Raw genomic sequence first — 72089 nt, 5'->3', positions numbered from 1 at the left:
CTACCTGTGGTATTAATAGGATCAGAAGAACACCACCAATTTTCTTCAGGTAGCTTTAGGTGCACACTGTGCAGAGGACACAGTACACTAACTGTAAATACTGTATCTGCCTGCCTGTGGTAATAATAGGAGCAGAACAACACTAATTGTCTCCAGGTAGCTTTAGGTGCACACTGTGCAGAAGACACACTACACTAACTGTAAATACTGTAGCTGCCTGCCTGTGGTATTAATAGGAGCAGAACAACAGCAATTGTCTCCAGGTAGCTTTAGGTGCACACTGTGCAGAGGTTGCACTACACTAACTGTAAATGCTGTAGCTGCCTGCCTGTGGTATTAATAGGATCAGAACAGCAGCAATTGTCTTCAGGTAGCTTTATGTGCACACTGTGCTGAGGACACAGTACACTAACTGTAAATACTGAGGCTGCATGCCTGTGGTATTAATAGGATCAGAACATCAGCAATCGTCTTCAGGTAGCTTTAGGTGCACACTGTGCAGAGGATGCAGTACACTAACTGTAAATACTGCAGCTGCCTGCCTGTGGTACTAATAGGATCAGAACACCACCAATTTTCTTAAGGTAGCTTTAGGTGCATACTGTGCAGAGGACACAGTACACTAACTGTAAATGATGTAGCTGCCTGCCTGTGGTATTAATATAGCATCAGAAGAACACCAGTTGAATTCAGGTAGCTTTAGGTGCACACTGTGCAGAGGACACAGTACACTAACTGTAAATACTGTAGCTGCCTGCCTGTGGTATTAATAGGGGCAGAACAACAGCAATTGTCTCCAGGTAGCTTTAGGTGCACTCTGTGCAGAGGACACACTACACAAACTGCAAATACTGTAGCTGCCTGCCTGTGGTATTAATAGGATCAGAAGAACACCACTAATTTTCTTCAGGTAGCTTTAGGTACACACTGTGCAGAGGACACGATACACTAACTGTAAATACTGTAGCTGCCTGCCTGTGGTATTAATAGGATCAGAGGAACACCACCAATTTTATTCAGGTAGCTTTAGGTGCACACTGTGCAGAGGACACAGTACACTAACTGTAAATACTGTATCTGCCTGCCTGTGGTAATAATAGGAGCAGAACAACACTAATTGTCTCCAGGTAGCTTTAGGTGCACACTGTGCAGAGGACACACTACACTAACTGTAAATACTGTAACTGCCTGCCTGTGGTATTAATAGGAGCAGAACAACAGCAATTGTCTCCAGGTAGCTTTAGGTGCACACTGTGCAGAGGTTGCACTACACTAACTGTAAATGCTGTAGCTGCCTGCCTGTGGTATTAATAGGATCAGAAGAACACCACTAATTTTCTTCAGGTAGCTTTAGGTACACACTGTGCAGAGGACACAGTGCACTAACTGTAAATACTGTAGCTGCCTGCCTGTGGTATTAATAAGAGCAGAACAACAGCAATTGTATCCAGGTAGCTTTAGGTGCACACTGTGCAGAGGACGCACTACACTAACTGTAAATGCTGTAGCTGCCTGCCTGTGGTATTAATAGGATCAGAAGAACACCACCAATTTTAGTCAGGTAGCTTTAGGTGCACACTGTGCAGAGGACACAGTACACTAACTCTAAATACTGTAGCTGCCTGCCTGTGGTATTAATATAGGATCAGAAGAACACCACTAGGGATGAGCCGAACACCCCCCAGCTCGGTTAGCACCAGAACCTGCGAACGGACCGAAAATTCACACGAACATTAGAACCCCATTGACGTCTATGGGACTCGAACGTTCGAAATCAAAAGTGCTCATTTTAAAGGCTAATTTTCATGGTATTGTCCTAAAAAGGGTTTGGGGACCTGGGTCCCGCCCCAGGGGACATGTATCAATGCAAAAAAAACTTTTAAAAATGGCCGTTTTTTCGGGAGCAGTGATTTTAATGATGCTTAAAGTAAAAAAAAAAAAAAGTGAAATATTCCTTTAAATATCGTACCTGGGGGGTGTCTATAGTATGCCTGTAAAGTGGCGTGTGTTTCCCGTGCTTAGAATAGTCCCTGCACAAAATGACATTTTTAAAGGAAACAAAGTCAATTAAAACTGCTTGCGGCTTTAATGTAATGTCGGTCCTGGCAATATGGATGAAAATCAGTGAGACAAACGGCATAGGTACCCTCTAGTCCATTACCAGGCCCTTTGGGTCCTGTATGGATATTAAGGGGAACCCCACACCCAAATTAAAAAAAGGAAAGGCGTGGGTCCCCTCGGCCCTATATACTCTGAACAGCAGTATACAGGCGGTGCAAACAAGACAGGGACTGTAGGTTTGTTGTTAAGTAGAATCTGTTTGTAATTTTGAACTGGTACATTTTTAAAGTGTAGCTCGAGCCAAAAAATCTGTTTTTAAGCTTTTTGGAAAACATAGGGAAGGGTTATCACCCCTGTGACATTTGTTTTGCTGTCTGTGCTCCTCTTCAGAAGATTTCACCTCACTTTTTGTCCCAATGACAAATATTTTTTGAAAATTTGGGGTTTTTAGTGAAACAAGGATTGGTGATAAAGCATCAGTGGAAAGGAGAAAAGTTTTTCCCATATTAACTCTTACAGGAGAGAATTTCCCTTCCTATGGGGTAGATTTTATCTCACTTCCTGTTGTCTCCTTCCGTTTGCAAGTAGGAGTCGTTTGTAAGTTGGATATTTGAAAGTAGGGGCCTGCCCTATATACTCGCAGAAATTTGGGCCTTAGGTGTTGTTGTGGCCTCAACACTGTAAGCCCTCACAGGGCCCTGCTGTGAAATATTTGATCAAGAATTGTAATTACATGCCTCTGTTGAACAGGGCCAGAAAAATTGGGCCTTTGGTGATGGTGGTGGTGGTGTTGGTGCCACAACACTGTAAGTCCTCACAGTTAATCTTGGTGGGTGCAGAAACGGGTCATGCTGTGAAATTTTAGATCAAGAATTCTAATTACATGTCCTTGTTGAACAGGGGCTGAAAAATTGGGCCTTAGGCACTGGTGCTGGTGCCACAACACTGCAACCCCTCACAGATACTCTTTTGGAATGCAGGAACTAGCCCTGCTGCAAAGAATTGCATCAAAAATTGTAATTACATGCCCTTGCTAAACAGGGGCTTAAAAATTGGGCCTTAGGCACTGGTGGTGGTGCCCAGAACCAAAAATGTTCTTATGTTCTTACAAGCTATCAGCATGATCATTGAGGAGGAAGAGGATAATTACTCAGCATAACAGGATCGTCACTCAGCATCAGCATAGGCAGTCTTTGAAGGGATCTGACATTTAAAAAAAAAATATTTGGTTACATCAGCATCAGGTGCTTGGTAGCTGGTGGTGATCCAAGACTGATTCATTTTTATGAAGGTCAGTCGATCGACCGGGTCGGTGGACAGACGCACCCTGTGATCGGTTACAAAGCCTCCAGCAGCACTGAATGTGCATTTCGAAAGAACGCTGGATGCAGGACAGGCCAGTAGCTCAATTGCATACTGTGCAAGCTCTGGCCAGTGATCCATCCTCAATACCCAGTAACCCAGAGGATTTTCAGTGGGAAAGGTGTCCAAGTCAGATCTTGCCCCTAGGTATTCCTGCACCATGTAAAACAGATGCTGGCGATGGTTGCTGGAACTGATCATACCTTGGGGCTGCGGACCAAAAAATTGAACGCATCGGTCAGACGGCCACCTTCTCCACTGCTCCTTCTTTGACCGAAGCCTCAGCAACATGTTGTCCAGAAACAGGAGTTGGTAACCTCCCAGTCTCTGGGAACGCTTTGCACAGACCTTTCTGCAAGGCCTCCCGAAGATGTTTCATCCTCTGCTCCCTCTGCGATGGCAAGATAAGGTCCACAACCTTTTCCTTGTAATGTGGATCAAGGAGGGTTGCCAGCCAGTATTGGTCCTTCTCCTTGATACCACGAATACAAGGATCCTTACGCAGGCTTTGCAGGATCAGGGAGGCCATGCAGCGTAGGTTTGCTGAGGCATTCGGTCCGGAGTCCTCTGGGTCACTAAGGACGACATGGTCCGCAGCAACCTCCTCCCAGCCATGTACAAGTCCATGTGTTTCTTGGGACTGATCCCTTAAAGACTGCTGCTTAAGCTGAGTGCCAGGCTCAACCTCCATACTGACACAATCCTCCTCCTCTTCCTCCTCCTCCTCCTCTTCGTCCTCTTCCTGTGTGATCGGTGGGCACGCAGGAACACTGTCTGGATAAAGGGGGCCTTGAGAGCTAAGGAAGTCCTCCTCTTCCTGCCTCTGTTCTGCCTCAAGTGCCCTGTCCATTATTCCACGCAGCGTGTGCTCCAACAAGTGGACAAGGGGGACAGTGTCACTGATGCTTGCACTGTCACTGCTCACCATCCTCATGGCCTCCTCAAATGGTGACAGGACAGTGCATGCATCCCTGATCATGGCCCACTGGCATGGGAGAAAAAAACAAGCTCCCCTGACCCTGTCCTGGTGCCATAGTCGCACAGGTACTCATTGATGGCCCTCTGCTGTGTGTGCAGCCACTGCAGCATGGCCAACGTTGAGTTCCACTTGGTGGGCATGTCACAGATTAGGCGGTTCTTGGGCAGGTTAAACTCCTTTTGGAGGTCTGCCAGCCGAGCACTGGCATTATATGACCAGCGCAAATGCACACAGACTTTCCTGGCCTGCCTCAGGACATCCTGTAAGCCCGGGTACCTGCCTAAGAACCACTGCACCACCAAGTTAAGGACGTGAGCCAAACAGGGCACATGGGTCAGTTGTCCCTGTCGGAGGGCGGAGAGGAGGTTGGTGCCATTTTCACAAACCACCATTCCTGCCTTAAGTTGGCGTGGCGTCAAGCACCTCTGAACCTGCCCCTGCAGAGCAGACAGAACCTCTGCCCCAGTGTGGCTCCTGTCCCACAAGCACACCAGCTCAAGCACCGCATGGTATCTTTTGGCCTGCGTACTTGCGTAGCCCCTTGAATGCCTACGGAGCACCGCTGGTTCCGAGGACAAAGCACAGGAAGAGGCCATGGAGGAAGAAGAAGAGGAGGGGGTGGAGGAGAGAGAGGTGTGTCACAATCATTAGTGGCATTTTGGAGGCGTGGTGGTGGAACAACCTCCAACACTACTGCAATTTTTCCTGCATCCTTCCCAGCTGCCAGCAGAGTGACCCAATGCGCCGTGAAACTTAGGTAACGTCCCTGTCCATGCCTGCTGGACCATGAGTCAGCGGTAATATGCACCTTACCGCTGACCGCCCTGTCCAGCGAGGCCAAGACATTGCCTTCCACATGCCGGTAGAGAGCTGGAATCGCCTTCCATGAGAAAAAGTGGCGTTTGGGTACCTGCCACTGAGGAACCGCACAATCCACAAACTCACGGAAGGGGGCAGAGTCTACCAACTGAAAAGGTAGCAGTTGAAGTGCTAGCAATTTTGCCAAGCTAGCATTCAACCGCTGGGCATGTGCATGGCTGGGAGCCAACTTCTTTCGGCGGTGCAGAAGCTGGGGCAGGGAAATTTGCCTGGTACAATCTGACGTTGGTGTACCGAAAGCAGATTGCCCACAAGTACTTGGTTGTGACACACCTAATTCTACACCTTCATTCCTCTCAGTGCAGGTCTCAGAGAGGACTGAAGGTATAGTGGGGTTGGAGATCTCAGCTGATGAGGTGCAAGGAGAGGTCCTCTTTGTTCTTTGGTGTGGGTCTTTTAGATACGCTTGCCAACGAACTGCATGTCAGGTCAACATATGTCTAGTCAAGCATGTGGTGCCCAAGCGGGAGATGTTTTGGCCACACGAGATACGCTTGAGACATATGTTGCAAATAGCAGCAGGGCGATCTGATGCACTCGTCTCAAAAATGGCCCACACCAAAGAACTTTCAGAATAATGCGCAGAGACAGCAGCGCCCTGCACATGCGGAGCTTTGCGGTGTGATGCAGTCAGTGTGCTGCCCTTAAGCTGGGCCCTGGAGGGCATCTTGCCTCATTGGTGATGTGCCTCCTCCTCCTCCTCCTCCCCTCTCCTATCAGGCACCCACGTTGAGTCAGTGACCTCATCATCCCCTCCCTCCTCATTACTGGAGCAAACCTGGCAGTATGCTGCAGCAGGGGGAGCATGACTGCCAGATTGCTGTCCTTCTTGGGCACCCCCTCTGTCCGTGCTCATGTTACTGCCTTCATCAAGCTCAGTATCATCATCAGAGCCTTCCAAACGCTGGGCATCCTCCTGGAGCATGTACCCAACACTGTGGTCAAACAGTTCGAGGGACTCCTCAGGAGGACATGGTGGGGCTAGGGAAGGAGTAACTGATGCCATTGAGCCGAGGGAAGAGGCCGCGTTGGCAGCTGCTTTGCCAGACAAAGTACCCTGAGCATTAGTGAGAGAGGATGAGGATGGATGAGGACGGCTTGGTCATCCACTCGACCAAGTCTTCCGCATGTTGCGGCTCAACACGGCCAGCTGCAGAAAAAAAGGCCAAGCGTGTCCCGCGGCCACGTGCTGAGGATGCACCGTCTCCACGACCAGCACTGTTGCCTCAAGACACAGAGCCTGCTTGCCCTCTTTTATTGGCTTGTGACTGTCTGCCTCTCCTTGTTGGCCTTCCAGACATACTAATGGCCTGTAGCTGCACTTAGCTGGGATGTATATATATATATATATATATATATATATATATATATAATATATACTGATACTGCAGCTAGCAAAATTAACTGCCTGCCTGTAGTATGAGAACACCACCAACCTTCTACAGGTAGCTTTAGCTGAACACTGTGCAGAGGACGCACAACACTAACGTGTAAATAATTTAGCTGCCTGCAGTAGTGATAGGATCAGGAAAACACCACCAACCTTCTACAGGTAGCTTTAGCTGAACACTGTGCAGAGCTCGGAAAAAAGTAACTTGTAGCTTATTTAGCTGCCTGCGGTAGTGATAGGATCAGGAAAACACCACCAACCTTCTACATGTAGCTTTAGCTGAATACTGTGCAGAGGTCACAAAAACTAACTTGTAGCTTATTTAGCTGCCTGTGGTAGTGATAGAATCAGGAAAACACCACCAACCTTCTACAGGTAGCTTTAGCTGAACACTGTGCAGAGGTCGCACTACACTAACTTGTAGCTTTAGCTGAACACTGTGCAGAGGTCGCACTACACTAACTTGTAGTTTTAGCTGAACACTGTGAGGAGGACGCACTACACTAACTTGTAGCTTTAGCTGAACACTGTGCAGAGGTTGCACTACACTAACTTGTAGCTTTAGCTGAACACTGTGAGGAGGACTCACTAAACTAACTTTTAGCTTTAGCTGAACACTGTGCACTACACTAACTTGTAGCTTTAGCTGAACACTGTTCAGAGGACGCACTACACTAACTTGTAGCTTTAGCTGAACACTGTGCAGAGGTCTCACTAAACTAACTTGTAGCTTTAACTGAACACTGTGAGGAGGACGCACTACACTAACTGTAAATAGTCTAGCTGCCTGACTGTGGTACTAATAAGATCAAAAGAACACCAGCAATTTTCTTCAGGTAGCTGTAAATACTGTAACAACACAAGCCTGCCTGTCAATAGCTAGATAACAGGAACGGATCTAGCTAAACTGAATACAGTGTATATATATATATATATATATATATATATATATATATATATATATATACACACACACTACATGGACTGCACTATATACTCTGAACTATATTTTATATACTATATGAGGGAACGGTGCTCTTTGTGAGCTGTATGCCTGGGGACCCTTGAGGTGGTATTACTGTGGATTCGGGTCCTGGTCTCCCAGGACACACAGACTCTGGGGACACTGGATTTGCCATATTGGAATAGTGGCTGATGCATAATGCTGGGACAGATACTGTTAGGAGATGCTGATGTAAATTCCAGCACCTGTCTGTCTGTTGTCTGCAAAATGTGTATTGTAAATAAGTCTATAGTATGGGATCTAAGAGTCATTAGATCCCCATTGTTGTTTGTGTTAATTAACTCTGCTATTGTGATAATGTTGATTGGATTTTCTGAACTACAAGACGGCCAGTCTGGCCTAAAGGTCATGTCTGAGTCATCTAGGCTGTCTAAAGGGATTAGTTAATTAGCTCATGTTAATTAGGTTAATTAGGTTAATTAGGTTACAGCTGTATTGTTAGAGTAATATGAGCAGGACTGCACCTCCTTTTTTATTGTATAAATAAGACTGTATTCCTGTCAATAAAGATAGATTCCTGGTTGAACTTACATACAGCCTGCCTGGTGTTTGTTCTGAGCTATCACAACTGGGTTAGAACGGCACATAGCTGAAGTTCTAATCCCGGAGCATTGGATGAACGAACCATCAGACGTTGCAATCTGATTCTATAGCTGCAGAGGAGTGTCGGGAGAGTGGAACCGAGCGAGCAAGGGGCTCGTTACAATATATATATCTATATATATATATATTTATATATAGATAGATAGATAGATAGATAGATAGATAGATAGATAGATAGATAGATAGATAGATAGATAGATCTATATCTATCTATCTATCTATCTATCTATCTATCTATCTATCTATCTATCTATCTATCTATCTATCTATCTATCTATATATATATATATATATATATATATAGATATAACACCTGGGATGCATATATGTAAACAATACACTGTAAGTGCAGCTAACTCACTGACTGTCCTGCCTAATCTATCTAATTTAAATCAAATGACACTGTCTCTCTGTCTATCTATCTCTCTCTCAAAGCCGGAACACACACTACACAGGGCCGCCGTGCAGGCGGCCTTATATAGTGTGGGGCGTGTACTAAATCCCCTGAGCCAAAATTGGCCAAAGCCTCCTTGGCTTTGGCCAATTATGGCTCTCTGTTCAGACGGCGCTGTGATTGGCCAAGCATGCGGGTCATAGTGCATGCTTGGCCAATCATCAGCCAGCAATGCACTGCGTTGCCGCAGTGAATTATGGGCCATGACGCGCCACACGAATTTGGCGCGAACGGCCCATATCATTCGCAATTCGGCGAACATGGGTTCGACTCGAACACGAAGCTCATCCCTAAACACCACCAATTTTATTCAGGTAGCTTTAGGTGCACACTGTGCAGGGGACACAATACACTAACTGTAAATACTGTAGCTGTCTGCCTGTGGTAAAAATAGGAGCAGAACAACAGTAATTGTCTCCAGGTAGCTTTAGGTGCACACTGTGCAGAGGACACACTACACTAACTGTAACTACTGTAGCTGCCTGCCTGTGGTATTAATAGGATCAGAAGAACACCACTAATTTTCTTCAGGTAGCATTAGGTGCACACTGTTCAGAGGACACAGTTCACTAACTGTAAATACTGTAGCTGCCTGCCTGTGGTACTAATAGGATGAGAAGAACACCACCAATTTTATTCAGGTAGCTTTAGGTGCACACTGTGCAGAGGACACAGTACACTAACTGTAAATACTGTAGCTGCCTGCCTGTGGTAGTAATAGGAGCAGAACAACAGCAATTGTCTCCAGGTAGCTTTAGGTGCACACTGTGCAGATGACGCACTACACTAACTGTAAATACTGTAGCTGCCTGCCTGTGGTATTAATAGGATCAGAAGAACACCTCTAATTTTCTTCAGGTAGCTTTAGGTGCACACTGCAAGGGATGCACTACACTAACTTTTAAATACAGCAGCTGCCTGCGGTACTGTACTAATAGGATCAGAAGAACACCACTAATTTTCTTCAGGTAGCTTTAGGTGCACACTGTGCAGAGGACACACTACACTAACTTGTAAATACTGCAACTGCCTGCGGTACTGTACTAATAGGATCAGAAGAACACCACCAATTTTCTTCAGGTAGCTTTAGGTGCACACTGTGCAGAGGACGCACTGCACTAACTTGTAAATACTGCAGCTGCCTGTGGTACTGTACTAATAGGATCAGAAGAACACCACTAATTTTCTTGAGGTAGCTTTAGGTGCACACTGTGCAGAGGATGCACTATACTAACTGTAAATACTGTAGCTAATAGGACTAATAGGATCAGAAGAACACCAGCAATTTTCTTCAGGTAGCTGTAAATACTGTAAAAACGCCTGCCTGTCAGTAGTAGGAAGAGAATAACAGGAACGGATCTAGCTAAACTGAATACAGTGTGTATTAATATATATATATTTATATTTGTATCGAGCACCTTGCTCGCTCGGTTCCACTCTCCTGACACTCCTCTGCGGCTATATATTCAGATTGCAGATTGCAATATCTGATGGTTCGGTCATCCGATGCTCCGGGACTAGAACTACAGCTATGTGCCGTTCTAATCCAGTTGTGTAGCTCAGAACAAACACCAGGCAGGCTGTATGTAAGTTCAACCAGGAATCTCTTTTATTGAAAAATACAGGCTCTTTTATACACTAAAAGTGGAGGTGCATACCTCCGGCTCATATTACTCTGAACATACACCTGTGACCAGAAACCTAATTAACATGGGCTAATTAACTAATCCCTTTAGACAGCCTAGATGACTCAGACATGACCTTTAGGCCAGACTGGCCGTCTTGTAGCTCAGAAAACACAATCAACATTATCACAAATCAACACAGACTCTTCTTCACACAATAGTAGAGTTAATTAACACAAACAACAATGGGGATCTAATGACTCTTAGATCCCATAGTAGACTTATTTACAATACACATTCTAGCAGGCAACAGACAGACAGGTGGCTGGAATTGACATCAGCGTCTCCTAACAATATTTGTCCCAGCATTATGAATCAGCCACTATTTCTAATATGGCAAATCCAGGGTCCCCAGAGTCTGTGTGTCCTGGGGGACCAGGACCCGAATCCACAGTAATACCACCTCAAGGGTCCCCAGGCATACAGCTCACAAAGAGCACCGTTCCCCCAAATGCCAGGGCCCACGATCGATCGGCAAGAGGCTAGCATTCAGTCCCCTCCAAAAATCTCTCTCCTGGCTAGGTCTGTCACAGATACATTATATATATATATATATATCTATATATATATATATATATATAGATATATATATATATCTATATATATATAATCTATCACCTAGGATGTGTATATATATATACACAATACACTGTAAGTGCAGCTAACTGACTCTCCTGACTACTCTATCTAACTTAAATCAAATGACACTGTCTCTCTGTCTATCTATCTCTCTCTCAAAGCCGGAACACACTACACAGGGCCGCCGTGCAGGCGGCCTTATATAGTGTGGGGTGTGTACTAAACCCCCTGAGCCATAATTGGCCAAAGCCACCCTGGCTTTGGCCAAGTACAGCTCTCTGTACAGACAGCGCTGTGAATGGTCAAGCATGCGGGTCATAGTGCATGCTTGGCCAATCATCAGCCAGCAATGTACTGCAATGCCGCAGTGAATTATGGGCCATGACGCGCCACTCGAATTTGGCGCAAACGGCCCATATCGTTCATAATTCGGTGAACGACCGAACATGCGATGTTCGAGTCGAACATGCGTTCGATTCGAACACGAAGCTCATCCCTAGAGCTCACATTAAAAAAAAATCAATCGGTTACATCAGCATCAGGTGCTTGGTAGCTGGTGATCCAAGACTGATTCATTTTTATGAAGGTCAGCCGATTGACCAAGTCAGTGGACAGGCGCACCCTGTGATCGGTTACAAAGCCTCCAGCAGCACTGAATGTGCGTTCCGAAAGAACGCTGGATGCAGGACAGGCCAGTAACTCAATTGCATACTGTGGAAGCTCTGGCCAGTGATCCATCCTCAAGACCCAGTAACCCAGAGGATTTTCAGTGGGAAAGGTGTCCAAGTCTGATCTTGCCCCTAGGTAATCCTGCACCACGTGAATCAGACACTGGCGATGGTTGCTGGAACCGATCAGACCTTGGGACTAAGGACTAAAAAATTGTCTGAACACATTGGTCAGACGACCACCTTCTACACCGCTCCTTCTGTGAATGACCGAAGCCTCAGCAACACGTTGTCCAGGAGGACCAGGAAATTGTAACCTCCCAGACTCTGGAAACGCATTGCACAAACCTTTCTGCAAGGCCTCCAGAAGATGTTTCATCCTCTGCTCCCTCTGCAATGGCAAAATAAGGTCCGCAACCTTACCCTTGTAATGTGGATCAAGGAGGGTTGCCAGCCAGTAATCATCCCTCCCCTTGATACCACAAATATGAGGATCCTTCCGCAGGCTTTGCAGGATCAGGGAGGCCATGCAGCGTAGGTTTACTGAGGCATTCAGTCCAGAATCCTCTGGGTCACTAAGGACGACATGATCCGCAGCCACCTCCTTCCAGCCACGTACAAGTCCATGGGTTTCTTCGGACTGTAAATGATCCCTTGAAGACTGCTGCTGATGCTGAGTGCCAGGCTGCACCTCCATGCTGACACAATCCTCCTCCTCCTCGCCCTCTTCCTGTGTGATCGGCGGGAATGCAGGACACTGTCTGGATAAAGGGGGCCTTGAGAGGTAAGGAAGTCTTCCTCCTCCTCCCTCTGTTCTGCCTCAAGTGCCCTGTCCATTATTCCATGCAGCGTGTGCTCCAACAGGTGGACAAGGGGGACAGTGTCACTGATGCATGCACTGTCACTGGTCACCATCCTCGTGGCCTCCTCAAATGGTGACAGGAGAGTGCATGCATCCCTGATCATAGCCCACTGGCGTAGGGAAAAAAAAACAAGGTGCCCTGACCCTGTCCTGGTGCCATAGTCGCATAGAAACTCATTGATGGCCCTCTGCTGCAAGTGCAGCCGCTGCAGCATGGCCAACATTGAGTTCCACCTGGTGGGCATGTCACAGATTAGGCAGTTCTTGGGCAGGTTAAATTCCTTTTGGAGGTCAGCCAGCCGAGCACTGGCATTATATGACCTGCAGAAATGCACACAGACTTTCCTGGCCTGCCTCAGGACATCCTGTAAGCCTGGGTACCTGCCCAAGAACCGCTGCACCACCAAGTTAAGGACTTGAGCCAAACAGGGCACATGGCACATGGCGACAATGGCACATTGGTGCCATTGTCGCAAACCACCATTCTTGCCTTAAGCTGGCGTGGCGTCAACCACCTATGAACCTGCCCCTGCAGAGCTGACAGAATCTCGGCCCCAGTGTGGCTCCTGTCCCCCAAGCACACCAGCTCAAGCACCGCATGACATCTGCGTGCTTGCATAGCCCCTTGAACACCTATGGAGCACCGCTGGTTCTGAGGAAAAATCAGCACAGGAAGAGGCCATGGAGGAAGTATAAGAGGAGGGGATGGAGGAGAGAGGTGTGGCAGAATCACCACTAGTAGAATTTTGGAGGCATGGTGGTGGAACAACCTCCAACACTACTGCACCTAGTCCTGCATCCTTCCCAGCTGCCAGAAGAGTCACCCAGTGCGTGGTGAAAGATAGGTCCCTGTCCATGCCTGCTGGACCATGAGTCAGCGGTAATATGCACCTTACCACTGACCACCCTGTCCAACGAGGCCAAGACTTTGCCTTCCACATCCCGGTAGAGAGACGGAATTGCCTTCCATGAGAAAAAGTGGCATTTGGGAACCTGCCACTGAGGAACTGCACATTCCACAAAATCAAGGAAGGGGGCAGAGTCTACCAACTGAAAAGGCAGCAGTTGAAGTGCTAGCAATTTAGCCAAGCTAGCATTCAACCGCTGGGTATGTGGATGGCTGGGAGTGAACTTCTTTCGGCAGTGCAGCAGCTGGGACAGGAAAATTTGCCTGGTACAATCTGACGTCGGTGTACCGATAGCAGATTGTCCTCAAGTACTTTGCTGTGACACACCTAATTCTAACTAATTCTACACCTTCATTCCTCTCAGTGCAGGTTTCAGAGAGGACTGAAGGTATAGTGGGGTTGGAGATCCCAGCTGATGAGGAGCAAGGAGAGGTCCTCTTTGTTCTTTGGTGTGGGTCTTTTAGGTACGCTTGCGAATGAACTGCATGGCAGGTCGACATACGTCTGGTCAAGCATGTGGTGCCCAAGCGGGTGATGTTTTGGCCATATGAGATACGCTTGAGATATATGTTGCAAATAGCAGTGGTGGGTTCTGATGCACTCATCTCAAAAAAGCTCACAACAGGAGTGCCCTGCACATGCAGAGCTCTGTGGTGTGATGCAGTCAGTGTGCTGCCCTTAAGCTGGCCCCTGGAGGGCATCCTGCCTCGTTGGAGATGTGCCTCCTTCTCCTCTCAACTATCAGGCACCCACGTGGAGTCAGTGACCTCATCATCCCCTCCTTCCTCATCACTGGAGCAAAGCTGGCAGTATGCTGCAGCTGGGGGAACATGACTGCTAGATTGCTGTCCTTCTTGGGCACCCCCTCTCTCTGGGCTCACGTTACTGCCTTCCTCTAGCTGGGTACCATCATCAGAGCCTTCAAAACACTGGACATCCTCCTGGAGCATGTACCCAACAGTTCAGGGGACTCCTCAGGAGGACATGGTGGGGCTAGGGAAGGAGTGACTGATGCCATTGAGCCGATGGAAGAGGCCGCGTTGGCAACTGCTTTGCCAGACAAAGTAGCCTGAGCCTGGGTGAGAGAGGATGAGGAGGATGAGGACGGCTTGGTCATCCACTCTACCAAGTCTTCCACATGTTGCGGCTCAAAACGGCCAGCTGACAAAAAAAGGACAAGCATGTCCCAGGGCCACGTGCTGATGAGGATGCACCGTCTCCACGACCAGCACTGTTGCCTCTAGACACAGAGCCTGCTTGCCCTCTTTTATTGGCTTGTGACTGTCTGCCTCTCCTCGTTGGCCTTCCAGACATACTAATGGCCTGCAGTGAGATGTAACTGCACAAAGCTGGGATGTATATGTATATATATATATATATATATATATATATATATATATATATATATATATATATACAGTATATATATATATATACTGATACTGCAGCTAGCAGAATCAACTGCCTGCCTGTGGTACTAATAGGATCAGAAGAACACCACCAATTTTCTTCAGGTAGCTTTAGGTGCACACTATGCAGAGGACACAGTACACTAACTGTAAATACTATAGCTGCCTGCCTGTGGTATTAATAGGAGCAGAACAACAGCAATTGTCTTCAGGTAGCTTTAGGTGCACACTGTGCAGAGGACGCAGTACACAAACTGTAAATACTGCAGCTGCCTGCCTGTGGTACTAATAGGATCAGAAGAACACCACTAATTTTCTTCAGGTAGCTTTAGGTGCACACTGTGCAGAGGATGCACTACACTAACTTGTAAATACTGCAGCTGCCTTTGGTACCAATAGGATAAGAAGAACACCACAAATTTTCTTCAGGTAGCTTTAGGTGCACACTGTGCAGAGGACGCACTACACTAACTTGTAAATACTGCAGCTGCCTGCAGTACTAATAGAATCAGAAGAACACCACCAATTTTTTTCAGGTAGCTTTAGGTGCACACTGTGCAGAGGACGCACTACACTAACTTGTAAATACTGCAGCTGCCTGCGGTACTAATAGGATCAGAAGAACACCACCAATTTTCTTCAGGTAGCTTTAGGTGCACACTGTGCAGAGGACGCACTACACTAACTTGTAAATCCTGCAGCTGCCTGCGGTACTAATAGGATCAGAAGAACACCACCAATTTTCTTCAGGTAGCTTTAGGTGCACACTGTGTAGAGGATGCACTACACTAACTGTAAATACTGTAGCTAATAGGAATAATAGGATCAGAAGAACACCAGCAATTTTCTTCAGGTAGCTGTAAATACTGTAAGAACACCTGCCTGCCTGTCAGTAGGAAGAGAATAACTGATCTAGCTAAACTGAATACAGTGTGTATGTATGTATGTATATGTGTGTGTATATATATATATATATATATATATATATATACACCTAGGATGCATATATACACAATATACTGCAAGTGCAGCTAACTGACTCACCTGCCTACTCTATCTAACTTAAATCAAATGACACTGTCTCTTTCTCTCTCTATACCTCTCAACGCCGGAACACATTACACAGGGCTGATGTGTAGGCAGCCTTATATAGTGTGAGGCGTGTACTAAACCCCCTGAGCCATAATTGGCCAAAGCTACCATGGCTTTGGCCAATTACGGCTCTCTGTACAGATTGCACTGTGATTGGCCAGCATGCGGGTCATAGTGCATGCTTGGCCAATCATCAGCCAGCCATGCACTGCGATGCCGCAGTGAATTTTGGGGTGTGACGCACCACTCTAATTTGGCACGAACGACCCATATCATTCGCAATTCGACGAACGGTCGAACATGCGATGTTCCAGTCGAACATGGGTTCGACTCGAACTCGAAGTTCATCCCTATTGAGCACCACATGCTTGACCAGACATATGTCAACCTCCCATGCAGTCCCTTGGCAACAGTACTTAAAAGACCCAAACCAAAGAACAAAGAGGACCTCTCCTTGCTCCTCATCAGCTGGGATCTCCAACTCCACTATACCTTCAGTCCTCTCAGAAACCTGCACTGAGAGGAATGAAGGTGTAGAATTAGGTGTGCCAAGTATTTGTGGGCAATCTGCTATCGCTACACCAACATCCGATTGTAGCGGGCAAATTTCCCTACCTCAGTTGCTAAACCGTCAAAAGAAATTCGGTCCCAGCCATCCACATGCTCAGCGGCTGAATGCTAGCTTGGCTAAATTGCTAGCACTCCAGCTGCTGCTGAGAGGCATGGACAGAGACGATACCTTTCTGTCACGGCTCACTGGGTAAGTCTGTTGGCAGCTGGGAAGGATGCAGGACAGGGTACAGTATTGTTGGAGCTTGTTCCGCCACCACGCCTCCAAAATGCTAGTAGTGGTGATTCTGCCACACCTCTCTCCTGCACCCCCTCCTCTTCTTCCTCATCTATGGCCTCTTCCTCTGCAGATTTGTCCTCAGAACTAGTGGTGCTCCGTAGGCATTCAAGGGGCTATGCAAGCATTCAGGCAAAAAGATGCCATGCGGTGCTTTAGTTGGTCTGCTTAAGGGACAGGAGCCACACACTGGGGCAGAGATTCTGGCTGCTCTGCAGGAGCAGACTCAGAGGTGGTGGACGCCACACCAGTTTCAGCCAGGAATGGTGGTTTGCTACAATGGCACCAACCTCCTCTCCGCCCTCTGACATGGACACTTGACCCATGTTTCCTGTTTGGCTCACGTCTTTAATTTGGTGGTGCAGCAGTTCTTGTGCAGGTACCCGAGCTTACAGGATCTCCCGAGGCAGGCCAGAAAAGTCTGTGGGCATTTCTGCCAGTCATATAATGCCAGTGCTCAGTTGGCTGACCTTTAAAAGGAATGCAACATGCCCAACAACCGCCTCATTTGTGACATGCCCACCAGGTGGAACTCAACATTGGCACATGCAGCAGAGGGCCATCAATGAGTACCTGTGTGAGTATGGCACCAGGACAGGGTCAGGGGATCTTGGCTTTTTTTTGCCATGCCAGTGGCTACTGATCAAGGATGCATGCACTGTCCTGTCACCATTTGAGGAGGCTACGAGGATGGTGAGCAGTGACAGTGCATGCATCAGTGATACTGTCCCTCTTGTCTTCCTGTTGGAGCACACGCTTTGTGGAATAATAGACAGGGCACTTGAGGCAGAACAGCGGGAGGAAGAGGAGGACTTCCTTACCTCTCAAGGCCCCCTTTATCCAGACAGTATTCCTGCGGGCCCACTGATCACACAGGAAGAGGAGGAGGATTGTGTCAGCATGGAGGTGGAGCCCAGCACTCAGCATAAGCAGCAGTCTTCAATTGATCATTTTCAGTCCGAAGAAACCCATGGACTTGTACGTGGCTGGGAGGAGGTGGCTTTGGATCATGTCATCCTTAGTGACCCAGAGGACTCCAGATTGAATGTCTCAGCAAACCTTCACTGCATGGCCTCCCTGATCCTGCAAAGCCCACGAAAGGACCCTTGGATTCATGACATCAAGGAAAGGGTCATTACTGGCTGGCAACCCTTCTTGAGCCATGTTACAAGGCTAAGGTTGCGGAACTTATCCAGCCTTCACAGAGGGAGCAGAGGATAAAACAAATTCTGGAGGCCTTGCAGAAAGGTTTGTGCAATACATTTCCTGAGCCTGGGAGGTTACAATCTCCTGGTCCTCCTGGACAACGTGTTGCTGAGGCTTCGGTCAGTCACAGAAGGAGTGGTGGAGAAGGTGACTGTCTGACCGATGCGTTCAGACAATTCTTTAGTCCGCAGCCCAAAGGTCTGATCGGTTCCAGCAACCATCGCCAGTGTCTGATTTACATGGTGCAGGAATACTTAGGGGCAAGATCAGACTTGGAGACCTTTCCAATCGAAAATCCACTGGGTTACTGGGTCTTGAGGATGGATCACTGGCCAGAGCTTGCACAATATGCAATTGAGCTACTGGCCTGTCCTGCATCCAGCATTCTTTCTGAACGCACATTCAGTGCTGCTGGAGGCTTTGTAACCAATCACAGATTGCGCCTGTCCACAGACTCAGTTGATCGGCTCACCTTCATAAAAATGAATTAGTCTTGGATCACCAGCTACCAAGCACCTGATGCTGATGTAACCGATTAATTTTTCTATGAATGTGAGATCCCTTGAAGACTGCCTATGCTGAGTGACTATCCTGTTATGCTGAGTGACTATCCTATTCCTCCTCAATGTTCATGTTGATAGCTTCTAAGAACTATAATTATCTATAATTTTTGCTGCAATTTTTCACAGCAGGGCTTGTTCTTGCGCTCAACTAGAATATCTATGAGGGGTTGCAGTGTTGTGGTACCACTACCAGTGCCTAAGACCCAATTTTTCCGCCCCTGTTTAACAGGGGCATGTAATTACAATATTTGCTCCAATATTTCACAGTAGGGCTCGTTCCTGCACTCAACAACAGAATCTGTGAGGGGTTACAGTGTTGTGGCACCACCACCACTGCCTACGATCCAATTTTTCTGCCCCTGTTTAACAGGGGCGTGTAATTACAATTTTTGATCAAATATTTCACAGCAGGGCCCATTCATGCACCCACCAAGAGTAACTGTGAGGGCTTACAGTGTTGTGGCACCACACCACCACCAAAGGACCAATTTTTCTGCCCCTGTTCAACAGGGGTATGTAATTACAATTCTTGATATAATATTTCACAGCAGGGCCCGTTCCAGCGCCCACCAAGAGTAACTGTGAGGGCTTACGGTGTTCTGGTACCACCAACACCTAAGGCCCAATTTTCTGCAGAGTATATAGGGCAGGCCGTATAGTTTATACAGGCGGTCCCCTACTTTCAAACATCCGACTTACAAATGACTCCTACTTACAAATGGAGGGAGACAACAGGAAGTGAGAGGATATCTACCCCTAGGAAGGAAAATTCTCTCCTGTAATGCCCCGTACACACGATAGGATTTTCCGACAGAAAATGTTTGATAGGAGTTTGTTGTCAGAAATTCCGACCGTGTGTAGGCTCCATCAGACATTTTCCATCTGAATCTCCGTCCCACAAAATTTGAGAGCTGGTTCTCAAATTTTCCAACAACAAAATCCGTTGCCAGAAATTACGATCGCGTGTATACAATTCCGACGCACAAAGTTCCACGCATGCTCGGAATCAAGCAAAAGAGCAGCACTGTCTATTGAACTTAATTTTTCTCGGCTCATCGTACGTGTTGTACGTCACCGCATTCTTGACAATCGGAATTTCTGACCAACTTTGTGTGACCGTGTGTATGCAATACAGGTCTGAGCCAACATCCATTGGGAAAAAAAACATGGATTTTTTTGTCAGAAAATCCTATCGTGTGTACAGTGCATAACAGTTATATGGGAAAAAGGTGTCTCCACTGATGCTTTATGACCAATCCTTGTTTCCCTAATAACCCCAAATTTTCAAAATCCAATCGTCATTGGGACAGAAAGGGAGGTGAAATCTTCTGAACAGGGGCACAAACAGCAAAACAAATGTTACAGGGGTGATAACCCTTCCCTATGCTATCCAAAAAGCTTAAAAATTGATTATTTTGGCTGGAGCTACACTTACAAATCATACCTGTTCCAAATTACAAACAGATTCAACTTAAGAACAAACCTACAGTCCCTGTCTTGTTTGGACCACCTGTATACTGCTGTTCAGAGTATATAGGGCCTGGGGGCCCCACACCTTTTCTTTTTTTAATTTAGGTGCAGGGTTCCCCTTAATAACCATACAAGACCCAAAGGGCCTGGTAATGGGCTGGGGGGGTACCCATACCATTTTTATCAATAATTTTCATCCATATTGCCGGGACCCGGCATTACATTACAGCCGCGAGCAGTTTTAAATGACTTTTATTCCTTTAGAAATGTCATTTTGTGCACATGCCACTTTACAGGCATACTATAGTCACCCACCAGGTACGATATTTAAAGGAATATTTTACTTTTATTTTTTCACTTTAAGCATTATTAAAATCATTGCTCTCGAAAAAGCGGCTGTTTTTAAAACTTTTTTTTGCGTTGATACATGTCCCCTGGGGCAGGACACGGGTCCCCAAACCCTTTTTAGGACAATAACTTGGATATTAGCCTTTAAAATTCACACTTTTGATTTTTCACATTCAGGTCCCATAGATTTTAACGGTGTTTACATGTTCTGCCGCAAACTGAACCGGGGGGCGGTGTTCGGCTCATCCCTATTCATAAATAATAATAAAATCTAATATATATACCATTGTTTCTACACATATACTATCGCCAACTTTGAAAAAAATAAGCAAATTTGGTATTGTTTGATTTCAGACAAATACATAAATGTATTTCAGAAAAAAACACACTTTGCTTCATCTTTTACATTTGTATGTGATTAACCACTTCAGCCCCGGAAGGATTTACCCCCTTCCTGACCAGAGCACTTTTTACAATTTGGCACTGCGTCACTTTAACTGCTAATTCTGCGGTCATGCAATGCTGTACCCAAACGAAATTTGCGTCCTTTTCTTCCCACAAATAGAGCTTTCTTTTGATGGTATTTGATCACCTCTGCGGTTTTTATTTTTTGCGCTATAAACAGAAAAAGACTGAAAATTTGGAAAAAAAATGATATTTTCTACTTTTTGTTATAAAAAAAATCCAGTAAACTCAATTTTAGTTATACATTTAGGCCAAAATGTATTTGGCCACATGTCTCTGGTAAAAAAAAAGTCAATAAGCGTATATTTATTGGTTTGCGCAAAAGTTATAGCGTCTACAAACTAGGGTACATTTTCTGGAATTTACACAGCTTTTAGTTTATGACTGCCTCTGTCATTTCTTGAGGTACTAAAATGGCAGGGCAGTACAAACCCCCCCAAATGACCCCCTTTTGGAAAGTAGATACCCCAAGGAAATTGCTGAGAGGCATGTTGAGCCCATTAAATATTAATTTTTTTTGTCCCAAGTGATTGAATAATGACAAAAAAAAAACATTTACAAAAAGTTGTCACTAAATGATATATTGCTCACACAGGCCATGGGCATATGTGGAATTGCACCCCGTACTCTCCTGAGTATGGGGATACCACATGTGTGGGACTTTTTGGGAGCCTAGCCGCGTACGGGGCCCCGAAAACCAATCACCGCCTTCAGGATTTCTAAAGGCGTAAATTTTTGATTTCACTCCTCACTACCTATCACAGTTTTGAAGGCCATAAAATGCCCAGATGGCACAAACCCCCCCAAATGACCACATTTTGGAAAGTAGACACCCCAAGTTATTTGCTGAGAGGCATGTTGAGTCCATGGAATACTTTATATTTTGACACAAGTTGCGGGAAAGTGACACATTTTTCTTTTTTGCACAAAGTTGTCACTAAATGATATATTGCTCACACAGGCCATGGGCATATATGGAATTGCACCCCAAAATACATTTAGCTGCTTCTCCTGAGTATGGGGATACCACATGTGTGGGACTTTTTGGGAGCCTAGCCGCGTATGGGGCCCCGAAAACCAATCACCGCCTTCAGGATTTCTAAGGGTGTAAATTTTTTATTTCACTCTTCACTGCCTATCACAGTTTTGGAGGCCATGGAATGCCCAGGTGGCACAAACCCCCCCCAAATGACCCCATTTTGGGAAGTAGACACCCAAAGCTATTTGCTGAGAGGCATGGTGAGTATTTTGCAGCTCTCATTTGTTTTTGAAAATGAAGAAAGACAAGAAAAAAAAATGTTTTCTTTTTTCAATTTTCAAAACTTTGTGACAAAAAGTGAGGTCTGCAAAATACTCACTATACCTCTCAGAAAATAGCTTGGGGTGCCTACTTTCCAAAATAGGGTAATTTGGGGGGGGGGGGGTTGTGCCACCTGGGCATTCCATGGCCTCCGAAACTGTGATAGGCAGTGACGAGTGAAATCAAAACTTCACGCCCTTAGAAAGCCTGAAGGCGGTGCTTAGTTTTTGGGATCCTGTACGCGGCTAGGCTCCCAAAAAGTCTCACACATGTGATATCCCCGTACTCAGGAGAAGCAACAGAATGTATTTTGGGGTGTAATGTCACATATTCCCATGGCATGTTTGAGCAATATATCATTTAGTGACAACTTTGTGTAAAAAAAATAAAAAAATAAAAAAATTTGTCTTTTTCCTGCAACTTGTGTCACAATATAAAATATTCCATGGACTCGACATGCCTCTCAGCAAATAGCTTGGGGTGTCTACTTTCCAAAATGGGGTCATTTGGGGGGGTTTTGAACTGTCCTGGCATTTTATGCACAACATTTAGAAGCTTATGTCACACATCACCCACTCTTCTAACCACTTGAAGACAAAGCCCTTTCTGACACTTTTTGTTTACATGAAAAAATTATTTTTTTTACAAGAAAATTACTTTGAACCCTCAAACATTATATATTTTTTTAAAGCAAATGCCCTACAGATTAAAATGGTGGGTGTGTAATTTTTTTTTTTCACAAAATATTTGCGCAGCGATTTTTCAAACGCATTTTTTGGGAAAAAACACACTTTTTAAAATTTTAATGCACTAAAACACACTATATTGCCCAAATATTTGATGAAATAAAAAAGATGATCTTAGGCCAAGTACATGGATACCAAACATGATATGCTTTAAAATTGCGCACAAACAATACATTTTTAAAAGCCTTTAAAAGCAGGTTACCACTTTAGATTTACAGAGGAGGTCTACTGCTAAAATGACTGCCCTCGATCTGACCTTCGCGGTGCTACCTCACATGCATGGTGCAATTGCTGTTTACATTTGACGCCAGACAGACGCTTGCTAGATCTCTCCTCTGCCCTCAAAGCATCTGACCACACCAAGATCGGTGTGATAAAATGCTTTCCCAATTTCCCAATGGCGCTGTTTACATCCGGCAAAATCTAAGTCATGAAATGCTCATAGCTTCCAGTTTCTTAGGCCATAAAGTTGTTTGGAGCCACTCTGGTCTCTGATCAGCTCTATGGTAAGCTGGCTGAATCACTGGCTGCATTCTCAGGTTCCCTGTTGAGACAGGAGAGCCAGAGAAAAACATGGAAGACGGTGGGGGGGTCATTCTCTCCCACTGCTTGTAAAAGCAGTCTAGAGGCTTATTAGCCGCTTGGATTGCTTTTACATGAAAGCCAACCGCTGGCTGAAAAGAATGATACCAAGATGATACCTAAGCCTGCAGGCATCATTCTGGTATAACAACTCAAAGTCGTGAATGGCGTACCTGAAGACAAAAAAATGGTTAACAATAAAACTCAGTAAACAGTAAAGTATAAAAAATTGCATACCTGAAAAGCAAACATGATAAAACATAATAACAATAAAACATTGCAGAATAGAATACAGTAAAAAAGAGCAGAACAATAGAGAGAGAATTGAGAGAGAGAGAACAATAAAACAACAACTTTTTTTTTTTTTTTTTTACACTTTTTTTTGTAACTGTAACTTTTATAACTGTAACCGGTTCCAGGTTCGGGTCTCTCAAAATGTGATGGCATCTTAGGAGACCCTGTGTTAGTGTGCCTAGTCTGTGCAATGCTGTAACCTACGCTAATACTCAACTAGTGCATGGTAGCGTTCAAAACATTCACCAATGCAAAGACCAGGATTGTCAGGACAGGAGGGAAAATAATAACGGGTGTCACGGCTATATCCGCGCTTGCTGTAGACACGACATCTTTTTTGGGGGGGTTCGTTGGGTAGGGGTACTCGGGAGGACATAAAGAAAATGCCTCTCATGCAGCCAACTGCATTTGGTTGGGGATGTGAATGGGGAGAGTACGGGTGCTGCAGAAGTGGTGGGTTCCCAATTATTAGGATTGGCGAATGGAGCAGGAAGGGCATTATGGGCACGACGGGCCTGTGTTTGTTTTCTTCTTGGTGGCAGCTGGACACTACTTGTGCTTGCCACCTCACCAGCTTGAACTGCACTTATGGGACTCGCCACGTCACTAAGTATTACTGCAGTGCTGGTTTGACTACGACCGGGGTGTACTAGGCCGCTGGTGCTTGCCAGTTCACCAAAATGCTACCAAAAAACCTGTTAGCAATCGCAGGGATCAGGCCTGACTCCACGAATGCTGCAGTTATGCGTTTAATGTTTTGTAAGTGACAGCGATCGATCGATACTGCACTTGGGTGGGCTGGGCTGGGCCGGGCAGAGGGGCAAAACGCAGGTGCTAGCAGGTATCTGGGCTGATCCCGCTAACACTGCATTTTTGGGAACCCTAAACTGCTGGGGACGCTAGTATTGATCTGATCGGATCAGATATTGATCCGTGCAGATACTATACCACTAAGGGAGGTGTACGGTGCGTGCGTGCGTGTTAGCGGTACTGGCGCTAACCTGACTCTGCCTGGGGCGACGCAGACCCTACCTGACCCTAAAACCTAACTTATATCACCGTCGGGCGATTAGGAGGCTAAACCTTTATTAGGTAATAAACGGCGGGTGCCCTAAAACTATAAAAAATAAACTAACCAGCGTCATCTGTAACAGTTATACGGTGATCACTTGTGAAAGGGTTAACTAGGGGGCAATCAAGGGGTTAAAACCTTTATTAAGTAGTATATGGGGGTCCCTGACGCTATAAAACGCTGACAGCGAACCTATATATTTACCTCCCTAACTAGCGTCACCAGTGACACTAACACCACGATCAGAAAAATGATCGCTTAGTGACACTGGCGACAGGGGGTGATCAAGGGGTTAAAACTTTATTAGGGGGGGTTAGGGGGGTATCCCAGACCTAAAGGGGGCTAACGCTAACTGCCCTACCACACTAACTGTCACAAACTGACACCAATGCAGTAATCAGAAAAAAAAAAAACTGCTTGGTGTCATTGTGACGGGGGGTGATCGGGGGGTGATCGGGGGGTGATGGGGGTGTAATGTATGCCTGGTGTGTTGTACTGTGTGTGTTGTGTTGTGCAACTCACTCAGATGTCGTCTCTCCTCAGCGCCGGAATGGAAAATACCAATCCGAGGAGAGATGACATCACTTCCTCTGCTGCTGTTTACTATACAGCTGCAGAGTAAGAATCTCATTGGCTGGGAGCGATCACGAGGGGGGGGCCACAAATGGATGGCCTCCCCTCACCTATCGGACCCCCCGCCCGATGCTTCTGAAGAAGTGGGTGGGGGGGTGGGGTGGCAGTGGATGGTGTCAGTAGTTTTTTTAATTCTAATAATTGTTTTTTTTTACAATTTAATTTGTTTTTAATTTTCTTTCACAATGCTTTTTGGGGGAAGTAGTTGGGGCAGTTGACAGTGTTGGTAGGGTAGGGGAGAGTGGTGTCAGTAGTTTATTTTATTTTTATACACTTTTTCATTTTTAGAATTTTTTTACAATATTTTTTGGGGGCTTTGGTGAGATTTCAAGGGTCTAAACAGACCCCTGACATCTCCCCTTTGAGACAGACAAAGGGACTGAGGACACATTCCCCATCCCTTTCTCAGCACTAAGGATGAATGAACAGGAGACAGAGGCTCCTGTCCATTCATAAACTGAGCAGAGTAAACACAGTTTACTCTGCTCAGTAATCACAGGACACAGGAGCGATCTCGCTCACTGTGTCCTATTACTATTTCCCCCCACAGCTGGAGGGAGAGGAGGGGATCCGGCTGTGGGGGATGGGGGGGGGAGGACACGGAGGGGGCCAGAGGAGGAGCACACAGGGAGCATCTGGGGATAATTGGTGCGACTGGAAGGACAGCTGTGATCACCGATCTCCTTGTATAGCTTTTTAGCCATCAGACATGGGAGGGAGTGAATGAGAAGCGGCTGTCAGCTAAAAATCTATACAAAGGAGATCATGATCACAGCTAATCCCTGCCACACCGATCATTCCCGGGAGATCGGGAGGCGCTTGCCGGTGTGCGAGAGCCACCGCAGAAATGCAGGAGTCTCCCGCACCTTCCGGGAGACATGAGATGTCTGTGACAGTCATTATGCAGACATAGATCAGGCATCGATTTCTTATTAAATAATAGGAACTGCATATTGAATAAAGCCAGTAACTTCTGAATTTGTTCCTGCTTCATTTAGTGTTATTTACACATATCACACATTGTTTGATCTTTGTTTCAATCATTGTTTGATTCTACATACAGAGTACATTTTATTATAACAGGGATAATGGGTGACACTCAGCAGAGCCCCATTAGTATTAGTACCCAAACTTTGCTATGTTTAAGAACACAGCTAACAAGTGACACTCTGCAACAGAGCTGGGCTGGTATATCCTCCTCTAACACTGCCCAGGCCCACCTTCCTGCTATGATGGGGAGAGACACTACAATAGTAGCCTGTGGCTTATGTTGCTATGATTAATGGCCCATTGCTGTCATTCACAACAAAACATGCCAACAGTTACTACTCTACTTTTTCCCCAGAAAAGCAAGCAGGCAGGTTTGACAGAAAAAAACAAAAATATTTCCTAAGCGCTGCACCCTGTAAAGACACACCCTGTGCATTGCTCAAGAATCAATCAGTTGCAGTCGTCAGGGAATGTACAATAGTAAGATAGCCATTAAAAACACAAAATTGACAGCGCTTCCTGGATTTAAATATTGTACATAGGACCATAAAAGTATGGCAAGATGAGCCAAGTGTGCAGGCTTAACTATAGATAGCTTTATTGATCTTGTTAACAGATTAAAGTAAGAAAAACCTGTACAATAATATACTGGTGATAGTAGGTGTGGGTGGACTATTCTCCGCTAGGTCCGGTAACCAAGAGATGGAAGGGATGTCTCTTGGCGTGGTGCGGTGCAACACTGTGCTTGGGACACAGCTGTTCAGGAGCTGGGCCGGGATCCATTGGTGCTCTTGGGTGACATCACCGTAGCCATGAAAGCGGAAGTCCAGGACCAAAGTTGGATTCCACTCTAGTCAGCATGGAACGCAAACAGGAAATGTTGCTGTGATGATGCGTTTCACATGCATGCGCTTTGTCAAGACCTTGTCGAGACAAAGCTATTTGACTATACTTCTTCTGTAGGTCACAGGACTGCCCTCCTGTGACCCAATATCAGCCTACAATGGGCTAAAGTCCGCTGTCACCTAATGTCACTTTACAGTCAGGATGGATCCAGATGTCTAGACTGGCACCTGGCTCAACCTCTCAGCAATCTGATGAAAGCCTGAGTGAGCCCCTTCTGCCCCCTCTACAGCCCAGTGCTCCAGTGAGGGCTGGAGGAGCAGAACAGATAGCCGATGACTGACAGTTAAAGTTCTCTAGTCAGAGCGGAGGGGAGAATGGAGCGATCAGCGGTGTTTGATCACTTAGTTCTCACTGCAGAGCCAGCAGGGGACAGATGGTGAGAATAAACTTTTTTTTTTTCCATACTTCTCTTTTAAGAGAAGTGTGTGGCTTCCATGCATATCAAATGTATGCAACAAATACTTCTGTTTTATATAGATATTAGAACCTTCATTTTAAATACTGTAGATACTCTTTGTAATTCCAGATACTGAGCCAAATAAATAGGCAAGCCAAGTATGCTCTACTCCATTCATTGCAGTCCCCTTTTGAGGTATAGAATAGCATAGAATCAACTGACAAGAGGCTTAAGTCCTAGCCAGAAGTATATAGGAGGATTTTGAAATATCTTGCTGAATGGCATCATCTAAGCATAGGCTAAATAACTGAGGACTTTATTAGATGAGAATGATTGCAATGTTTCCAACATAACACTAGAAGATCACAACTGATTTCCCTTGCTGTCTGGTGTTGCTCAGGAATTATTGTGTAACATGCCAAAAAAAGAGTTAAATTTAATAAAGTTGAAGTTATGACAGTAGTTCACAGAGTTGTGTAAATTTCAATTAAAACCGCATTAGCTCAATCTATATCCTATAATACTTTGGCTTTAGCATTTAGTAAAACAATCTTCTATTTTGTTGCTGTTGATCTTCATGATTGCTTCTTGTTGAATATGTATTTAATTATTACCACAAACTATATTAAAATTAATTAAATGGGGGCGTGGCTTGGCGCGCGGCAGAGATGGCAGCTTAGAGAAGGAGCTCCGATGGTTCAGCAGCCTTACACCCATCTCTCTGCATGCCACTCACAGCAGAATGCACAAAAAGAACCACTGCACACTGCACACCAGATCCCGTCATTCTTTGGCTGCCTACAAAGAAACCAGGCCTCTTCCCATAACAACACACCCGGAGGCAAGATGGTGCCGCTGCACGTGGAGGAAAACTTCAGTGAGGACTAGGGATGGGTGAACGGTTCAGCCTGAACATAAGTTCGGGCCGAACTTTGGTTGTTCAGCCGTTCGGTGAACAACGAACATTATGCGGTGTTTGTGGCAAATTCAAAAGCCGCGGAACACTGGTAAAGTCTATGTTAGCAATATAGTTAGTGTTTATCTGGTGCTCCAGATGGAGTAATCCTTAGGGGTATAGTCTGTGGCTGTAATAGCTGGATGGTGATGTATCCATAGAAAGGGATATTAAGGGTTAAAAAGGAAGGCAGCCATCCTTCAGAGTGTGTCCAGAACTCTGCATGACATGTAAGGAAAAAACAGGGAGGGGGAGGCACCGACCTGGAGTAAAGGAACCAAGCAGCTCCACACTGACCATCATGGACTGCGGAACAGGAAGTTATGTCACCGGTGTCTGCTTGGACATAGACAGGGCTGGAATCTTGTCAATCAGGGCTGCAGTGGTGAAAGGCTTTTCACCACTGCAGCCCTGATTGACAAGATTCCAGCCCTGCCTAGGTCCAATCATACGCCGGTGACATCACTTCCTGTTCCACGGTCCATGCTGGTCAGTGTGGAGCTGCTTGGTTCCTTTGCTCCTGGAGAAACACTGTGATCCTTTCCAGCCAGCTGTGCAATCCTTTCCAGCTATCTGGAAAAGCGGTGGGACCCGCAGAACCATGTGAAATGCCAGGAATGCACTTTACTTTGACGAGCATGCATCTTCTATCATCTTGTAAGTGTTTTTTTTTTTAAATCTTCATTATTTATTAAAGTTTTCAAACATTACAACAGATCACCAAATCAAATTACATTATCTGCAAATTATACACATTATTTCTTTACAATACCTCTCTCTAGTTACAGATAATCACCAGAATATCAATTTAACATCCCTAACAGAACAAACAACCAAACAATCATACAAACCAACCAACAAACAAACGGCACACATAGAGGGAAAAAAACAAAAAACAAAAAAAAAATAAAATATATATATATGTATATATATATATATATATATATATATATATATATATATAAAAAAGGTGGACCCCCATATCTCTCCCCCCCCCTCCTCCACCCCTCCCTACCATCACCATCGGTCCTCCCATAAACTGTAGAGCATCCTGTCCAGCCCGTATTTGCCCACCTGTTATAACCTAGATCATTGCTATGATGTTCTAGGGGAAGCTAAAGAGAAAAAGGCCAATCCTGGAGCTGTTACCCAGGGTCCCTATAGCTTGACTAATATATCTATTCTGCCCCTGTTCTTATACACCTGTTGTTCCATTAATATTGTCACATTTACCTGAGAGCGCCATTCCTCGAATACTGGTCTATTAGGAGACATCCATTTTCTAGCAATTATCTTATGAGCTATAAATAGTAATCTATCAATTGGTATTAACTTGTCCCATGGATATAGCTCTTCATTAACATTGCCCAGTAGACAAGTCTTTGGTTCCACTTCTATATGGGTATTGTAAGCTCCATTAATTGTGGATACCACCTCTCGCCAATATCTGACCAACTTGGGGCAGTTCCACAACATATGGATCAGGTCAGCCGGGGCCTGCTTACACCTCGGACAATCCGGGGTTTCCCTCCGCCTCCACTTATATAACTTTTCCGGCGTCCTATATGTCATATATATATATATATATATATATATATATATATATATATATATATATATATATATATATATATATATATATATATATATATATATATAAATTGAGATAGGCATTGTGTATGTGATATGGATACCAATGGGGCCCTCTTCAGAATATTTTGCCATTCATCTTCTGTTATATCCCCCAGGTCTATCTCCCAACCCTTTCTACCTTGAGTATCTTTAAAATCTTGATACTTCATCATAAGTTGACTATAAGCTAATGTAATTAGACTTTTCTTGTTTTCCTTAGCCCCTGCCAACAAAGACATCAATGGCATAGATCTTGGGGGCGTGGCCGGCCGGAGAGGAAGATGGACGCCTAAGCTCACAGCTCGCCAGCCAGGGGACACAATCCAGCGTAATCGGCCGCAACAACGACGCCATCCACACCCATCCTCACTCCTCACCTTCAGGAGATGACGATGCAGGCATCCAGAAAGAGATTTACCGACCACAGGCCCCAGAAACTGACCAAATTTGCCTATAAGCCGGCGGGCTGGGATATCCAAGATGGCGCCGACCAGGCCGCGCCGCGCGGACCTTACACGGACCTCCCGGATGACTCCACGGACAATTACATGGATCAAGGTACCGTACCTGACCCATCCCAGACTCTGGAGGGTGACCCCCTCCCCAGCAGCCCAGCCAAAGCTAAAATGCGGCTAGACACGCCGCCGCACCGGTCACAGCACCAGCAAATTGAGGCCCAGGCTCCTACTCCCTTCTCCCTAGACCAGGCCCTGAACTCCTCTATGGCATCCTTCCCTACATCAGGACAGCCAGTCCTGGATACCACACTGAAGGACATGCTGATCTCCCTCCAGACCTCCCTCATGACAGACCTCTCATCCATGTTCCACAGAATCACCTCTGATATTCACTTGCTAGATGACAGGGTGACTAACACTGAGAGAGGGATACAGGCATGCACATCCACAGTTAATGAAGTCATTGACGCCTATGACACAGTTAAAGAAGAACAGGCATGGATGCGGGCCAAGCTGGCCGACTTAGAAGACAGGTCCCGCAGGAACAACATAAAGTTGAGAGGCGTCCCCGAAACCATACTCCCCGCGGACTTGCCGAGATACGCAAAAGAACTGATGCATATTGTGATTCCCGAAGCGTCCCCGCGTGATGTAATCATAGATAGGATTCACAGAATTGCCAAGCCTGCCCACCTAGCAACCTCGGTCCCCAGAGACATCCTAATGAGGGTCCACTTCTACCACATTAAAGAGAAACTCCTCATGGGGCTCAGAGCTAAATCACCCTTGCCTGCTCCCTATACTGGCATCCAACTCTTTCCCGACTTGTCCAAGTACACCCTCCAATCGAGAAGACATCTTAACCCGATAACCAAAAGCCTGCAAAATCACAAGCTACAATATAAATGGCGCTACCCCGCAACCATCCTTATTGTACACAATGGCCAAACGCACGCCATTGGGGATCTAGAAAAGGGCCTAAAGCTTCTCCACTCTTGGCGAATAATCCCCGAGTTATCCAAACCACCTCCTTCAGTCAGAGGACCCAATACGTCCCGCAACTCGCAAAACCGCAATCCCAACTGAAGGTGTATACACCACTACTACACTTGGCCGCTAACATCCAGTATGACTCCCCTGAGCACTGGCAACCTGATTCTCTTGCCTTCTCCTCCCGGTATCACTGACTCTCTGTACCCCCTAATAGAGGATTATACGGTGTTTTTCACCCCCTCTAGAGATCCTTCTACCACTAGAAGCACCACCTCCAACAACTAAACCGAACTTCCCACACTGGATCATTTCGACAAGCCACACCACCTGTATTATACTATACAAGTTACTGTTCTACCATTGACTTTTTTTTTCTTTTTTTATTATTATTACTGCATTCTAACACATTGCTCTATTCGCAGTATTCTAGTCCTATCTTTTTTCAGCCGTCCAGACTGCCACGAAGCTATCACTAATCCCTTGACCCAGGATCCTCCTCCACCTACCTCCACTACCAACCTACTACCGCTACAATCTACCCTCAAGTCTCGTACTTCTGCTACCCATCTGCTGAATCCCAACGCCAGGTACCTCCGGACCTACCCACCAACAACTAACTGTAAGTGTTGTGCACAACTCACACCGCAAGATGCCAATCACCATTCTCTCCTTGAACGCCAACGGGCTAAACCATCCCGCCAAACGTCACTCACTGTGGAAAACCGCCTCGGCTCTCCACAGCGACGTGCTATGTATCCAGGAAACCCACCTGCTGCATTCCAATACACCCTTATGCAACAACCACCAATATCCACACATCTTCCATGCCACACATCCCACTAAATCAAGAGGGGTCATGATAGCATTCCGGAACACTTTAGATTTCCAACTCCTTGATTCATTATCAGACCCAGAAGGTCGGTTTCTTATCCTAATCTGCACAATCAACAAAGCAACTTACACTCTAATCAATATATACGCCCCAAACTCACACCAAATGAGATTCCTCCACAAAGTTCTTCGCTCTGCCAACACCATCCAAAAAGGCCACCAGATCATCTGTGGCGACTTCAATCTAGTCCCAGATGTCTTGATGGACTCCACCTCACCGACAAAACGCCGTGACTCTCCTTTAAAGAAATTCATTGCCTCCCAGGACCTGTACGACGTCTGGAGATGCCACCACGGCTCTGAACGTGACTTTACTTTTTTTTCACCCAGACACCGCTCGTATTCAAGAATAGACCTGTTCCTTTCTGATAAATGTATTTTGCAAAAAATATCTGATTCTCAGATCCACGCCACGACATGGTTGGACCATGCCCCCATATCTATTACATTACAGGACACCAATTTACAACAAAATACGTTTCTCTGGCGTGCTAACAACTATATTATACAAAACGACACATACGCCCCAGAAATATCAAAACACATCACTGAATTCTTCTCCTTGAACAAAGGCTCGGTACCCGACCCTGCCGTGGTGTGGAGCGCTCACAAAGCATTTATGCGGGGAATGTTAATTAAACTTGGTTCTCAGCATAAGAGGAAGAGGACGCAGCAGATAGACAAACTGACAATCCAGATAGCGACCCTAGAGGACAGACTCAAAAAAGACCCCCAAGACCCACAGGCCAACCAACAACTAAACCTCAGACAGGAACTTAGAACTCTACTCCTCCACTCATATGAATTCCTTCACAGGAAAATCAAAGCGTCTACATACTCCACCTCCAACAAAGCTGGCAAGAAACTCTCCCAACGACTAAAAGGTAGACGTACCAAAACTAAAATAACCCAACTCATTCACCCTCATACCCACACCCCCTTAAGCAACCCCCAAGACATCGCTGATGCCTTCAGCACATACTATGAAGACCTCTACAACCTAAAACAGGACCCCCATACCCCACAACCCTCCCAGGACGAAATAGATCACTTCCTCTGCAAACGAAATCTACCCAAACTGACTGAGAAACAACTGACCTCCTTAAATGCCCCATTCACTGACCAAGAAATTAAAAAAACCATAGACTTCCTCCCCAGCGGGAAGGCACCAGGCCCCGATGGAATAACCGGGGAATACTACAAACAATTTCATTCACAGTTGATCCCACATCTTAGTGACCTATTCAATCATGCTGCCTCCTCTTCTACCTTTTCGCCAGAATATTTAAAAGCGTTAGTTATCACGATACCGAAACCAGGGAAACAGTCGAAAGTCCCCCAAAACTTCCGTCCCATCTCCTTACTCAACCTCGACCTCAAACTATACGCCAAAACTATAGCGACGAGATTACTCAAAATTATGCCCACAATTATAAACCAAGACCAAACAGGATTCACAAAAGGCAGACAAGCCTCAGATGCCACCAGGAGGATGATTAACCTTATTCACCACGCTGAGTCCACCGGAACGCCTTCTCTGCTCCTTTCCCTGGATGCAGAGAAGGCGTTCAATAGGGTTCACTGGTCCTACCTAGCGTCGGTCCTCCGGAAGTTTGGATTTCAAGGCCAGATTCTCGGAGCCATTATGTACAAACGGCACCCGCCAAGGTTGCCCCCTATCCCCCCTCATATTCAACATGATCATGGAACCCCTAGCAGAACATATCCGCTCTAATACCGCCATCTCGGGCCTAAGGATTGGCCCTCATCACCACAAAATTAGCCTGTTTGCGGATGATGTTATCCTCATCCTCACCAACCCGACTGTTTCCCTGGCAGAAGTACAAAAGATGCTAAATTGGTTTAGCTCGATATCATATTATAAAATCAATACGACTAAATCCTTCATACTAGACATCAAGGTGGACGCTACTATAAGAAACCTCCTACAAGCACAATATCCATTCGCTTGGGCAGTCTCTGACATATCATATCTAGGCATACAATTACCGAGGACGACTAAAAAACTCTATACATGTAACTATCTGCCACTCCTCCAAAACATTCAAGCGACCACACAAAACATAGCGAAACACGAACTCTCCTGGACAGGTCACCTTGCGGCCTTTAAAATGATCTTCCTTCCCCAAATACTCTACTACTTTCGAACCCTACCTATTCCCCTGCCCACCACATTCTTCAGATCCCTCCAGACGCTATTTAATAAATTCCTCTGGAAAGAAAAAAGACCCAGATGTGCCCACACAAAACTGATCAAACACAGACTGGTAGGAGGCTCGAGCTCAATAGACTTTGAAGACTACCACCTGGCGGCTATTCTGGCCCAGCTACCCTGCTGGTTTCAACCATCCCCGTCCACTCTATGGGGCCACATTGAACAATCTTCACTCATAAGACCAAACCTGCAAACATGGCTACTAAGCATTCCCCTAGGCGCTCCAATCCCAAAATCCCTATCTCCCACCGTGAAAGCCTCAGCACAGGCATGGAAAAAAGCGTCATCCCAAATGCAATACTCTCCCACCACACCACAATCCCACATCCCCATACAATCCTTACTCCATCTAATGCCAGAAATCTCACTCTCACCTTGGATCCTTAAAGGTATAAATTACATACAAGACATACTACAAGAAAACCACATCAAATCATTTCCTCAACTACAAACCACATGCGCCATACCCGCATCCGAATACTTCACCTACCTCCGTATACGTCACTGCCTGCAAACTATACCACTACCCATCTATAATATACACCCCAAGACTTGGGAATACCTCACCAACCCCGACACAAAAATCAAAGGTATCTCATATTTTTATAACAACCTACACCAAAAACGTACCTTTACCAAAATGCCACCCCACCACACCTGGGAAAAAGACCTTGCCACAAATTTTACAGACACACAATGGCAACAAGCCCTCAAGACTGTCTACAAATCCACCAAATGCGCGGCCCTATGGGAACTTACACAGAAGATTACACTGAGATGGTATCTGACCCCTGCCCGCATAACATCTTTTAACCCTCAAATCCCTAATACTTGCTGGAGATGTAAATCTTCCACAAGCGACCTACTACACGTCTTCTGGTCGTGCACCAAACTCCGCAAATACTGGGAGGACACCTTCCACTTAATCTCGTCCATAACTCAAATCACGACCCCTCCAACACCGGCCCTAGCGATCCTCAACCTCACTATTGAGGACTTCCCTCACCCCCTCCAATTTACAATCACCCACATCCTCATGGCAGCCAGACTCAATATAACTAGACACTGGAAATCTGACACACATCTGACGCTTACTCAAGTCACAGACTTGGTATCACTACACTACAGTTACGAGACCACCACAGCCACAATATCTGGGCAAGCCACTAAAATACGCAAAGCATGGCAACCTTGGACCGACTGGACTAGAAACTGCGCACCCCGCGCACAAACGAACGGTTATTCTGACCCTCCTTCTTGACCGAGCAATACCTATCACTCCTTAGGAATGTTATGTTACCTTTGTAACTGAAAAATTTTTTTTTCTTTTTCCAATGATTGGAACTTTCGTGTCCACCACAAAAGGGTCCGCTTCGCTCCTGTGCCACTAAAGGTCCCACATGGGGTGACACACTTGTGAAGTGGACCGAATACGACCTTTCAGAGTTTTCTTCCTGTTAGCATTATACGAAATGACACGATTATTACTTATATTCGTATATACATGATTCTACTAGATCCCTGTTTGTGGATAGAAGTTCATATCTATGATTGTTATACAGACGTCGTTGCACGACGTACAATGTTTAATTGTACAATGTACTCTTTAAAACTCTAATAAAAATATGGAATTAAAAATGGCATAGATCTTATATTCATCCCGACACCTTTAAACTGTGAGCTGCATGTCATAGTTGTAAATATTTATAAAAGTTATTATGATGTAGTTGATACGACTCCTGTAACTCCTGAAATGAACGCATAACATTTTGAGCATAAAGCTGTAAAATATATTGTATTCCTTTAGAATGCTCAAACCCTTCCAGTTTACATAACTCTTCATAGTACCTATTCCCCCAAATTGGTGAAAATTCTGACACCCCTTCATATTTCATTATGAGTTTAATTTCTTGCCATATTTTATTCATAACAACCAGTGTTGGTCTAGACTGAATACACACAAATATCCCGATTCTAACTGAGCTATGAGATTATAATACGAGCAGTGACTCAAAAGCACAGCCTGTATGGGGTCTCTCCAATCTATCGTCCCCCATCCAGCAAAGTGCTGCAGTTGAGATGCTATAAAATACATTCTCGGCTGCAGTACCGCTAGGCTCCCCCCTTCCTTAGTACGCTGAAGAATAGAAAGTTTGATCCTAGGGCTTTTTCCTTTCCACAATAACTTTCGGAAGCAGAAGTCTATTTTCTTAAACCATTTTAAGGGAATCCATATGGGTGAGTTATGTAGCACATACAACAGTTGGGGAGCCCAGATCATCTTTAACCACTTCCCGCCCGCCCTATAGCGGATTGACATCCGGGAAGTGGTTCTGTTATCCTGACTGGACGTCATATGACGTCCAGCAGGATAACATGCCGCAGCGCGCCCCCGGGGGCGCGCATCGCGGCGATCGGTGGAGCGGTGTGTCAGTCTGACACACTGCTACACTGATCTTGGTAAAAAGCCTCCGGCGGAGGCTCTTTACCACGTGATCAGCCGTGTCCAATCACAGCTGATCACGCTGTCAATAGGAAGAGCCGTTGATCGGCTCTTCCTCACTCGCGTCTGACAGACGCGATTAGAGGAGAGACGATCGGCGGCTCTCCTGGCAGAGGGGGTCTGCGCTGATTGTTTATCAGCGCAGCCCCCCCGCAGATCACCACACTGGACCACCAGGGATCGCCACTAGGACCACCAGGGAAGGGGCAACATGTGGATGGCCAGGTATGTACCCCATGGCCATCCACATGTGCCCAGTGTGCCAAATCTGTGCCAATCAGTGCCCACAAATGGGCACTGATTGGCACCATTATGTTGCAGTGATGCCCAGCAATGCCACCCTTAGGGGCATCACTGCAAACAAGCAGTGCCATCAGTGCCACCCATCAGTGTCCATTCATGCCACCTGTCAGTGCCCATCCGTGCCCATCAGTGCCCATCTATCAGTGCCCATCCATGCCCATCTGTGCCAACTATCAGTGCCACCCATAAGTAACCATCAATGCCACCTATGAGTGCCCATCAATGCCACCTATGAGTGCCCATCAGTGCCGCCTATAAGTGCCCATCTGTGCCACCTATGAGTGCCCATCAGTGCGGCATACCAGTGCCGCCTATCAGTGCCCATCATCAGTGCCCGTCAGTGCCACCTCATCAGTGCCACCTCATTGGTGCCACCTCATCGGTGCCCATCAGTGCCGCCGTATCAGTGCCCGTCAGTGCCCGTCAGTGCAGCCATATCAGTGCCCGTCATTGAAGAAGAAAACGTACTAATTTACAAAAAAGTTTTAACAGAAACAAAGAAAAACTTGTTTTTTTTTCAACATTTTCGGTCTTTTTTTATTTGTTGCGCAAAAAATAAAAACCGCAGAGGTGATCAAATACCACCAAAAGAAAGCTCTATTTGTGGGAACAAAATGATAAAAAATTTGTTTGGGTACAGTGTAGCATGACCGCGCAATTGTCATTCAAATTGCGACAGCGTTGAAAGCTGAAAATTGGTCTGGGCGGGAAGGTGTCTAAGTGCCTGGTATTGAAGTGGTTAAAAGGTGATAAAGGCAACTTAGACCAGGCCAAACTCTTTTATTTAAATTTGTCCAGAATAGGATTCAGATTACAGTGCCTTGCAAAAGTATTCACCCCCCTTGGCTTTTTACCTATTTTGTTACATTACAGCCTTTAGTTCAATGTTTTTTTAATCTGAATTATATGTGATGGATCAGAACACAATAGTCTAAGTTGATGAAGTAAAATTAGAAAAATATATACATAAAACTATTTTTCAGAAATAAAAAAATAATTGGCATGTGCGTATGTATTCACCCCCTCTGTTATAAAGCCCATAAAAAGCTCTGGTGCAACCAATTACCTTCAAAAGTCACATAATTAGTGAAATGATGTCCACCTGTGTGCAATTTAAGTGTCGCATGGTCTGTCATTACATATACACACCTTTTTAAAAGGCCCCAGAGACTGCAACACCAAAGGAAGAGGCACCAATAACCAAACGCTGCCATGAAGACCAAGGAACTCTCCACACAAGTAAGGGACAATGTTGTTGAGAAGTACAAGTCAGGGTTAGGTTATAAAAAAATATCCAAATATTTGATGATCCCTAAGAGCACCATCAAACCTATCATAACCAAATGCAAAGAACATGGCACAACAGCAAACCTGACAAGAGACAGCCACACACCAAAACTCACGGACCGGGCAAGGAGGGCATTAATTAGAGAGGCAGCACAGAGACCTAAGGTAACCCTGGAGGAACTACAGAGTTCCACAGCAGAGACTGGAGTATCTGTACATAGGACGACAATAAGCCGTACGCTCCATAGAGTTGGGCTTTATGGCAGAGTGGTCAGAAGAAAGCCATTACTTTCAGCAAAAAACAAAATGGCACATTTTGAGTTTGTGAAAAGGCACGTGGGAGACTCCCAAAATGTATGGAGGAAGGTGCTCTGGTCTGATGAGACTAAAATGGAATTTTTTGGCCATCAAAGAAAACGCTATGTCTGGCATAAACCCAACACATCACATCACCCAAAGAACAACATCCCCACAGTGAAACATGGTGGTGGCAACATCATGCTGTGAGGATATTTTTCAGCAGTTGGGACTGGGAAACTGGTCAGAGTTGAGAAAAAGATGGATGGTGCTATATACAGGGATATTCTTGAGCAAAACCTGTACCACTCTGTTTGTGATTTGAGGCTAGGATGGAGGTTCACCTTCCAGTAGGACAATGACCCCAAACACACTGCTAAAGTAACACTTGAGTGGTTTAAGGGGAAACATGCAAATGTGTTGGAATGGCCTAGTCAAAGCCCAGACCTCAATCCAATAGAAAATCTGTGGTCAGACTTAAAGATTGCTGTTCACAAGTGCAAACCATCCAACTGGAAGGAGCTGGAGCAGTTTTACAAGGAGGAATGGGCAAAAATCCCAGTGGTAAGATGGGGCAAGCTCATAGAGACTTATCCAAAGCGACATGGAGCTGTGATAGCCGCAAAAGGTGTCTCTACAAAGTATTGACTTTAGGGGGTGAATAGTTATGCACATTGACTTTTTCTGTTATTTTGTTCTATTTGTTGTTTGCTTCACAAAAAAAAAATCTTTAAAGTTGTGGGCATGTTCTGTAAATTAAATTATGCAAATCCTCAAACAATCCATGTTAATTCCAGATTGTGAGGCAACAAAACATGAAAAATGCCAAGGGGGGTGAATACTTTTGCAAGGCACTGTATATTGTAAATAGTTTTTCAACCTTAGGGATATCCATATTCCCAGATATTTAAAGGACGTCACAGTTTTTATTTGCTGAACCTCACTTGATATACTTAGATTGAGATCATCTATAGGAAATAAGACTGATTTGTCCCAGTTAATGACAAATCCTGAAAATGAGCCATTTTTTTTTTATACGAGACATTACAGAGATCAAGGAGTTATCCGTATCTCCTAGAAACAACAAAGCATCATCCGCATATAATGATATTTTTTCGGTTTGTGCTCCTCTAATAAATCCACAGATATCCTCAGACTGGCGGATCGTTTCTGCTAACGGTTCTACAGCTAATGCAAATAACAGAGGGGACAGGGGGCACCCCTGTCGCGTGCCCTTTGATAGTGTAAATAATAATAATAATAGTGTAAATAATTCTGTCACATGCCCATTAATTCGCATGCAAGCCCCTGGAGCTGAGTATGAGTATGTTGAATAGTTTAACCCAGCGTATAAATCTATTTCCCAGGCCAAATCTACCCAACACCTCCCACAAACAGGGCTGTCTTTAGCGCAGGGCAAACGGGGCACCTGCTCTGGGCCCGATCTTTGTTGGGGGGCCCGCGCTACCCGTGAATTGGGGCCCCATAACAGCTTTGCAGAGCGCACAGAGGACACAGGAGGCTGTATTCCCGTGCTAGCCAGCTGAGAGGGGGCGGGGTCAAGAGCTCCACTGATGCTCTGACCCCACCCACATGCAGCCTGTATACTCGGAACAGAGCGACTGTAGTGAGAGCCAGTGATCGGAGTGGGAGCGTCAGTGGAGCTCCCAGCCCGGCCCCCTCTATACTGGCTGATGAATACGGAGGTCCGGGGCCGGGAGCTTCACTGATGCTCCCACTCCGAACACTGGCTCTCACTACAGTTTCTCTGTTCCGAGTATACAGGCTACACGTGGGCGGGGTCAGAGCGTCAGTGGAGCTCCCGGCCCCGCCCCCTCTCAGCTGGCTAGCATGGGAATACATCCTCCCGTGTCCTCTGTGCGCTCTGCAAAGCTGTCATCGGGGGCCCCAATTCACGGGTAGCGCGGGACCCGCTATGTATGTATGTAGTGAGTTTGGCTGGCCAGGTATGTCCTTACACATAAAATGCATGACTGCTTAAACCCTGAGCTGTGTTATTCAACTATAAAGCTGTGCGTTGCTGAAAGTTCTCTGACCATCACCTGTATAATGTCTGCAGTTTCTGATTGTCACCTGTAGTATGTCCGTAGTCTTTAATTGTCTCCTGCAGTATGTCCGCAGTCTCTGTCTCCTGCAGTATGTCCGCAGTCTCTAGTAATCTCCTGCAGTATGTCCATAGTTTCTAGTAATCTCCTGCAGTATGTCTGCAGTCTCTAGTAATCTCCTGCAGTATGTCCATAGTCTCTAGTAATCTCCTGCAGTATGTCCACAGTCTCTGATAATCTCCTGCAGTATGTCCTCAGTCTCTGGTAATCTCCTGCAGTATGTACGCAGTCTCTGGTAATCTCCTGCAGTGTGTCCGCAGTCTCTGGTAATCTCCTGCAGTATGTCTGCAGTCTCTGGTAATCTGCAGTATGCCCGCAGTCTCTGGTAATCTCATGCAGTATGTCTGCAGTCTCTGGTAATCTCCTGCAGTATGTCCGCAGTCTCTGGTAATCTCCTGCAGTACGTCCGTAGTCTCTAGTAATCTCCTGCAGTATGTCTGCAGTCTCTAGTAATCTCCTGCAGTATGTCTGCAGTCTCTGGTAATCTCCTGCAGTATGTCTGCAGTCTCTTATGCCGTGTACACACGGTCGGACTTTTCGTCTACAAAAGTCCAACGGACGCCGACGGACTAAAGCTGGCTGGTAATCCGATCGTGTGTGGGCTTCTCCGGACTTTCAGCAGACTTTTTCAGCCTCAAATCCGACGGACTTTAGATTTGAAACATGCTTCAAATCTTTACGTCGTAACTACGACGGACCCCGAAATCCACTCGTCTGTGTGCTAGTCCGACGGACAAAAACCCATGCTAGGGCAGCTATTGGCTACTGGCTATGAACTTCCTTATTTTAGTCCGGTGTACGTCATCACGTACGAATCCGTCGGACTTTTGTGTGGTCGTGTGTAGGCAAGTCCGTTCTTTAGAAAGTCTGCTGCAAGTCCGCCGAAAGTCCGCCGGAAGTCTGTCGGACAGGCTGTCGGACTTTTGTAGACGAAAAGTCCGACCGTGTGTACACGGCATTATTGTCTCCTGCAGTATGTCTGCAGTCTCTGAACCTCTTACGCAGTATGTCCGCAGTCACTGATTGTCTCCTGCAGCATATCCGTAGTCTTTAATTGTCTCCTGCAGTATGTCCGTAGTCTCTAGTAATCTCCTGCAGTATGTCTGCAGTCTCTAGTAATCTCCTGCAGTATGTCCATAGTTTCTAGTAATCTCCTGAAGTATGTCCGCAGTCTCTAGTAATCTCCTGCAGTATGTCCATAGTCTCTAGTAATCTCCTGCAGTATGTCCACAGTCTCTTGTAACCTCCTGCAGTATGTCTGCAGTCTCTGGTAATCTCCTGCAGTATGTCCGCAGTCTCTGGTAATCTCCTGCAGTATGTCTGCAGTCTCTGGTAATCTCCTGCAGTATGCCCGTAGTCTCTAGTAATCTCCTGCAGTATGTCTGCAGTCTCTAGTAATCTCCCGCAGTATTATCCGCAGTCTCTGATTGTCTCCTGCAGTATGTCCGCAGTCTCTGAACCTCTCCTGTAGTATGTCTGCACTCTCTGACACTCTCCTGTAGTATGTGTATTAATGTGCCCCTTTACTTGCTCAATTATTTGGGATTGCTCCACTGCTCAGTGAGAGGTAATGATGTGCATTAACCTCTAGCAACCAATCAGCGAACAGTAGTGATCTGCTTTAATCTCCAGCAACCAATCAGTAAGTGATAACGCTGTAAATTTTGAATCTACCTGCTATTTTTTTGCCCAAGGCTCAATCAAAATTAAAGGCAGCCCTGCCCACAAATATGTCCACTCGACACTGTCAAATGCCTTTGCAGCGCCGAGTGACAAAATAACTCTCTTCCCCATGTTATCTGTTGGTAATTGCATATTCAAATATAGACCTGGTGTGTATAAAAACAGATTGATCTGGGTGCATCAATTCCTGTATAACCTTACCCAATCTCTTCGCCAAGATCCTTGCCAGAATCTTAATGTCCGAGTTCAACAAAGATATCGGGCGGTAAGATTCTGGGGTCAGAAGCTCCTTATCTGGCTTTGCAGTACAATAATGCAAGTGTCATTTATAGAGCTGGGAGTTTAAAAGATTCCCACGCTTGGTTTGATACCTTCAATAATTCCGGTAGCAAAACATCTCCATATTGTTTATATACAGTATTTCTGATGGTAACCCATTTAAACCTGGTGCTTTATTATTCGGAGATTCTGCCACCGCCCACTCTAATTGCTCCACAGTCAGAGGTGCATTAAGTTCCCTTCTTGCCATGGTGGACAAAGACAGTAGCTTCAGAGGTTCTAGAAATTCTCTAAGACGTAGCATGAGAAAGTCTGCTTTACTCTGATACAAATTGCTATAAAAGGAGAAGAAACTGTTCATTTTTTCATTTTGATTATGTGTAACCTCGTCCCCTACTGTACATATAGCAGATATACAGTTAATATTTTCTTGAGATTTTGCTACTACCACTAGCATATGACCTAGTCTCTCACCCTCCTCAAAACCGTGACATCTGGAGAGAAAACAAGCCTGATCAACCTTATCCAAGGCTGTTTGTTTATATAGCAATTGTATATCCCTCCAGGCGCATCGGTTAGAGGGGGTTGGATCCCATATGAACTGGGCTTCCCTTTGCTGCACCTCCGCTGCTAATGCCGACTCCAATTCTAAATCAGATTTTGTAAGTGTTTTTAATCTTATCCTATTAAAGTCATCATTTTAATACTACACTCAAGTCGGCGCCTCCCCCTCCCTGTTTTTTCGTTAGTCTATGGGACACTGACATGAAAAACCAAAAGTGCTCATTTTAAAGGCTTATATAAAAAAAGTGTTTGGGTACCCGGGTCCTGCCCCAGGAGTCATGTATCAATGCAAAAAAAGTTTTAAAAACTGATGTTTTTTCTGGAGCAGTGATTTTAATAATGCTTAAAGTGACACAATAAAAAATGAAATATTCCTTTAAATATGGTGCCTGGGGGGTGTCTATAGTATGCCTGCAAAGTGGCACAGTTTTCCCGTGTTTAGAACAATACCACAGCAAAATGACATTTCTAAAGGAAAAAAGTAATATAAAACTGATCGCAGCTGTAATGAATTGTCGTGGATAAGATATATAATGTAGCAGCGCTCAAATCCGTGGGTATAAATATGAAGGATGTCAATAATAGTATATATATATATCTACCCACACCAATGTATGTATAGTGATCAATAAAAAGGATTAAAAATAAAAGCAATAATCAATAATCACATGAGAAATAGTCCAATACTAAAAAGTCCAAATGCTAAAAAGTCTATGGTATATGGATCATCCGTGATGTAGATGGATGTGGGAGCCAGAGGGATCTATGCAGACACAATACCAAGGGCAGCTTCCTGTTGAGTGAAGTCAACTCTCCATACAGACATAAAAATTCAAAGAGAAAGCGCCTGGTGAATGACAGCTTCCATAGAGAACAAAACCCGGTATCGTCAAAACTCCAAGTGTGTGTGGCTAGATGGATGCCGGGCGGATGGCCGCGGACCTCCGCTCGGAGACGCCGGCTGTGTGTGTGGTACGATCGAGAAGTCACTTCCGCATTCCAACAGGGTCACATGGGTGATGACGTCGTAGTTCAGATTCACAGGGATCCACTACTCAGAAACGCGTAGTGGATCCCTGTGAATCTGAACTACCCGAGTGACGTCATCACCCATGTGACCCTGTTGGAACGCGGAAGTGACTTCTCGATCGTACCGCACACACAGCTGGCGTCTCCGAGCGGAGGTCCGCGGCCATCCACCCGGCATCCATCTAGCCACACACACTTGGAGTTTTGACGATACCGGGTTTTGTTCTCTATGGAAGCTGTCATTCACCAGCCCAAATGTAAGTGCTCATGTATGCTTTTAATAATTGAATAAAACACTGATACTTAAGAGGCGCTTTCTCTTTGAATTTTTAAAATTGTAATGAATTGTCGGGTCTCGGCAATATAGATAAAACTCATTGATAAAAAAATACCCCTGTCCATTACCAGGCCCTTTGGGTCTGGTATGAATATTAAGGGGAACCCTGAACCATAAACTAAAAAAAATGTGTGGGGGTCCCCCCAAAATCCATACCAGTCCCTTCAGGTCTAGTATGGAAATTAAGGGGAACCCTGCACCAAATTTTTTTTTAAAAATGGCGTAGGGATCCCCCCATAATCCATACCAGACCCTTATCCGAGCAACCAACCAGGCAGGCCACAGGAAAAGGGGGGGTGAGAGAGCACCCCCCTCCTGAACCATACTAGGTCACATGCCGTCAACATGGGGAGGGTGCTTTGGGGTCTGACCCCAAAGCACCTTGTCCCCATGTTGATGGGCACAAGGGCCTCATCCCCACAACCCATGCCCAGTGGTTGTGGAGGTCTGCGGGTGGGAGGCTTATCGGAATCTGGAAGCCCCCTTTAACAAGGGGATTCCCAGATCCTGCCCCCTCCTATGTGAATTGGTAACAGGGTCCATTATACCCCTAACAATTATCAGAAACCATGAATCAGACCGAGACAGAAGTATAGTTAAATCACACTTGTTTAATAATAATAATAAGGTAAACAGAGTAAACGTAGTCAAAACAAGCCAGAGTTCAGTAACCGGAGTCAGCCAAGCAAATGTCAGAGAGCCAGAGATAAACATAGTAGTACAGCAAGCAGGATCAAGAGCCAGAAGGAACATCAGCCGAGCAAGTCTTCAATAGGAATGCAGGAGAAAGTCTCTGTGATGTTGACAAAGGCGAAGGCAGAGATCAAGTGAGCTGGATGGCTTTAAGTAGGCAGGACTGACGAGCAGAATCAACAACAGCTGGGTAACTGTGGAGAGAGATGGGAGCTGGCAATTAGCCGACAGCTGAGTGGCCAGCTCAGAGAAGGAAGGGCTGAGCCCAGCCCTAACAGTACCCCCTCCTCAATGACCCCTCCCCCTCTGAGGACCACAGGGCTTGAGAGGAAAACATCTATGGAAATCACGGAGGAGGACAGGGGCATGTACGTCCGAAGATGAGACCCAAAATCGTTCCTCCGGACCGTACCGCTTCCAATGCACCAGGTACTGTATGCGCCCACGGAACAATGGATTGTACTTCATACTCCTCATAATTCTCAACCTGTATAGGGTGAGGACGTGGCACCAAAGTGGTAAAATGGTTGCAGACCAAAGGTTTCAATGAGGAGACATGAAACACATTATAGATGCGCATACTAGGAGGAAGGTCCAAGGCGTAAGCCACTGGGTTAATCCTGCAAAGGATACGGAAAGGCCCAATAAACCGAGGTGCGAATTTCAAAGAAGAAACATGAAGTCGGAGGTTGCGAGACGACAGCCAGACTCAGTCCCCAAATTGGCAGGAAGGCGCAGGCAGGCGTCTGCAGTAATCATGGAGTCTGTACCTAACGTTAGCATGTTGCAAACCCTTATGAACTTGTGCCCAAGTGGAACGAAGACCATGGAGATGCTCCTCTAATGCAGAAATACTCTGCGGAACAAACGAGTCAGGCAACGTGAAAGGTTGGAAACTATAATTCGCCATAAACGTAGGGACAATTGGGAAGCAGAATTCAAGGCACTGTTGTGAGAAAACTCTGCCCACGGTAATAGGTCTGACCAGTTGTTATGATGGTCAGAAATATAGCAACATAGGAATTGCTCCAAGGACTGATTGGCTCGTTCTGTGGCCCCATTAGACTGTGGGTGATATGCAGAGGAGAAAGCAAGCTGAATTCCCAACTGTGCACAAAAGGCTCGCCAGAACCGGGAGACAAACTGACTACCCCTGTCCGAGACAATCACCTTGGGTAGCCCATGTAAGTGAAAGATATCCTGAGCAAAAATGGAAGCCTGTTCCTTAGAAGTGGGCAAATTCTTAAGTGGAATACAATGACACATCTTTGAGAACTGGTCAACCACCATAAGGATAACAGTGTTGCCTTGGGAGTTGGGTAACTCCACAATGAAATCCATAGACAGGTGGGTCCGGGGCGTCTCTCCATGTGGTATGGGTTGTAGGAGGCCCACTGGAAGGTGTTGTGGAGTCTTACTCTGAGCACACACGGAACAGGCAGCTACAAAGGCAGTTGCATCAGCCCGTAGACTAGGCCACCAGAATTGTTGGGAAATGGCCCAAATGAGTTGATTCCTTCCAGGGTGGCCAGCTGCCTTGGGAGAATGGTAAGTCTGGAGCACGGCAGTACGGAGACTCTCTGGGACAAAGCAGTGGCCACAAGGTTTCTCAGGAGGAGCATGGACCTGAGCAGCAAGAATTTTGTCACCCAAAGGAGAAGTAAGACTGGTGCAAACCATAGCCAGAATACGATCAGGAAGAATCACAGGAACCGGAACCGACTCCAACTTGGAAGTGGAGGAAAATTGTTGTGACAAGGTGTCAGCCCTTACTTTCTTAGTACTGGGTAAGAATGAGACAATGTAATTAAAACTCAACAAGAAAAGAGCCCATTGCACCCTTCTAGGAGAGAGGCGCTTAGCCTCAGACGAGAATGTGAGATTCTTATGGTCAGTAAGAATGAGAACCGGCATAGTTGTACCTTCAAGGAGAAGTCTCCATTCTTTCAGGGCTAAAATGATCGCCAACAGCTCTCTGTCACCAATCTTGTAATTGCACTCTGCAGGTGACAATTTCTTGGAAAAGTAGCCACATGGATGCATAGTGCTTTCAGAGTTGGGACGTTGAGACAGAAGGGCACCAACTCCAGTCTCAGAAGCATCAACTTCTAGGATAAAAGGCAATGTAGGATCAGGATGTGCCAACAAAGGAGCAGAAACAAAGGCAGCCTTGAGACTCTCAAAGGCCTTAATGGACTCCGGAGACCAACTCTGTGGGTTACCGTCCTTTCTGGTCATATCAGTCAGGGGCTTGACCGGAGACAAGAAGTTATGAATAAACTTCTGATAATAGTTGGCAAAGCCCAGGAAATGCTGCAGAGGACATAAACCCACGGGTCAGGGCCACTGTAGGACTGACGAAAGTTTCTCTGGGTCCATCAAAAAACCAGCAGTGGAAATGACATAGCCCAGGAATTTAACCTTTTCACGATGGAACTCGCACTTCTCTAGTTTACAATAGAGATTGTTTTCTCTTAGTATCTGAAGCACACGACAGACATCCGTGTGGTGGCTCTCCAGGGACTTCGAAAATACGAGGATATCATTGAGATAAACCACCACACATAACTGCAACAAATCTCAGAGGACATCGTTAATAAATTCCTGGAAAACTGCCGGGGCGTTACAAAGGCCAAAAGGCATTACAAGGTACTCATAATGGAATGTTCTGGTATTAAACGCAGTTTTCCACTCGTTGCCCTCCTTAATCCACACAAGATTGTATGCCCCTCTCAAATCAAGCTTCGTGAAAACCGTTGCTCCCTTGAGGCGATCAAATAACTCTGTAATCAACTAAATCGGGTAGGCATTCTTAATCGTGAAATGATTGAGACCCCTATAATCAATACAAGGTCTCAGCTCACCGCACTTCTTCTTCACAAAGAAGAAACCAGCACTAGCAGGAGACGAGGATTTGCGGATGAAACCTTGAGAAAGTGCATCTGCAACATACTCCTCCATGGCCTTATCCTCCAAGACCGACAAAGGGTAAACCCAGCCCTGAGGGGGTATGGCACCAGGTTGAAGGTCAATTGCGCAATCATAAGGCCGGTGTGGAGGCAAACTACCTTGACCTTTGTCAAAGACATTGCTAAAATCGCGGTACTCCTCCAGCAGGGAGGAGAGTGAAGAGGTGCACAGGACCTTGGCTACATTCTGCAAGCAGGTCTCACTGCATTGTGGTGACCAGGAGAGAACCTCAGCACGGAGCCAATCAAAAGAGGGGTTGTGTCTCTGTAACCAAGGATAACCAATAACCAGTGGAAACCTAGGTGAGGAAATAACTTGGAATTGGACTATCTCATGGTGAAGAGCATCTAGAGCCATGGAAAATGGAACCGTCTCATGAGTCACATGGGCAGGTTCTTGAGGTCTCCCGTCAAGAGCCTCAATGGCAAGTGGAGTGTCATGCAGCGGAATTGAGTGCTGCAATACAAAGGCAGCATCAATGCACAGGCCTGCAGCCCAAGAGTCGATTAGAGCCTGTATCTCGATGGACAACTCAGCCCAAGAAAGGGTGACCGAAACCACGGGCTTATCCTTCTGGATAACTGGGGATGAAACAACGCCACCTAAGGTCTGTTCATGACAGGACCTCAAGGTTTGGGCGTTCCCTGGATGGATAGGACTTCAAAAAGTGACCTGCCTGGCCACAATAAAGGCACAATCTCTCCCTCCTCCTAAAGGCTCCCTCATCCACAGAGAGACACGTGAAGCCCAAGTGCATGGGTTCATATTCACTGACCGACTCGGTACCAGGAGGCATGGGAGGTGAGGGAGGCATGGATGGGACTGCAAAGCTCAGAGGCAAACGTACAGGAGTCTTCCGCAAGTGCTCCTTAAAAGAGAGTCAATGAGGATGATAAATGTGATCAACCGCTCCAGCTCAGTGGATATATCTCGGGCTGCTATCTCATCCTTGATGGAATCCGAGAGACCATGAGAAAAAGCAGCCACAAGGGCCTCATTGTTCCAAGCAACCTCTGCTGCCAGACTACAGAATTCAATGACGTAGTCGGCAACAGTTCTTGTACTGTTTGATGGACATGAGGCACTTGGCAAAAAAAGCGGAGCGTGCGAGAACGTCAAATACCCTTTTAAAGGAGGCCACAAACTCAGGGTAGCTCAAAACAACAGGTTTTTGCATCTCCCATAGAGGGTTTGCCCAGGCCAAGGCTCTCTCAGAAAGCAAAGATATCATGAAACCTACTTTGCTTCTGTCCGTGGGAAATGCCTGGGGCAGCATCTCAAAGTAAATCTCAACCTGGTTGAGAAACCCTCTGCATTGAACTCGATCACCCCCAAATCGCTGGGGAAGAGGAGCGGAACCAGACGTACCTCTAATAGAAATAATACTCGAGGTGGATGTCTGCACAGAGACTGGTGCAGCAGCAGGGACAGCCTGCAACTCAGGTTGTACCGGAGCAGCCACAGTGGGAGTTTCCAGGTGAGCCGTGTGACTCAGGAGCATTTGTAATGCTATGGCACACTGATCCATGCGGTGATCTTGCTCTGCCAATCTGGAAAAAATATTACCAACAAGTGGATTGACTGTATCTTCGGAATTCATGGCCTTCGCCTAATATCAGCAACCATGAATCAGACCGAGACAGAAGTATAGTTAAATCACACTTGTCTAATAATAATAAGATAAACAGAGTAAACATAGTCAAAACAAGCCAGAGTTCAGTAACTGGATGGGGTAGTCAGCCAAGCAAATGTCAGAGAGCCAGAGATAAATGTAGTAGTACAGCAAGCAGGATCAGGAGCCAGAAGGAACATCAGCAAGTCTTCAACAGGAACACAAGAGAAAGTTTCTGTGATATTGACAAAGACGAAGGCAGAGATCAAGTGAGCTGGACGGCTTTAAGTAGGCAGGACTGACGAGCAGCATCAACAACAGCTGGGTAACTGTGGAAAGAGATGGGAGCTGGCAATTAGCCGACAGCTGAGCGGCCAGCTCAGAGAAGAAAGGGCTGAGCCCAGCCCTGACACCAGTTCACAAAATAAGGGTTAAATATGGTAAAAAAGACAAGAGACAGCTTGGGACAAGTCCTTTATTAAAAAATAAAAAATAAAAATGTCCAGTGTTGTAAATCCATACCGCCCGACGGACCAAAAAAGAAAAAAAAAAGCCGCAACAGTTACGCCTCCATGGGAGGCTCCCGCTGAGTGGTGCTTCTTCTTGATAACAGCTGTAATATAGCTGAGGGCGGGGCCACCCAGTGACGTAACGGGTGACCCCCACCCCCCTCTGACGCCACAGGGGTCAGACCTCAAAGCACCCCATGTTGAGGGCGTGTGGCCTGGTACAGTTCAGGGGTGGCGTTCTCTCATTTCCCCCTCTCTTCCTGCGGCCTGGCAGGTTGTGTGCTTGGATAAGGGTCTGGTATGGATGTTGGGGGGACCACTACGCTATTTTTTTTAAAATTTTGGCGCAGGGTTCCTCTTAAAATCCATACCAGCCCCTAAGGGCCTGGTATGGATTTTGGGGGGACCCCTATGCCATTTTTTTAGGTTTGGTACAGGGTTCCCCTTAACTTTCATACCAAACCTGAAGGGCCTGGTATGGATTTTGGGGGGACCCCCACACAATTTTTTTTTTTAATTTTGGTTCGGGGTTTCCCCTTAATATTCATATCAGACCCAAAGGGCCTGGTAATGGACTGGGTGGGGGGACCCATGCCATTTTTTTCAATGAGTTTTATCTATATTGCCGAGACCCGACAATTCATTATAGCCGCGATCAGTTTTAAATGACAATTTTTCCTTTAGAAATCTCATTTTGCTGTAGTACTGTTCTAAACACGGGAAAAATTTGCCACTTTACAGGCATACTATAGACACCTCCCAGGCACAATATTTAAAGGAACATTTCATTTTTATTCTTTCACTTTAAGCATTAAAAAAATCACTGCTCCCAAAAAAACGGCCATTTAAATAAAATAAATTGCATTGATACATGTCCCCTGGGGCAGGACCCAGGTCCCCCAACACTTTTTATGGCAATAACTTGCATATAAGCCTTTAAAATGAGCACTTTTGATTTTTCATGTCCGTGTCACATAAACTTTAATGGTGTTTGTGTGTTTGTCCAAGTTTTTTGCCTGTTCACATGTTCTGGTGCAAACCGAACTGGGGGGGGGGGGTGTTCGGCTCATCCTTAGAGAGGACTCCCAGTCAACTACAGAGGAACATGGTAGGGAATCCTCCCTTCCTAACCTCCCCCTTACTTATGCTGACATATCCTTGCATTGCAGCGGACATTAAGTCCATGTTTTCAGCAGCCATAACGGATCTTAAATCTAACCTGCTAGAAGATGGTAGCCACAGAGACAGAAGGGAAGCATTGAGAAAAGGCGATACACAGATTAGAAAAGGTGTCCACCTCTCACTCCCTGCACTTCATTGAAATAAACAGACATTTGGAAGACCTGGACAATAGGGGCAGAAGGAACAATATTAGGGTCAAGGGGATCCCAGAATCTGTTGAAACTGAGCAAATTACACTAGCCCTACAAAAGAGTTTTCAATAGCCTGCTGGAAATCCTGAAGACACAGCAATTGAGTTTGTCAGGGCACACAGAGCGTTTAGAGCTAGGGGCCCGGATACCCTGCCACCACGTGATATTGTCTGTTGCCTGCAAAGTTTCTCACTAAAACATCATGCGGAGGGCCCACAGGAATTAACAAATTATTTTCAACGGAGGTACAATCATGCTTTCCAAGACCTCTCTGAGATAACCCTGAAAAATTGCAGAGTACTGCGACCACTCCTGGATAAACTCAGAGAGAAGGACCAGAGAGATTCATGGTGCTTCCTGTTTGCCCCGATAGTAAACCATAATGGACGGCAACACATTCTTCGATCACCAGAAGACCTTACTAGGTTTTGCAATGCACTACAGCTCATTCTGATAGATCTTCCGGATTGGTACCAGGAATTCCTGCTCCCACCCCTGGAACAGAGCCCTCCGAGTTCTCCCTTTGCCACTCCAGAAAAATGACAAACTAGAAAGATGAAATCCTCCCGTCAAGTGGACTCACAAGCTGGAACTCCAAGCAACAAGGCCCACTCTTCCGGGGCAGTAGATGAATACTGAAAACACCTACAACATCTGTTGTTTCTGTCTTTTTGATATTCAACCTCTACTATAGGTAACAGTTTTTGTTTCACGGGCATCCTGCTTCCCTACTATACCTGTGGCTTATACTGGTCAGCATGACTGTTTCATTCCCTCATCCCCAGAGTATGGACTGCCACCGGTCACCAACCGCCACTTGGAAAGATGGAACTTGATGCTACCACCCCTATACTCCCTACTCGATGCGCAAAATCACTTCCCTGGAACATTTCAGCCTCCACTTGACTGCCACCCTCCCTGATATGTTAAAGGAGTATTCACAAATACCCATAAATTCCTGCCCATATCAGTGTGAACTCAGCTCCTCACAACCAATGGGAGGAATAAGATACACTTGCCCCACCTTTGCTACACACTCAACAGCAGCTAGGGGGGCATGGATATCCATTTAACCACAGTATGTTCCTCGCAACAGGCTGTCATTCAGGAAGCAGATGATAAACATTCTCCTTGCAGTTAATACCTAACTACTTATCCCTGTTTAGAGGTTGAATAAGTTAATATGCAGTGTATACCTTAGTGAAGATTAGAAAAGGCTTCTTTTTTTTATAATCACTTTTTTTTATTAAGACAAGTTCCAACATACAACATACAAATACACATTGCACAATATATCTACAGTATATAAATCTTTTCATTAACATACACCACACTAACCCCCACTCTGAGAAAACACACCGGGTCCTTGATTATGTCCTCTATAAAAGAGAGAAAGAAAAAAAAAAGGAAAAGGCCCACCCACTTACCTACCCATAACCAAAACTCAAATTGTGCAAAACATTATTCAAAGTATAATTAAGAAGGGGGCTTTACAGTGTCCTATTACGTGTGTCAAACAACCAGCCATACAAAACAAAAAAATAAATAATAAAAAAAAAAAATGTATAAAAAAAAAAGTGTATACTTTCAAATTACTATTTTAATGTCCTATTACAGTATGTTTAGTGTTTTAATTCAACATAATCTCACTCTACTATTTCATTTTTATATCTCTCCACCTTTCATTTCAATCTACCCTTCTTTCTGTGATTCCTTTACGTGTTGCCCATCCCGTGCCTAATTTAATATTATAACTTATCCTCTTCCTTTAATGACATCAATCATCTCTCCACTGTGCCTCCCAGAGGAGGAAAAAAGAAAAAACACACAAAAAAAAAAACACCTCCTCCCAATCTCCCCCCACTAGATGCATCCCACAGACTATCTGATCCATAATGAGGCATTGCCCCCTAAAGGGTTTAATCCACCCCTATTTCTGAGGAGTAATACAGCCATCCTGCCCATGTATCTTTAAATGTATTCTGTTGGTCTTTAACCTTATGTATCCATCTCTCTGCTTACATTATTTTTTCTACCTTTGCCAATCCATTACGGTGGGACATCCAGACCATTTCCAAAATCTAGGTATCAATATTTTGGCTGCATTTAGCAAATGGGGAGTAACGCTTCTCTTATAAAACCTAGCAGATGATGGCATCCCATAAAAAAGAAAATGTAATGGAGAGAATTCTATAGGTCTAAGTGTCATTTTCTTAATCCGAGGGGCTATCCCCTGCCAGAAAACTTTAATCTTTGGGCAATTTCACCATAAATGCAGAAATGAACCCCTTTGGTTACATCCCTTCCAGCAGTTAACATCCGCTGATGGATATATCTGAGCCAATTGAGCCGGTGTATGATACCATCTTGTCAGAAACTTGTAAGACATCTCCTGTATATGGGAACTTATTGAAGTATGGTGTGTTGCTCCCATCAGCCTTTTAATTTGATCTGATGTAAAATTATAACCCAGTTCTCTTTCCCATTCTCAAGTGAAATAAGTAGTTGTCATATTTTGGGCACTCAGAACCAGCCTACACATTCGAAACAACATATGACCCGGCTCTGATAAGTTAACACACCATTCCTCAAAAGTAGTAAGTGGGTTCGCTGGCCTAATCTGGTGCTTCCACTCATTGAACAAGTCTGTCAGTTGATGGTATTTCCATACAGCCATTGGTACTTTCCCCAGTATTCAAACCAAATCCACCAATGGAAGCAATTTACCCTGTGGGGCCACACCATCGCAATTACCCTTCCCGTCCATTCCCCAGCGATCTAAACTCCCTATCTCTTCCCCCAGGGAAAACCAGGGAAATCCTTCCAATGGTGTTATGGGGGATATTGGGGGGGGGGGCAAATTTCCTGTACTGTTCATTCTATCCCAAATGGAAAGTGTTGTCTTTGTCAATGGTGATGCATATTCCGACAACCCCCTATAAGAGACTGGAATCCAGGGGGCTCTGGTCAAGTTCCTATCTGCTAATGTTTTTTCCAAGGGCACCCAAATTTTACTAGCAGAGTCATGGCACCAGTTCACTATATGAACCAGGGCCATGGCTCTGTAATAAAATGCTATATCCAGGAGTCCCAACCCACCCTCCCATTTTGGTCTCCTCAAAATCTCATGTGCCAACCTGGGATGTTTATCTCCCCACACAAAGATCATAAAAGCCCTTCGTATTTGTTTAAATAATATCTGTGGGAGTGTTATGGGTACGGTATGTTAAACGTAAATAAGCCTGGGAATTACACTATTTTAAGCGCGTTTACTCTGCCAAACCATGTCAGAGTATGACTTCTCCACTTTTGCAAATCTTTTATTATGGATACCATCAAGGGTTCATAATATAGGGGCTTTATATCTGAAGAGATAAATCCCTAAATAAATCCCTAAATAGAATATAGAATCAAGGCTCCAAACAAAAGGAAAAGATTGTTGCAAGGTTGTCCTCATCCTCAGAGGCACATGGCTCGGCATCAACACTGATTTTTTAAAAATTTATTTTAGAATTAGATATGAGGCCAAACTTGTCTATTTCCAACATCAGTTCCATCAAAGACTCTTGAGGGGAGGAAAGGTACAACAGTAGATCATTTGCGTAAGCTGAGATCTTATGTTCTGTTGATCCAATACGAATCCCCTTGATCTTCCTATTTCCCCTAATCGTGCACAGAAAGGGCTCCAGCACCATAGCAAATAATAATGGGGACAGTGGGCATCCGTGCCTAGTCCCATTCCGTATCTCAAAATAATCTGATAGTCTACCATTAACTTTAACCCTTTCTCTAGGATCTGCATACAGTGCCATCACCCATCCCATCATCCGCACTCTCAGACCCATCTCCCTCAAAACTCTGACCATAAGATCCCACCCCACCCTATTGAATGCCTTTTCAGCATCCATTGAAATTACTACACTCGGGGTCTGGTTCGGTCAATTATGCATCCAATGCAATACATGCAGGGCCCAAATAGTATTATCTCTAGCCTCTCGGCCCTTCATTAAACCCTAGGAGAAAAGATTTTTAGCTGGACATCTGGAAATCAATTTAGCACCACATCCCTAATATAGTGTCAGAAACCATGAAATCAGACTGAGACAGAAGTACAGTTAAATCACACTTGTTTAATAATAAAAGTAAAAAGAACAAATGTAGTCAAAACATAGCCAAAGTTCAGTAACCGGAATGGATAGTCAGCCAAGCAGAAGTCAGGGATCAAAGTAGTGGAACAGCAAGCAGGATCTGGAGCCAGAAGGGATGTCAGTAAAGCCAGTCTTTAAACAGGAACGCAGGAGATAGTTTCTTGTGATGTAACCATTGTGAAGGCAGAGCTCCTATGGACTGGACGGCTTAAGTAGGCAGGACTGACGAGCAGGATCATCAACAGCTGGGTAACTGTGGAGAGAGATGGGAGCTGGCAATTAGCCGACAGCTGAGCGGCCAGCTCAGGGAAGGAAGGGGTGAGCCCAGCCCTGACATATAGACATGTAAAAAATGGGTATTTATGCGATTTTAAAAGCACAATAATATGAAAATTAAGAAAAAAGTATAAATTTTATAGATAATATTGGTATTAAGTTGAACCTTGAAATAAAGGACATCAACGTCAATAGAGCTGCATACGTCTCATACATGGTTTACTTCAGAATATACACCGTACAGCGGACCACCCCTCTAAGTCAGGAGTGGTCCCGATTACAAGTGATTTCAGATATTTATAGGGAATGCTTATACAGTAATCTTATGGCGGGCACAAGCCCAAAGTTACACATCACAAGTACGCATTTCATTAAGTATTTCAACACAGTTCTTGGCCAGTGTTCTGAGTTTTCTGGGTTACTTTGACCTGGCTAATTTTATCTGTCAAGTCATTTTGACAGAAAGAAAGAATAATTATTTGGAAGAAGTTAATTTGGCTTTTAAACAGGGACTTTCTATGTCAACATCTTTCCTATCACATCTTTTCCGAGAATTGTGTCATATCATTGGCAGAACATTTTAATGTCAACTGGTCAGCCACATGTGTTGCAATACCAAAGAATTCAGAAACAGAAAAACAAGTTAAATGCAAAAATACAATTTCATATTGAAGAGGAACTCTGGATAAGTAAAAGATATGGTTCCTATATTTCCTATATCTTCACAGCCCCTCCTGTGTTTAGAATTCTTTCGGTATTCCTTTTAAGCTTCTTCTGTGTCTTTAGGTTGATTTCCAGGTATGCGGATCACCATCTCATGAGCAGTTCTGACTCGAGACCTTAACCACTTGCCGACCGCCTCACGCATATATACGTGAACAGAGCGGCACGGGCAGGCAAAATCACGTACCTGGTACGTGATTGCCTTCCCGCGGGCGGGGAGTCCGATCGGACCCCCCCCCGGTGCCAGCGGCGGTCGGCTTTTGTCTGGGAGCGTTCCGTGATGAGGGGGAGGCCATCCGATCGTGGCCCCCCCCTCGTGATCGCTCCCAGCCAATGAGAAACATCCTCTGCCTCTGTATAGTACACACAGGCAGAGGATGTGATGTCATCTCTCCTCGGCTCGGCAGTTTCCGTTCCAGCCCCGAGGAGAGAAGACATGTGAGTGCACAACACACACACAGTAGAACATGCCAGGCACACATTACACCCCCGATCCCGATCGCCCCCCCCAATCACCCCTCCCCCCCTGTCAAACTGACACCAAGCAGTGTTTTGTTTTTTTTTTGTGTTTTTTTTTCTGATTACTGCATGGTGTCAGTTTGTGACAGTTAGAAGTGTTAGGTCAGTGAATGTTAGCCCCCTGTAGGTCTAGGATACCCCCCTAACCCCCCTAATAAAGTTTTAACCCCTTGATCACCCCCGTCACCAGTGTCGCTAAGCGATCATTTTTCTGATCGCTGTATTAGTGTCGCTGGTGACGCTAGTTAGGGACGTAAATATTTAGGTTCGCCGTCAGCGTTTTATAGCGACAGGGACCCCCATATACTATCTAATAAAGGTTTTAACCCCTTGATGGCCCCCTAGTTAACCCTTTCACCACTGATCACCGTATAACCGTTACGGGTGACGCTGGTTAGTTCGTTTATTTTTTATAGTGTCAGGGCACCCGCCGTTTATTACCGAATAAAGGTTTAGCTCCCTGATCACCCGGCGGTGATATGCATCGCCCCAGGCAGCGTCAGATTAGCGCCAGTACTGCTAACACCCACGCACGCAGCATACGCCTCCCTTAGTGGTATAGTATCTGTACGGATCAATATCTGATCCGATCAGATCTATACTAGCGTCCCCAGCAGTTTAGGGTTCCCAAAAACGCAGTGTTAGCGGGATCAGCCCAGATACCTGCTAGCACCTGCGTTTTGCCCCTCCGCCCGGCCCAGCCCAGCCCAGCCCACCCAAGGGCAGTATCGATCGATCACTGTCACTTAAAAAACACTAAACGCATAACTGCAGCATTCGCAGAGTCAGGCCTGATCCCTGCAATCGCTAACAGTTTTTTTGGTAGCGTTTTGCTGAACTGGCAAGCACCAGCCCCAGGCAGCGTCAGGTTAGCGCCAGTACCGCTAACACCCACGCACGCAGCATACGCCTCCCTTAGTGGTAAAGTATCTGAACGGATCAATATCTGATCAGATCAGATCTATACTGGCGTCCCCAGCAGTTTAGGGTTCCCAAAAACGCAGTGTTAGCGGGATCAGCCCAGATACCTGCTAAAACCTGCGTTTTGCCCCTCCGCCTGGCCCGGCCCAGCCCACCCAAGTGCAGTATCGATCGATCACTGTCACTTACAAAACACTAAACGCATAACTGCAGCGTTCGCAGAGTCAGGCCTGATCCCTGCAATCGCTAACAGTTTTTTTGGTAGCGTTTTGGTGAACTGGCAAGCACCAGCGGCCTAGTACACCCCGGTCGTGGTCAAACCGGCACTGCAGTAACACTTGGTGACGTGGCGAGTCCCATAAGTGCAGTTCAAGCTGGGGAGGTGGCAAGCACAAGTAGTGTCCCGCTGCCACCAAGAAGACAAACACAGGCCGTCGTGCCCATAGTGCCCTTCCTGCTGCATTCGCCAATCCTAATAATTGGGAACCCACCACTTCTGCAGTGCCCGTACTTCCCCCATTCACATCCCCAACCAAATGCAGTCAGCTGCATGAGAGGCATTTTCTTTATGTCCTCCCGAGTACCCCTACCCAATGAACCCCCCCAAAAAAGATGTTGTGTCTGCAGCAAGCGTGGATATAGGCGTGACACCCACTATTATTGTCCCTCCTGTCCTGACAATCCTTGTCTTTGCATTGGTGAATGTTTTGAACGCTACCATACACTAGTTGAGTATTAGCGTAGGGTACAGAACTGCACAGACTAGGACACACTTTCACAGGGTCTCCCAAGATGCCATCGCATTTTGAGAGACCCGAACCTGGAACCGGTTACAGTTATAAAAGTTAGTTACAAAAAAAGTGTAAAAAAAAAATAAAAAAAACACAAACAAAAATATAAAATAAAAAAAAATAGTTGTCGTTTTATTGTTCTCTCTCTCTCTATTCTCTCTATTGTTCTGCTCTTTTTTACTGTATTATATTCTGCAATGTTTTATTGTTATTATGTTTTATCAAGTTTGCTTTTCAGGTATGCAATTTTTTATACTTTACCGTTTACTGTGCTTTATTGTTAACCATTTTTTAGTCTTCAGGTACACCATTCATGACTTTGAGTGGTTATACCAGAATGATGCCTGCAGGTTTAGGTATCATCTTGGTATCAGTCTTTTCAGCCAGCGGTCGGCTTTCATGTAAAAGCAATCCTAGCGGCTAATTAGCCTCTAGACTGCTTTTACAAGCAGTGGGAGGGAATGCCCCCCCACCGTCTTCCGTGTTTTTCTCTGGCTCTCCTGTCTCAACAGGGAACCTGAGAATGCAGCCGGTGATTCAGCCAGCTGACCATAGAGCTGATCAGAGACCAGAGTGGCTCCAAACATCTCTATGGCCTAAGAAACTGGAAGCTACGAGCATTTTATGACTTAGATTTCTCCGGATGTAAACAGTGCCATTGGGAAATTGGGAAAGCATTTTATCACACCGATCTTGGTGTGGTCAGATGCTTTGAGGGCAGAGGAGAAATCTAGGGTCTAATAGACCCCAATTTTTTCAAAAAAGAGTACCTGTCACTACCTATTGCTATCATAGGGGATATTTACATTCCCTGAGATAACAATAAAAATGATTTAAAAAAAAATATGAAAGGAACAGTTTAAAAATAAGATAAAAAAGCAAAAAAAAAAAAGAAAAAAAAAAAAAAGCACCCCTGTCCCCCCTGCTCTCACGCTAAGGCGAACGCAAGCGTCGGTCTGGCGTCAAATGTAAACAGCAATTGCACCATGCATGTGAGGTATCACCGCGAAGGTCAGATCGAGGGCAGTAATTTTAGCAGTAGACCTCCTCTGTAAATCTAAAGTGGTAACCTGTAAAGGCTTTTAAAGGCTTTTAAACATGTATTTAGTTTGTCGCTACTGCACGTTTGTGCGCAATTTTAAAGCATGTCATGTTTGGTATCCATGTACTCGGCCTAAGATCATCTTTTTTGTTTCATCAAACATTTGGGCAATATAGTGTGTTTTAGTGCATTAAAATTTAAAAAAGTGTGTTTTTTCCTCAAAAAATGCGTTTGAAAAATCGCTGCGCAAATACTGTTTGAAAAAAAAAAAATGAAACACCCACCATTTAAATCTGTAGGGCATTTGATTTAAAAATATATATAATGTTTGTGGGTTCAAAGTAATTTTCTTGCAAAAAAAAATAATTTTTTCATGTAATCAAAAAGTGTCAGAAAGGGCTTTGTCTTCAAGTGGTTAGAAGAGTGGGTGATGTGTGACATAAGCTTCTAAATGTTGTGCATAAAATGCCAGGACAGTTCAAAACCCCCCCAAATGACCCCATTTTGGAAAGTAGACACCCCAAGCTATTTGCTGAGAGGCATGTCGAGTTCATGGAATATTTTATATTGTGACACAAGTTGCGGGAAAGAGACAATTTCTTTTTTTTTTTTGCACAAAGTTGTCACTAAATGATATATTGCTCAAACATGCCATGGGAATATGTGAAATTACACCCCAAAATACATTCTGTTGCTTCTCCTGAGTACGGGGATACCACATGTGTGAGACATTTTGGGAGCCTAGCCGCGCACGGGACCCCGAAAACCAAGCACCGCCTTCAGGATTTCTAAGGGGGTAAATTTTTGATTTCACTCTTCACTGCCTGTCACAGTTTCGGAGGTCATGGAATGCCCAGGTGGCAAAAAAAAACCCAAATGACCCCATTTTGGAAAGTAGACACCCCAAGCTATTTGCTGAGAGGTATAGTGAGTATTTTGCAGACCTCACTTTTTGTCACAAAGTTTTGAAAATTGAAAAAAGAAAAAAAAAAATTTTTTTCTTGTCTTTCTTCATTTTCAAAAACAAATGAGAGCTGCAAAATACTCACCATGCCTCTCAGCAAATAGCTTGGGGTGTCTACTTTCCAAAATGGGGTCATTTGGGGGGGGGGTTTGTGCCACCTGGGCATTCCATGGCCTCCGAAACTGTGATAGGCAGTGAAGAGTGAAATCAAAAATTTACACCCTTAGAAATCCTGAAGGCGGTGATTGGTTTTCGGGGCCCTGTACGCAGCTAGGCTCCTAAAAAGTCCCACACATGTGGTATCCCCATACTCAGGAGAAGAAGCTAAATGCATTTTGGGGTGCAATTCCACATATGCCCATGGCCTGTGTGAGCAATATATCATTTAGTGACAACTTTGTGCAAAAAAAAATTAAAAAAATTGTCACATTCCCGCAACTTGTGTCAAAATATAAAATATTCCATGGACTCAACATGCCTCAAAGCAAATAGCTTGGGGTGTCTACTTTCCAAAATGGGGTCATTTGGGGGGGTTTTATGCCATCTGGGCATTTTATGGCCTTCAAAACTGTGATAGGTAGTGAGGAGTGAAATCAAAAATTTACGCCCTTAGAAATCCTGAAGGCAGTGATTGGTTTTCGGGGCCCCGTACGCGGCTAGGCTCCCAAAAAGTCCCACACATGTGGTATCCCCATACTCAGGAGAAGCAGCTAAATGTATTTTGGGGTGCAATTCCACATAGGCCCATGGCCTGTGTGAGCAATATATCATTTAGTGACAACTTTTTGTAATTTTTTTTTTTTTTTTTTGTCATTATTCAATCACTTGGGACAAAAAAAATGAATATTCAATGGGCTCAACATGCCTCTCAGCAATTTTCTTGGGGTGTCTACTTTCCAAAATGGGGTCACTTGTGGGGGTTTTGTACTGCCCTGCCATTTTAGCACCTCAAGAAATGACATAGGCAGTCATAAATTAAAGGCTGTGTAAATTCCAGAAAATGTACCCTAGGTTGTAGGCGCTATAACTTTTGCGCAAACCAATAAATATACACTTATTGACATTTTTTTTACCAAAGACATGTGGCCGAATACATTTTGGCCTAAATGTATGACTAAAATTGAGTTTATTGGATTTTTTTTAGAACAAAAAGTAGAAAATATCATTTTTTTCAAAATTTTCGGTCTTTTTCCGTGTATAGCACAAAAAATAAAACCGGCAGAGGTGATCAAATACCATCAAAAGAAAGCTCTATTTGTGGGAAGAAAAGGACGCAAATTTCATTTGGGTACTGCATTGCATGGCCACGCAATTAGCAGTTAAAGCGACGCAGTGCCAAATTGTAAAAAGTGCTCTGGTCAGGAAGGGGGTAAATCCTTCCGGGGTTGAAGTGGTTAAGGGCTCAGAAGAACCAATATTAGTACCAGCACGTGTGATTATTTTCAAACAACATTTGTATAACATATACACCTAATTCCTACAATGTATAAAATACCATGTAGAATTCCAGAAAACTATCCTGCAATACCAGAAACCAGTTGAGAGGATTGAGCCAGGAAAGCCAGCTTTCCCAGTTACCTTCAACCCAAGCAGTTTTGGTATGTTCTTTGCGAAATTTAACCTTCATTTGTTGTACCTTTTCTACATGCGAAATGATGGCATCTTCAGTCTTAGTATCATTTCTAATGTAGTTACAACAAGTAGTTCCCACTATGGCGCATATTCCTCCTTGACTGGCCGTGAGATAATCCAGCACCAGCCGGTGCTGCAAAACCTCCTTCTTGATCATCTTTAATTCTATAGCAAGGGCTATAAAGTTTCTATCATACAGGGCAGTAACGTTATCCATTAGATCTGCCAAATTAATGATGAAACTGAAAGCCTTTTTCTATTTACCCAAGGAATAGAAAACAATGGTTTAATCTCTCTGTCATGTGATTCAATATTTGTGAAATTATCATCTGACTTAGGATAAAATGTAGGCCTATCAGGAGAATCATCATTCTTCTCATTAATCTCAGAGTCTTCTTCTTCTTCTTGTCCTCCTGGGATTTCATCTTCTCCTGGAGCTGACTGATCAGTGAGGTTCCTTTTAACAAGGTGCACAAAGTCTTTTTTAAGAAAGTGTATAGGTATTTTGTGGAGCTGTGTTTCTTGAAAGTCATTATCCTCCATATACCAAGTAGCAGGTATGACTCTACCAAAGTAACAAACCCCATTAGAATTCAGAGGAACCCAAGAATATGCTTTCTTTCCACATATGAAGTAATAACCTGGTGGGGCAGCACAAGCTTTATTGAAATTCTATCCTTGTAGGCACATCAATGGCTTCATATTGTCCCAATCGGTCGGGTAGTACTCTGGTAACCCTGGGAAAGTAACTCAGGTGTATAGGTTCGAGTAAAGTTAATGCAAATAGCTGGTTTTCTCAATGAAGCATTTGTGAACAGTAGAAGTGAAATAGCTCTGTCAATCATTGTTCTACTGACTTCACCAAAGTGTACACTGTCTTCTATTTCAGCTAAAGTGCTAGGTATTCCTAACAAAGAGGAGAAAGTCTTATGAGAAATAGGTGCATGTGTGCATATCCAGCAATTAGTGATATTCAGTTTCTTGGCAGCTTGCATCTGAAACCGGTTCAAGTTGTGACATTTCTTCCATTACAGTAGCATTAAAAAGAAAAGTGTCTTGTATCTTACCCTTTTCTTTCTTGTATGTCCATTCATATGCCATGACTGTAGTCCATACCACCACTCCACCGCAGAGGATAACACTCCAGAGCTTCACATTCATCTTAGGCCCTAGGAGATTCATTCTGCAGTCTTCTTGCTCTCGCACAAGTCAGTGGAGGAGACCTGGAAGGTAAAGGTACAGAATAATTCTTGCCAGTAGCAGACCAGCTTATATTCTCCTTTGGAACCACAGACTTCTTACAGTGTGAACCATGCACCCAATACTTAGTCTTTCAACTTCACTGCAGTAGGAGACACAAGAATGACCTGAAATGATCCTTTCCACTTAGGGGACAGAGTAGTCCGGGGTGTGTGATTCTTGATATACACCCAATCTCCTGCCTTTAGTCCATGAGTTCCTTCACTTGTGTCCACAGGTTGTCCTGCTTTCGCTCTGGAAAAAGTATCAGAAAATACATTTGCCAATTTGCAATGTCCATTTATTATAGTCACTGTCTCTGGCTGGACAAGAGATGAATGTAGTCTCCTGGGCGGTCGCCCAAACAATATATCAAAAGGTGACAGTCCATGTTTCTCTTTAGGGGTAGTCCTAATGGTAACGCTTCTACCCATGTGCTTTGTCCATTAGCAGTTACTTTGGCCAAATACCTCTTCAGGGTTTGATTGCTACGTTCCACCAAGCCACTAGCTTGAGGTCTGTAAGGAGTATGCAATTGCTGTTTCATACCTAAAATGTTCACTACTTCTGCCATAAGTTTATTATCGAAATGTGTACCTCTATCTGAGGAAATTATTGACCCTATACCAAACCTTGGGATCAATTCCCTCGACATTATACCACAGTTCTGGCATCATTTTTGGACGTGGACCAAGCCTCTGGCCAGTTCAAAAATTGATCAATGCAAACCAAAAAATACTTAAATCGACCACAAGGGGGCATATCCGAGATGTCAATTTGCACAATTTGAAATGGCTCCTCAGTATGTGGAATATGCTTCACGGGAGTGGGCACTGACTTTCCAATGTTATGCATTTGAATTATAGAACATTCAGTAACCTTTTTAGCAGCATATGCAGAAAAACCTAGAGCCCACCAATCTCTGGCTACCACCCGACACATCCCTCCTGTTGAGACATGGCAAAGCCCATGGCTCAAAACAAATAAAGAAGGAAACAATGTCGGAGGAGCAACCAGTCTGTTTTTTAATCTCCATATACCTTCTGTCCCACAAACAACTCCCTTTGTGGTCCAAAAGAACGTATGAGGCGAGCTTGCCTGTAGAGCTGATAAAATTTCCAGATCCACTTGAAGATCTGTGAGCAGGAATGTTGGAAGCGCTGTAGTTGGCTCATAAGAATGTATAACATCTTTAGCATACCTATCAGCCAAAGCATTTCCAAGTGATATACTATCATCTGCTCTGGTCTGTGCTTTACATTTAATTACTGCAACTTTAAGAAGCAGCTGGACCGCTGCCAATAAATTAGCAATTAACTCTTTATGCTGTATAGGGGTTCTTGCTGCTGTCAGATAACCCCTTTCTTGCCAGAGTTGTGCAAAACTATGCACTATGCCTATAGCATAGGTTGAGTCACTATAAATATTTACAATAGCCCCTTCTGTTTGGGGTTAATAACTTTCTGGCATACAGAGCAAATCTAAAGTCTCCCTTTACTTCAAGTATATTTTTTTACTCCCATTCCTTCAGTAGTTAAAACTATAGTTACTCCTATATTTATTACTATACCTCTGTCTAGCAGACTGTCAGGGGAGTTATGGCGATAAAACAAAAGAACATTTATGGCACTGACCTCTCATTCTTACTTATAGAGGTTCAGTGACTTTGGTAGTAATTACATCATTACTTACTCCGACCAAAATTACCTGCTGATTCGAAGTGGAAACATTAGCATCACATATATTTAACAAACTCTTTGAATCGCCTTTATCTATTAAACACAGAATAGACAAACCATTAACTGACACATCAATCATTGGTTCTGTATTTTGTCCCAAATTCAAGACAGCAAGTTCAGGGAAGGAATGAAATTTTCATTATAATCAAATCACCATACTCCACTATCTGCTGAACCTGAGCCCCCACTCTTGGGGCATTTCTAACATACATCTTAGTTCTGCTAGACTTAGCTCATCTTTCTCTTCTAATTTGAACAGTTAAAACCTATACTGTAATTGCAAAATATTGAGGTAAAAACTGCCTACAATATCCCACTAATCCAAGGAATGCTCCCAACTGTTTTAGAGTTGTGGGCATTCGTTGCTTTGCAATTACCTTTTTTCCTTTTTGGCTGTCAAATGTTTGATACCTTGGGAGACATAGTGGCCCAGGTATTGTACTTTTAATTTAACCCATTGCACTTTTGCAGCATCTACTTTTTGTCCTATACTGGCCAGAAAAAAGAGATAGAATCCTCAGTACAAGCCTGTTCATCAGAGGATGCTAGCAAGAGATCATCCACATATTGCACTAATACTGATCCCATGGATGGCTGCCACTCATCTAATTTACTCTTGAGCGCCTGAGAAAAGCAACTGGGGGAATCATGATATCCCATTGGCAATCTAGTCCAGGTAAGTTGCTTTTTCTCAAACGTGAAGGCTAGCAACCATTGATCATCTGGATGAACAGGGACACTAAAGAAGGCTGAGGCAAGGTCAATTACAGTAAAGTGAGTTGCTGAAGGAGGTATTGTTAGAGGGGTTGAGTACCACAGATACTGATGGCATAATTACCTTGTTGATTGCACGCAAATCATGCACCAATCTCCATCGACGGTTATCCTCTCCTGCTTTTATAGGTTTGGGAACTGGATAAATTGGAGTATTAGCTGAACTCCTACAAGGAGTAAGAACACCCTCCTGTAGTAACTTCCCTATTACTGGATTATTACCTTCAACTGATTCAGGAGATAAGGGGTATTGAGGTAGTCTAGGTACTGGCAATGTAGGGTCTCTATTTTACCGTACAGGAGCAACTTTCATGAGACCAGGAGTGTTCGCTCCTGTTACCCATATAGAAGGGTTAATTTTTTGTTTGACTTCTTCTGAAATTCCTCCCTCCATATCCGCTACTAATAACGGCATAAACAACAGATCAGTTGCTTCCTCTTTTAAGCTATGCGGTATGTCAATGACAGTTTTATTCGGAGATAAAGCAAAGGTTACCCCCATCTTAGAAGGTAAATCTCGTCCTAATAAATTACAGGGGGAATGCGAAGACAATACAAATTAGTGTTCTGTTGAATGCTCTCCCAATGTCACCGGTATAGATTGCGTAACTCTTGCTGAGATTATATTATTACTTACTCCCACCAAAGAAACTCTTTCATTGGAAAGTGGTAAGTTAGGATCAAAGACATTTAAAAGGGACCGTGAAGCCCCTGTGTCTATGAGACCACACAAATCAATACCGTTTACATTTATTTCAACCATTGGCTCGTCAACAGAATCAACTTCAATTACAGCTAAAGCTTGATAAAATGTGTTATCTATATTGTCACCACATCCCAGCTTATCCTAGCGCTCCCTACAGTCCTTGGCTATATGCCCACTCAATCCACCCTTGAAGTAAGTGAAGAGGGCATGAGGCTGCAGGGTTGGGAGTCTTACTCTATTTGGGATGATTTGTTGGTATCGGGACTGAATTCTAGGGTTTATGCGCTGTCCCTCATTTTGTCTCCAATTAACACGCTTTTGCTGTGGCGCCCCATAATTAGAGATATATACCACACCCGAAGGTGGGTAAGGGGGGCCATTACCGGTACACCCTGAGGTGTTACCTGCATTGTAGATACTGGTACCCCCTTGGGCTCTGGGACTTTTTCCTTAACCTCTGGTAGTTGTATATTCATCATTTTTGTTTTCTCCTTTTTTTTCTACCTTGTCTTTCCTTTTTTTGTAACACTTCGTAAGCTATTTGAGCAATCTCAACTAACTCAGGGGCAGGTTTCTTTCTCCATCCAACCATACGAAGCTCTATTTCTTCCCTAATCTCAGGCAACATTCCACCCATCAATACATTCACCAACTCTGCTCGGTTCATATCACTCTCATCATCTGGAATCCAATCACTATGCTTCTGAATAGCATCTTTGAATCTATTCCAGTAATCTAACACATGCTCACCTTTCTTTTGAACAACATCCATCAATGCTCACATATCTTGCAAATACATTCCATACATCCACATACTTCTCCAGCACAGCACAATCAATCAAGATCCACATATCAATATATGCAGCTTGTTGCATTTTCTCTATCCACATCAACTTTTTATACCACTTCTTTGGACATCTCTCTAAGTTGGGCAGATCTGCAATAATTGCCCTAATTTCATTAGGTTTCCAGGGGACATAAACTTTTCCTATTCTTGCGGTATAATTACCCTGGCCATCTTCTTGCCCCGGTAAAGCCACTTCTCTTAAAGGCATTTGTCCAAATGGTTCTAATTTGGATTTAAAATACTCTTTTGTCCTTAGTCTATCTTCTGGGGTGCGCTGGGGTACTAATCCCATCCGCTTCACCTGTTGCCTAGTTAATACTGGTGAGGCATGATCTCTAGAACTCCTTGTTGGAGGAGTACTAGTATCAGTTTTACTCAATTTATTAAATCTTGCTAAGGCATCTGCTCTTGCTGGAGTATACTGCCACAGTTCCCCATCTTTTTCAAATGTCATTGTATTATCTACATCATAGAATGATTGTTCTCTACGGTAATGCAGGGAATACTGTTTATTAACAAGTTTACCTATGAGTCTACACCGTGGAGTTTCTATCATAGTACTTGGAGTGGTCTGCTGATAACCAGACGCCTCTCCTATATCCCCATTAGCTGACTCCCCTCCTGTAGTCTCCACTTGCTATACCATAGGTGCAGATGCTCCTAATAATTCCCTTCTTATTGAGTCATAAGGGGAAACCCAAGCATTGGGTATTTTATCCTCATCTTCTACATGTAAAGCAGCTTTCTCTGAGCATATTTTATAGGGGGGGTGGTTTTATATCTTTCCTAGATAATTCTTCCCAGGCTGCTAAACATTCAATCCCCCACAATCAGACCTTTTAAAAAGCAAATTAAACAATGCATCAATTTCAGGTGTATCGAGGGACCCCTCTGGCGGCCATTTAGATGGGTCCTCTCTATACTCCTTTTTTGTTAGTTTACACCATTTTACCATTTTACATAATGTTTCAGGGCATCTGGGTCTCCACTCACCATCATTCTGATGATAGGAGCACTTGGTTGCAATTTAACAATACTTAGCCCTGTTGCTTTTACTATTTTCAATAACTTTTTTTTTTCCTCTTTTGTTAACCCAAATGTATTCATGACAAGCAAAACATTTTTTTTTTCACGCAAATTTCCTATATTTATCACAATTTCTCATTAATCTCTTCAGAAATGACAACAATTTGGAACTCCGGGATCGAGAGCTCCACCGTTTAACATTATGGCTGTGTACCAGCAGCCCAGTACATAAGTTGAGATATCTCACTCGTTCTACTCTCAGAAGGACGTCTCCTTTCTGAGTGGTAATAGGCTAGTCCCTATCTAGACTCCCTATTCCAGAGAACATACAGCAGGTCATTAACCTCATTTGTGGCTATCCGCTGAAGGCAATATCTATCCGCCTTAGGACCACAAACGCACAAAAAAACACGCAAAAAAAAAACATACACAAAAAAAACAACACCACCACCAACTTCTATTCACTCTCTAGAAATTGTGGTACCTGCACTTATACATCCCTTCACAAAATATATATATATATATATATATATATTGTCATTTCTGGAGACAAGGAGAAAAAGTCAAGCGCTTAAAATGATCATTCTTTAGCATGCTTTAAATTATAATAGGTACCTTTAACATTCTTTAGTAACCATACAGAGACAAGTATGCAGGCAAAATCAAAATAGGAAACGTGTTACCTTCTGTGGCTGCACTCCCCCAACTGACCCCTCCACACCGCACAGAAAAGACAGCATTTATCATGAGAAAATTAGTTTTCTCACCTGAGGCCTCTTTGCTGCTGTCTGTCCCGGAGAGGGTGGAGAGCCGGTGGTGGAGATGCAAACAAGAAGAAACGTCAGGGGTCACCAAATGTTAAGTTGAACCTTGAAATAAAGGACATCAACGCCAATAGAGCTGCATACGTCTCATACATGGTTTACTTCAGAATATACACCGTACAGCGGACCACCCCTCTAAGTCAGGAGTGGTCCCGATTACAAGTGATTTCAGATATTTATAAAGAATGGTTATACAGTAATCACAAGCCCAAAGTTACACATCACAAGTACGCATTTCATTAAGTATTTCAACACAGTTCTTGGCCAGTGTTCTGAGTTTTCTGGGTTACTTTGACCTGGCTAATTTTATCTGTCAAGTTATTTTGACAGAAAGAAAGAATAATTATTTGGAAGAAGTTAATTTGGCTTTTAAACAGGGACTTTCTACGTCAACATCTTTCCTATCACATCTTTTCCGAGAATTGTGTCATATCATTGGCAGAACATTTTAATGTCAACTGGTCAGCCACATGTGTTGCAATACCAAAGAATTCAGAAACAGAAAAACAAGTTAAATGCAAAAATACAATTTCATATTGAAGAGGAACTCTGGATAAGTAAAAGATATGGTTCCTATATTTCCTATATCTTCACATTGGTAAAAACAGTGAATACATTAAAGTACATTCAACAAATGATCATATGATACAAAAAGAAAGTGCAAACTGATTGGATCTCTACATGTTTCACCATGCCGATGGCTTCTTCAGGAGAATTTTGTATCAGGCACTGTATAAATGATCACTATAATCAAAGATGGAAAGAATATTAAGAAAAGACACAAGAATATACATACAAATTAATTTCCAGAACATACATAATACATTTTCATTTTCCCAGACTGACAAGAAACAAAACAAAAGCGAACATAATTTGATCCAGTCTCTACCTGTGTAGAGGTAATTCTCTTGAATATAGCTCCAACAATAGGGATGGAAAGTTTGGATCATTGGTAATACCATAGAGGGAGATATACATAAACAGATGCCTACTATAGGTCCATCTAACATGAAGGGACAAACAATAAGGATGATACAGTTGAATAGATCATATCCAGTAATAGACCGCAAGAGCCAATAAGGACATTGCCTACCTGCGGTAAGCAGAAGTTTAGTTCAAAATAATTCTAGTGGATTCCAATCAAATTGGTAAAAATACTATATATGGAAGTATAAGGAAGATAGCAGAGGAAGTCCTCCCCATGGGGCCTCAATTCCTCAGGCGTCACCTTTCAGTCAAAGATTACAAACCAGTCAGACAAAAGAGCCTTCCATCAATAAGGGAATAAACTGTTCCAAATCACAACAACCCCTATTACCTATCAGTGGAGGATCATCCAAGTAGCTTCCCCCTCTCCTGTTATTGGACCTACAAGTAATGAGTGTCCATGGCATCCTTTTATATCTCCCTCCAC

This window comes from Aquarana catesbeiana, linkage group LG07 (genome assembly GCF_042186555.1).
Source record: "Aquarana catesbeiana isolate 2022-GZ linkage group LG07, ASM4218655v1, whole genome shotgun sequence".
NCBI lineage: Eukaryota > Metazoa > Chordata > Amphibia > Anura > Ranidae > Aquarana > Aquarana catesbeiana.
The sequence above is the reverse complement of the archived record's forward strand: the minus strand, read 5'-3'. Positions refer to the sequence as shown.